We start from the raw sequence: 72,089 nt of genomic DNA on the forward strand, positions 1-72,089 counted from the left end.
TATTTCAAAAATCAGGGAACCTTATTAATACATGACAGATCGAGTTAAGTTTTGAGAGCACCCAAATGATCTTGTCATTCAATTCATCTGATATCAAAAAACATTAGTTTGCCAAAGAATCGGAGTGGATGTGTACAGCCTTTCTAAAAACGTGTAGGCCTCATTTGTTTTCATAGCCACTCTGTCTGTACCACAGGAGATTGGCGGCGTTTTAATTGGGGAGAATGGGCTCGCGCTAATGGCTGGAGCAGCATTAGTGGAATGGTGTCAAATACATCAAACACATGATTTCAATATGTTTGATGCCGTTCCATTCTGACCATTTATTAGGACCTATATACTAGGTGGTGTCAGAGGAAGGCCCCAAAAATGGTCAGACTCCAGTCACCCAAGTCAGACTGTTCTCTCTGATACCGCATGGCATCAGTACCGGAGCGTCAGGTCTAGATCCTAAAGACTCCTTAACAGCTTCTACCTGCAAGCCATAAGAATGCTGAACAATTAATCAAATGCCACCCGGACAATTTACATTGACCCCCCCCCCCCCCTGCCTTTGTTTTTACACTGCTGCTACTCGCAGTTTATTATCTATGCATAGTTACTTTACCCTACATACATAAACAAATTATCTCGACTTACCTGTACCCCCGCACATTGACTCGGTACCGGTAACCCCTGTATATAGCCCTGTTATTGTTATGTCATTTTCTTGTGTTACTTTTTAATTGGATTTTTTTAAACTTTAGTTTATTTAGTAAATATTTTCTATACTTTTGAACTGCATTGTTGGTTACCGGCTTGTAAGCAAGTGGTAATGTACAGAAACGGTAAGGTTCCCCCAGCAGCCTCCTGTGGTCTGTAATAATCCAACTACTTCAGAGAGGATGCAGATATTTGATCAATCAGGAGGCTTATAATTAAAAACCTTAACAAGATGATAATTTAACATGAAAAATAAGATAATCACACAGTACTTGAGAAACCTGCAGGGTGTTGCGTACTTTTGCAAGTGAATTTGTGTTTTGATGTAATGTTTATTTTCTTCCCACGCCGAAGATCCTACTTCCTGTTTTTGACTTGGCTGAAGCGTCTCCAGTTTTGTTTTCCAAGCCTCCTCTCTGATTTTTCTGTTGAGCAAAACTGTCCTTACAATCCAATTCACCTGTGGTTCCTCCTGGAAACCTAGACACTCTCAACAATTAGTCTCTTCAGTCCCTCTCAATATTTTGGGGTGGCAGATAACATAGTGGTTAGTGTGTTGGGCCAGTAACCGTAAAGGTTGATAGATCGAATCCCTGAGCTGACAAGGTAAAGATCTGTTGTTCTGTCCCTGAACAAGGCAGTTAACCCACTGTTCCTAGGCCGTCATTGTAAATACGAATTTGTTATTTTAACTGACTTGCCTAAATAAATAAAGGTAAAAACATATATATGTTGAAAGAGACATGTTGAGGGCATAGAGGCTGGGCATGTTGAGGGCATAGAGGCTGGGCATGTTGAGGGCATAGAGGCTGGGCATGTTGAGGGCATAGAGGCGGGGCATGTTGAGGGCAAAGAGGCGGGGCATGTTGAGAGCATAGAGGCTGAGCATAGAGACTGGGCATGTTGAGGGCATAGAGGCTGGGCATGTTGAGGACATAGAGGCTGGGCATGTTGAGAGCATAGAGTCTGGGCATGTTGAGAGAACAGCAACACGTTTCCATAAACGGATGTCCAACAAGAACACAACGTCAGCTCTGATGGAATTCTAAGGGCATTAGAGTGGTGTTGTTCTGAGGGAGATTCTTCACCCAGAAGAGAGAGAGAGGGGGGGTTCCTCTTTATCTGGATGTAAAATACCTTGCTGAAAAGTCAGACTGTGTGTGGTCTTTGATGACCGAGGCTGGTCTGTTAAATGTTTCGCCTTACTCCCGTTCCCCTGTTTAGCAGCCAGTCAGTGTGTCTGTTGGATCAGTCATTCGTGTCAGTAGTGTGCAGGGAGCAAAGCTTCACTTCAAATAAATGAGAACAGTGCTGTAGTGAGTCATCTGCCCTTGTCTCTCGCTGAGCCTCATCGTTGTTGTAATCACCCTTCTTTTTGTCAAAAGTCTGCCGACTCATTCCCCCCCCAAGCCTGATGTTCAATCCTTCGCATTTGGCTCTGAGCGGATGCCAACCTTGAGACAAGCGCAATGATTTATTTGTTCAGTTTTCCCATGGTTGTCTGTCTGACTTAGGTGCACTGTTCACATGATCAATTGTAGGTTGATTTCCTTCACATTTATTTTACACCAAAAACGAACATTATCCCTGCACATAGTAAAGCTCCAGAACACCAGCCTACGGTTATTTTATTTTTTATATATTTTTTATTTCACCTTTATTTAACCAGGTAGGCTAGTTGAGAACAAGTTCTCATTTGCAACTGCGACCTGGCCAAGATAAGGCATAGCAGTGTGAACAGACAACACAGAGTTACACATGGAGTAAACAATTAACAAGTCAATAACACAGTAGAAAAAAGGGGAGTCTATATATACATTGTGTGCAAAAGGCATGAGAAGGTAGGCAAATAATTACAATTATGCAGATTAACACTGGAGTGATAAATGATCAGATGGTTATGTACAGGTAGATATTGGTGTGCAAAAGAGCAGAAAAATAAAAATAAATAAATAAAAACAGTATGGGGATGAGGTAGGTGAAAATGGGTGGGCTATTTACCAATAGACTATGTACAGCTGCAGCGATCGGTTAGCTGCTCGGATAGCAGATGTTTGAAGTTGGTGAGGGAGATAAAAGTCTCCAACTTCAGCGATTTTTGCAATTCGTTCCAGTCACAGGCAGCAGAGAACTGGAACGAAAGGCGGCCAAATGAGGTGTTGGCTTTAGGGATGATCAGTGAGATACACCTGCTGGAGCGCGTGCTACGGATGGGTGTTGCCATCGTAACCAGTGAACTGAGATAAGGCGGAGCTTTACCTAGCATGGACTTGTAGATGACCTGGAGCCAGTGGGTCTGGCGACGAATATGTAGCGAGGGCCAGCCGACTAGAGCATACAAGTTGCAGTGGTGGGTGGTATAAGGTGCTTTGGTGACAAAACGGATGGCACTGTGATAAACTGCATCCAGTTTGCTGAGTAGAGTGTTGGAAGCAATTTTGTAGATGACGTCGCCGAAGTCGAGGATCGGTAGGATAGTCAGTTTTACTAGGGTAAGTTTGGCGGCGTGAGTGAAGGAGGCTTTGTTGCGGAATAGAAAGCCGTTATGTGATGTCATATACAGGCCTCATTGTCGTGGTAACCCTTTGATGTTAAACTCATCGTCCCGTCTTGTGTCGGTATTATCTGAAGCCCTCACCATCAATTTCATAGGTGTGAAGTCGATGTGATGAAAAGGTAAACACGTTTGTTTTGTGATTACATGTATCACTGGGCTGACCTGCTATTGATGTGTAGGCTCTATCATTGAGTACACGTGTATACATTGTTTGAGTAGTCATGTGATGCTGTTGAGTTAGCTAGGATTCTGTGCTTTGAATGCTCACCAGGTTAAAATCACACTTACACAACTGCAAACATTTGCTCACGCAGTGTTAAAAGCAGTGTGTGAGTTGCAATCTCCAGCTATTGTCAACTCATGTTGACTTGTTGGTGGTTACAACATTGTCTTGTTGATACAGCTGTTCACGTACCCTTGGGGATGGATACATACACGCCTGCCTGCCTGCCTGCCTGCCTGCCTGCCTGCCTGCCTGCCTGCCTGCCTGCCTGCCTGCCTGCCTGCCTGCCTGCCTGCCTGCCTGCCTGCCTGCCTGCCTGCCTGCCTGCCTGCCTGCCTGCCTGCCTGCCTGCCTGCCTGCCTGCCTGCCTGCCTGCCTGCCTGCCTGCCTGCCTGCCTGCCTGCCTGCCTGCCTGCCTGCCTGCCTGCCTGCCTGCCTGCCTGCCTGCCTGCCTGCCTGCCTGCCTGCCTGCCTGCCTGCCTGCCTGCCTGCCTGCCTGCCTGCCTGCCTGCCTGCCTGCCTGCCTGCCTGCCTGCCTGCCTGCCTGCCTGCCTGCCTGCCTGCCTGCCTGCCTGCCTGCCTGCCTGCCTGCCTGCCTGCCTGCCTGCCTGCCTGCCTGCCTGCCTGCCTGCCTGCCTGCCTGCCTGCCTGCCTGCCTGCCTGCCTGCCTGCCTGCCTGCCTGCCTGCCTGCCTGCCTGCCTGCCTGCCTGCCTGCCTGCCTGCCTGCCTGCCTGCCTGCCTGCCTGCCAGCCAGCCAGCCGCCGGATCCGCCCTTCACTCCGGCGCTGCCGGAGTCTCCCACCTGTCCGGCGCTGCCGGAGTCTCCCGTCTATTCGGAGCCCGCTGCAAGGGTCCCCAATCCGAGGTCGGCATCAAGGGTCGCCGCTCTGAAGGCGCCACTTAAGTGGGCCAAGACTATGGTGGAGTGGGGTCCACGTCCCGTGCCAGAGCCGCCACCGCGGACAGATGCCCACCCAGACCCTCCCCTATTGGGTTTAGGTTTTGCCGCCGGAGTCCGCACCTTTTTTGGGGGGGGTACTGACACGTCCTGACCTTGGTTCCTTTTTTATGTCTCTATTGTAGTTTGGTCAGGGCGTGAGTTGGGGTGGGCATTCTATGTTGTGTGTTCTATGTTTTCTATCTCCATGTGTTTGGCCTGGTATGGTTCCCAATCAGAGGCAGCTGGCAATCGCTGTCTCTGATGGAGAACCATACTTAGGTAGCCTGTCTTAGAACCATACTTAGGTAGCCTGTTTTCCCATTTTGAGTTGTGGGTGATTATTTTCTGTTTAGTGTGTTGTTTCACCCGACAGTACTGTTTCGATTCTTTCATTTGCTTTGTTATTTTGCTTTGAGTGTTCAGTTCTAATAAATTAACATGGACACTTACGACGCTGCATATTGGTCCGATCCTTCCTACTCCTCAGAAGAGGAGGACGACAATTGTTACACATACATACATACATACATACATACATACATACAGTAACTTGTGAATGATATACAGTGCCTTGCGAAAGTATTCGGCCCCCTTGAACTTTGCAATCTTTTGCCACATTTCAGGCTTCAAACATAAAGATATAAAACTGTATTTTTTTGTGAAGAATCAACAACAAGTGGGACACAATCATGAAGTGGAACGACATTTATTGGATATTTCAAACTTTTTTAACAAATCAAAAACTGAAAAATTGGGCGTGCAAAATTATTCAGCCCCTTTACTTTCAGTGCAGCAAACTCTCTCCTGAAGTTCAGTGAGGATCTCTGAATGATCCAATGTTGACCTAAATGACAAATGATGATAAATACAATCCACCTGTGTGTAATCAAGTCTCCGTATAAATGCACCTGCACTGTGATAGTCTCAGAGGTCCGTTAAAAGCGCAGAGAGCATCATGAAGAACAAGGAACACACCAGGCAGGTCCGAGATACTGTTGTGAAGAAGTTTAAAGCCGGATTTGGATACAACAAGATTTCCCAAGCTTTAAACATCCCAAGGAGCACTGTGCAAGCGATAATATTGAAATGGAAGGAGTATCAGACCACTGCAAATCTACCAAGACCTGGCTGTCCCTCTAAACTTTCAGCTCATACAAGGAGAAGACTGATCAGAGATTCAGCCAAGAGGCCCATGATCACTCTGGATGAACTGCAGAGATCTACAGCTGAGGTGGGAGACTCTGTCCATAGGACAACAAGTATATTGCACAAATCTGGCCTTTATGGAAGAGTGGCAAGAAGAAAGCCATTTCTTAAAGATATCCATAAAAAGTATCGTTTAACGTTTGCCACAAGCCACCTGGGAGACACACCAAACGTGGAAGAAGGTGCTCTGGTCAGATGAAACCAAAATTGAACTTTTTGGCAACAATGCAAAACATTATGTTTGGCGTAAAAGCAACACAGCTGAACACACCATCCCCACTGTCAAACATGGTGGTGGCAGCATCATGGTTTGGGCCTGCTTTTCTTCAGCAGGGACAGGGAAGATGGTTAAAATTGATGGGAAGATGGATGGAGCCAAATACAGGACCATTCTGGAAGAAAACCTGATGGAGTCTGCAAAAGACCTGAGACTGGGACAGAGATTTGTCTTCCAACAAGACAATGATCAAAAACATAAAGCAAAATCTACAATGGAATGGTTCAAAAATAAACATATCCAGGTGTTAGAATGGCCAAGTCAAAGTCCAGACCTGAATCCAATCGAGAATCTGTGGAAAGAACTGAAAACTGCTGTTCACAAATGCTCTCCATCCAACCTCACGAAGCTCGAGCTGTTTTGCAAGGAGGAATGGGAAAAATGTCAGTCTCTCGATGTGCAAAACTGATAGAGACATACCCCAAGCGACTTACAGCTGTAATCGCAGCAAAAGGTGGCGCTACAAAGTATTAACTTAAGGGGGCTGAATAATTTTGCACGCCCAATTTTTCAGTTTTTGATTTATTAAAAAAGTTTGAAATATCAAATAAATGTCGTTCCACTTCATGATTGTGTCCCACTTGTTGTTGATTCTTCACAAAAAAATACAGTTTTATATCTTTATGTTTGAAGCCTGAAATGTGGCAAAAGGTCGCAAAGTTCAAGGGGGCCGAATACTTTCGCAAGGCACTGTATGTGACCAACCAGCTCAAATTGGCCTTATGTAGCAAAATTTGAAATTGTGTTTTTTTTACATTGGATAAAGTGGAGACTCAGAGCTACAAAATTGTAAACTTACAGTGGAGGAACAATGGGAAAGTAATTTTTGCTTTGAAAGTTGATAAGCTTGTAAACTAACTTTTGGGAAAATGGCCTTTGAGTCTTTTGGTGCTACTATTGGAGAGCCCTTCTTTGTCTACACCCATTCAGCATGGTTCACACCCTCTTAAGCTTTAGCCCCACCCATTCAGCATTGTTCACACCCTCTTAAGCTTTAGCCCCACCCATCTCTTTAAGAGTTGATCCGAGCAGTCTGTACTAACAACAGAAGTCAAGCACCCAAGCTAACTTGCTAGCTACTTCCAGACACAAATGAGAGAACAGCTCACTGAACATTACTCGCCCTAGCAGAGCTGGTTGGCTGTTAAGTTATCCAGAGCGTTGGTGACTGCAACTGTGCTGTCAGATTGTCCATTCTTAAATTCAAAATGTGTCCTTCTCGGAGCGTTCAGACCGCACACAGGAAGCTCTGGCCGATGAGTAGGGTTGAGCTGTACTTTCTGACCTTACAACGGCAGTCAAGCACCCAAGCTAACTGGCTAACATTTGCTAGCTTGCTAGCTACTTCCAGACAGACAATGAGAGAACACCCCTCTCTGATCATTTAACTCGCCCTAGCAGTGATGGTTAGGCTATTTTCATATAGTATTTTCATATTTTCATATAGTGTTGGTGACTGTAACTGTGCTGCTGGCAACAATTTTATTATGCTTTATTGCGGATACGTTTTCTGACGCATGCCATATTCAACGGGTGATGAGCGTTCGGAAATTCATTTATCAGTTATCCTGCTGTTATTCAATGAACCATAATCCCAACTCATGACGTTACTACCCTGCATGAATCTGCAGGTAGCTAACCAACCAGGTTCAATGTTAGCTAGCTAACATTAGGCTATAACAAGCTAAGCAAATGGCTCTGAGATACGAATAAGAAGGTCATACACATAACGTTAGCTAGCTAGGTAAATAATTAACTATAATCATAACTCACGATGTTACTACCCTGCATGAATCTGTAGGTAGCTAACCAACCAGGTTCAATGCTAGCTAGCATTCGGCTATAACAAGCTAAGCAAATGGCTCTGAGATACGAATAAGAAGGTCTTACACATAACGTTAGCTAGCTAGGTAAATAATTAACTATAATCATAACTCACGATGTTACTACCCTGCATGAATCTGTAGGTAGCTAACCAACCAGGTTCAATGCTAGCTAACATTCGGCTATAGCTAGCCAAGCAAATGGCTCTTTCTGTCAAAGTTAGAAACGTGTAATATCTGAAAATGTAGCTAGCTAGACTATCTTACCTGTATACATAATTAATGGTTGGATGCGTCTGCTGTCGGATGCCATGGTTTCCCGTAGTTTGAATATGTAATCCGGAGACAGGTGTTTTCTCCACCTCCTTAGCTATCATACTCTAATTCCACTGATTTCAAAACTCAGTCCTCCAGAAAGTGGAGAGCAACACTTTTGCACTTTTAATACACAATACATATTTTTAAATAGCAGAGTTAGATAGGATTACCTAGACATACAGAGCAGCTCAAATAGACAGAAGGATGATATATGGCAGACCAATCCAAACTCATCTCTCGGGATGTCCAGCCCACTCATTATCTTAGCCAATCATGGCTATCAGGAAGGTTGCTGATTTTTCCTTTGGCTAAATCAACTAGGCTTGTAATTAAACGAGTTTATTCATATTCACAGATGGCAAACACGTTTGTTATTAATTAAGGCACATGAAAGTTCACATGTTTGAGAAGGCATTTCCCACCAAAAAAACACATAAAAAAAAACGCTTATGTTCATACCCAAATCTAACTGCCTAGCTCAACACCTGAAGCAAGGATATGCATATTTTTTTTAAGTTTGTGGAAATGTGAAATTTATGTAGGAACCAATGAAACATTGCATTTCTTTTCAAAATATTGTGTCCAGACTGCCCAAATGTGCCTAATTGGTTTATTAATACATAACTGTGCTTTCTCCTCAAACAATAACATGGTATTCTTTCACTGTAATAGCTACTGTAAATTGGACAGTGCATTTAGATGAACAAGAATTTAAGCTCTCTGCCAATATCGGATATGTCTTTGTACTGGGAAATGTTCTTGCTACTACTTACAACCTCATGCTAATCACATTAGCCTACGTTAGCTCAACCGTCCCGCGGGGAACCCATCGATCCTTTTAAGCAAACATGGATGATATCTTCTTTCCCCCTTTTCCTTCACAGAACATACAGTATTTTCATTCATCTCATGTCTTACTATAGCTGACTCATTACATTCAGTGTGGATACAACTGTTGTAAATGTAATTAATGCCCAATCCTCCAAGACCTCTTACAACCTCTCCCGTAGGAGAGCTGGGGCGACTTGAAGGACTGATTTAGCACATGGTCGACCGCTGAATTCTAAATAACCAGCAGAACTGCTCTCGCCGACTGGAAAAAAAACATAAAAGCTACTATAGAACAAAACCTAGTAGTAGGCCTGCAAAGGTAAACATGATCCATCCAATACAGGTCCCTAGCTGCCTGCATTGAGAGAGGGAGCATGCGGCATGAGGGCGGGCACTGGCATGGTGCAGAGTCGCACATGCCCCGTGTTATTCCTTAGTAATTCCTGAAACAAAAAACCCAAGTGGTCCCAGCGGCGCCGTCTCTGCTTGACATGCCTGCTGTAGACGTCTTCCGCTCCGCTGCAAGTGTTGAGGATATGAGGATGGGCACCTTGGGACCCCCGACAAAACCCCCTCGGCAGAGCAGTCAAGTCTATAGATCTGAGTCAAGTTGAAGGATGCCGCAGACCTATTGAGCAAATAATTTATGGCTGATGCAGCTTTCATTTGGAATTAAGAGGAGACAAAGGAAGAAGAATGTGCCCCTTGTGTAGAGGTATCTCATTAAAAGACAGGTTTCCCTAGTTGTTGTTCTGATTTTACATTTTCTTTTTAGCTTCCTGTACTTATAAATACATTCAATATGTCTATGATCTTATCATAGACATAAATGCTCCCTAAATCCCATTTACCTTGTACGTGGCAGTGCTATTCAGCCAATAATCCTGTTAATATTTAATCTCTCATCAAATTATGATAGTCTATTGAAATCTTCAGAATTCATTTGATACAAAATAATACATTTTAACCCAGTTATAATATACATTTACAAAAACTGCTTGATTTCGCTCAAATAAATGTAACACCACTTTTTTGCTAATAGCAACATGTTTACTCATTCTGCCAGGGAGTAAATAGCCCATCACTAGAGAAACACTTTGTTTGTCAGGTCTAATTAGACGTGTCAAACCATGGCACTCCGGTTTGCTGCTGGCGGTGTCCGTGGTGCTTGTGCCCTATGAAACCGCATAAACTCTCCCTGTCCTACCCAACACACACACGCAAGCAAACACACACACACACACACACACACGCAAACACGCACGCACGCAAACACACACACACACACACACACACACACACACACACACACACACACACAACCACACACGCACACACACACACACACACACACACACACACACACACACACACACACACACACGCACACACGCACACACACATAACACACAAACACATGACCACCACCACCACCTCCCTCTCTGCCCATATCAAGTTTAGGGATCTTGATCAGCCCTAATAGGGTTCAGTAATTACTGTGTTTGCATAGGGCCTGTCTGCACCTCTAAGCAAGTCTGCCATGGTATGCCTTGTATGAGCTTGACAGTTTAACAGCGCAGACAAAATATAATAATGACCAACAGTGTATGGCCCAAATTAGGCCAGCAGCAGTAAACACAATTAGAGCCACTTTAAAACAAAACTGACACTAATTAGTCCACTAATTAGATCAAGTTTGAGCTGGTAGCTCTGATATAAGGTAACTCAGAAAAACAGTTTGGAAAAATTGGACAGCCCAATATGATATGTTTCGGAATACAAATTAGGATTCGCTTAATTGCATAATTTTCTAAGTAACACTGCTTTGGGAAATAGTCTGTTTTGTGGGTGACAGAAAATGGACTCATATTATTGGCATGGAAAATATTATTACTAGTTGTAAGTAGGGTAGTCTAGTGGTTAGAGCATTGGACTAGTAACCAAAAGGTTGCAATCCTTGAGCTGACAAGGAACAAATCTGTTGTTCTGCCCCTGAACAGGCAGTTAACCCACTGTTCCTAGGCTGTCATTGAAAATAAGAATTTGTTCTTAACTGACTTGCCTAGTTAAAATAAAGGTAACATCCTTCAGGGCTTGGCATTTGAATGGGTGTATGATGTGAATTCTGAGAGCCAAACAGAATGGTATGGTGAGCGCAACAGGTAATAGAACCAAACAGTCAACAATAAAAAAAATAATCCTATTTGACATGTTCATTGCTTTCTTTTCCCCAGTATGTGTGTGTTTGTGTTCTGTATTCATTGGTCTGGGGCAAGTGTAGGCCAATAGAATAACATTATTTGTATTACACACACACCATTCTGTGACCCATTCTCCAGCTATGTCTTGAAGGAATTTTAGAAATGGGTTCATACATCAGCAGCCTGGAGGCTGGATGTGATTCGCTGTATTTATCAGCTTGCTCTCTCCCACAATTCAACAGGCACCAGAAGGAGAGAAGAAGAGGGCGACAGAAAGTATTTAAATAAATAGATAGATAGATAGTTGTTGAAGTACTACAATACAACATAAATAGCCAAAGTTAAACGGGGAACCTTTGCAACACACTTTTGTTTTATTTTTTATAGCTAGCGAGATTGTTGCTTCCACGAAATGTGTTTGACTGCTAAGCTAGCCGACTGGCTAAACTAAGTAGCTAGCAAGTTAGCTCAGCTCGGTTCCGGCCTAAAATAGCTAACGTTAGCTCCATTTTCAGATTTCGGGAAAAAACCCAATTCAAGTGTACATTACCACGTATGCAGATGTTCATCTAACGAAGTAAGTACCCAAATATACATTATTACAGATTGTTTCATAAACACATAGCTAATGAATGTAGCTAGGCAGCCAAGTTAGCTAGCTATAGTAAGGTTATTTGGCTAGGTGAGCTAACTTGGTTGACCAGACCGCTAAATGCAGTATTACGTGTTGCCACGATATTAACATTTTGTTAACTTGCCGTTTACTACATTGATATTCAGCTGTCAATGTGAAACTGACGTCGGTTTTTAGCATACCTAGCTATGATTCATCATGTTACAGTTCTCTGAACGATTTAACAATGTAAACATGGCTAGTTAGCTAGATGGCTAGCAGAACTAAAGACCGTAGTAGGCCCAGATGGCTAACTAGCTATTAGCTAACATGGTTAATTTGGCAGCTGGCACAGACAAGACCATGCCGTTTAACACCACGGCCAATTATTTAATAGCAATGCAAGTAAACTGAACAAAAATGAAACAATTTCAAATATTTTACTGACTTAGTGCTTATGAGGAAATCAGTCAATTAAAATAAATGCATTAGCCCCTAGTCTATGGATTTCACATGACTGGGAATACAAATATGCCTCTGTTGATCAGACACCTTAAATCTATGCCTGCCCATACCATAACCCCAACACCACCATGGGGCACTCTGTTCACAACTTTGACATCAGCAAACTGCTCACCCACACGATAATACACGTGGTTGTGAGGCCGGTTGGACATGCTGCCAAATTCTCTCAAATTAAGTTGGAGGCAGTTGATGGTAAAGAAATTAACATTCAATTCTCTGGAAACAGCTCTGTTGGACATTCCTGCAGTCAGCATGCCAATTGCACGCTGCATAATTTAGAGATGCCTTGGCTTGACCCCAGCACAAGGGGCACCATGTAATGATCATGCTGTTTAATCAGTCTTGATATGCCACACCTGTCAGTCAGGTGGATGGATTATCTTGGCAAAGGACAAATGCTCACTAACAGAAATGTAAACAAAGATGTGCACAACATTTGAGGGAAATAAGCTTTTTGTGCATATGGGACATTTCTGGGATCTTTTATTTCAGCTCATGAGACATGGGACGAGCACTTCACATGTTGCGTTTATATTTTTGTTCAGTGTAGTTAGCTACCTATGATTTCAGGTGTGGTTGTTTGGTTGGCAACTACTGTATGTGATGTCAAAACATGACCTTTTGAGGTTAGAAACGTAGTCAATAAACTAGCTGACTTTAAAAAAAAAAAATTTAAGCAATGACAAGGGCCTAAGCTACCTATCTACCGATACCTACTTATGGGCATTCATTCTGTTCATATTTTAGCTGGCTATCTAACAACAACATTTCATTTTGAAACAGTGTGTAAATAATATTTAGCCAACAATAGCATGATGAACACTGTAAAAGAGACATGTAAAGACCCCAGGTGAACGATAGCAGAAACATCTTCAGAAAATTATTCAGCAATGTCACTGTGGTTGGTGACATTCATAGTTGTACCTACAAACAAATGTAGGTCTATTTTTTTTTTTTTTTAAATCTCCACGATATTGCTATCAGATTCAACATGATCACATTTTTTATTTATTTCTAGAGCAAGGGGAAGCTGATGGAACGTTAGTCCAACTGAGTCACCAATTCTAGTCATGCAATGGTGAGTAATCACTTTGTACACTGTGCACAGATAATACAAGGGTAAGCTATCAGTAAACATCAGGGTGTGTCAAACGTCTGTAGAGGCGTGCCTGTGTTGTACCAGAATTATCTGCATTGAACGAGGGTATTAATTACCAATATAATGTCGGTAGAGGAACTGTAGGCCCACCCAATAATTATAGAAACACATTATTTGGTATGAGGAAACACCTAAATTACTGTATTATGAAGGAAAAAAATTAAGTGGGACTGTAGTGATTTTTATTTGTGTTTTCTCTTAAGGGGATGAGCGCTCTGCAGTGTGTATGACCAGCTGTCTCCAGCCTGATGGGAGGACTCTGTGGATAGCAGCACCGTCTTCAGGACTCCAGGAGGAGAGTAGCCGCCCCTGCCAAGGAGGGCCGTTCAGAATGAAGAAAATCAGCCTTAACACCATCCGCAAGTCCCTCAACATCAAGGTCAAGGAGGAAGGAGGGGGGGACTTTGTCATGCTCCAGCAGCCCTCGCTAGCGGCCGACTTCTCCAAGGAGGAATCGCTCTTCGGGGGCTGCTACACTAAAGATCTTGCGGGCTGCAACCTGGGAATTGGTGATGTGGGAGAGGAGAAGGCGGGACACAACAAGGGCCGGTCTAAGAGCGAGAGCCTGATGGGTTCTCTGAAGAGGAGGCTGTCGGTCAAGCAGAAGGCCAAAGTCAAAGGTGGCTCATTAGCCATGGGGTCGGCTGACGATGATGACACCTTCTCCTCCTCCTCGGTCCCAATCAGCTTCAACGAGGTCAAGGCCCAGCGTCCGTTACGATCAGCGTCGCTCCGTAGCCACCATTACAGCCCGTCTCCCTGGCCCATGCGGCCTGTCGCTTCAGATGAGGCCTGCATCAAAATGGAGGTGAAGGTTAAAGCCATGGTCCATTCCCCCAGCCCAGACCTGAATGGCGTGCGGAAGGAGTTCCGCCACCATGACTTTCAGATGGAGAACATCTTCCAGGAGCCGCAGAACGGAGACCTGAACAGTGACAAACACGTGCCTGTAGTCCTGGGCCTCACGCCACAGGACTACATCCAGTACACCATGCCTTTAGGGGAGGGGATGTACCCAGAGGGGTCCCACTCTGTCCCCCACTCCTTCTGCCTGGACAGGTCGCTGCCTATGGAGGTGGTGACGGAGGCGGACAGTAGCTCCCTCCGCGTCGACCACCAGAGTCAGGAGGACCAGGATCTGGTGAGTCTGAACCGGAACCTTCCAGCGGACCTCTTCGTGGAGTCACAGTCGGTGAACGGCCTCTTCATCGGCTCTAACGGTGTGATGCTCCATAGCTTCAGGGACAGGGTCAACGCTCAACAACACCCCGCTCCTCCCCAGCGCTCCCCGCTCCTGCCCGCGTTACCCAGCAACAACATCTCCAGGACTTACTCCAGGTTCAGCGGGGCAGATGGCCACGTGGCGGCCCGGGTGAGGCAACACCTGAACTTTGACCTCGACTCTGCCCCAGGGGTGAGTCGGCTGTATGACTCAGTCCGGAGCAGTGGACCAATGGTAGTAACCAGCCTGACTGAGGAGCTGAAGAAGCTAGCCAGGCAGGGCTGGTACTGGGGACCTATCACACGCTGGGAGGCTGAGGAGAAGCTGGTCAACCTGCCTGACGGCTCGTTTCTGGTCAGAGACAGTTCGGACGACAGGTACCTCCTCAGCCTTAGTTTCCGCTCCCAGACCAAGACCCTCCACACCCGCATCGAACACTCCAACGGACGCTTCAGCTTCTACGAGCAGCCCGACGTGGAGGGACACACGTCCATGGTGGACCTGATAGAATTCTCCGTCAAAGACTCTGAGAACGGAGCCTTCTGTTATTCTAGATCTCGCTTACCAGGGTCCGCCACCTACCCCGTCAGGCTGACCAATCCCGTGTCTCGGTTTATGCACGTGCGCTCTCTGCAGTACCTGTGTCGGTTTGTGATTAGACAGTATACCAGGATTGACCTAATTCAGAACCTGCCTTTGCCCAACAAGATGAAAGATTACCTGCAGGAGAAGCACTACTGACTCGGTTGACACAGACGTGAGATGGGACAGACAACGTTAGCAACTTGCACTTTTGGGTTCAGTTTAAGAGACTCAACAAAGGTTTACAGACATCCGTAGTTTGGAGACGATCGATTGGGTTCCATTGGCTCTTTGTTTGTGTCCAGGGATGTCTGAAATTGAACCCTATTATGTATGTAGTGCACTACTTTTGCCCAGAGCACTAGCTTAAAGTAGTGCACTACATAGGCTGTCATTTCAGATTGCCCTTTGGTTATTTTTGTTAGTGTCCAGTCCTCCGTTTCTCAGTTAAAGGATTGTCGCCAAGCCTCCAGAGAGACGTATCATAGCATCTCCGTTTCCCAGTTATGGTTAAGTCATTGTGGCCACGCCTCCAGAGTGACATATCATAGAATCTGTCAGGAAGTGTGCAGCGTGACTAAGTTACAGCTAACAACATTTATCAGCAGTGAGATCGAAAGATCAATATTTCTCTCCCCACTTGCTGTAGTAAACTGTAAACGCTAGAATGGCAAGCTCAGCCTTCTGAATAACGTCAATGTGTTTTGCCTTCTGACTGAAATGTACAGATTTAAAATATACATTTCATTTAATTCACTGCAGCCTTTTAAGATGTCAAACCCAAGCCAGCTTTTAATGAAACCATAATGAAATGCATATCCAGTCAGATTTAAAAAAAAAATGTATTCTTCATTTGGCTATTTATTTTTGAAAGATCTCCCAACAACTCTAAACACAGTGGGGCTTATCTTTTGACAAACAATTACTATAATTTTTTTTTGCATAAACAATTTTATCCTCTTAATTTCTGAGTTCTTAAAACAGAGTTAATTCAACCTTATTTGTCATCCATCAAGTTGGTCAATGACAACTGCTAATAAGAAGTGTAAGCTGTATGTAGGTGCATGTAGACAACTTTCTCTCTCCCACTATAATGGTACTATTAGGAAAGATACAGGATCGTTTCTATGTCGCCATGTACTTCAACTTAATAAGCATGCATCAATATCATCGCTTTTTAAAGGAAAATATCAGTAAGTAATTAACCTGAAGATAAACATTTAACTGCTTCTTGTATTAGGAGTGTCAGAAAAAGCTGCCCTAGGACCGATTTTTAAGTGCCATGTACAGTATGCTTAGCGCTGTGTGCATGAAGGGTGTTTGAACGGCCAGACACTGTAGAGACCTGGGCCTACTCAGTACACCGGACGGGAGTATCGACTGTAAAAAGGGCAAAGTCTCATTTTCATTTCTAGAGTAACATTTATCACTAAACACATTTTAAGGAAACCTTGTGAAAGGGATCCTCAAAAATGGGGCTGCTTAGGTCGAGGCATTGGGGGGGGGGGGGGGGGGGGGGATATTTGGGAGGTTGCAAGGAGAGTGGGAGGGGAGATGTACGTGACAGAATTCCCTCCCAGTGCAGTAATGTCCTGCTCCGTGGAGATTGAGGCTTTTGTGGGAAGTTTGCCCAATGACTTGCATGAGTGATGTCACGCTGTCATACTGTCGACTTCATGGCAGTTTTCCAGTTTGACACTTTTAAAATGGATCCACTGTCATGCTTACTGTCAATGTTAACCTACTGTTTTGTATCAGAACAAAAGGGACAGAGGAATACACTGTATGCTATGCAAGTGCTTTCTAAACAGATACTTTGACAAGGAATCATAGGTTTACACACATGTTAAAAGGATCTCCGACTACTTTGTTAGGCTGGTAGATATGTATAGTCTAGGCCGGGGTAGTGAAGATCTGTTGGTATCTAAGGTGGTTACCATGACACCCGGATCGCAGAGGGTAGATGAGATCAGACGTTGTCGGGCGTGTTTCAAAAGTGTTGCATAAAGATTTGTTGGCGTTTTATTGTTTTGAAATGTATAGGGATGAAGGCTGTATGGTAATGTTGTCAGTCTGGTGTAGAAGGATTGTTCTACTCAGTTATATCAATGAAGGATGTAGGTAATGTTGTCAGTCTGGTGAAGAAGGATTGTTCTACTCAGTTATCTCACCATCACCAGCTGGGTGTTCTGTGTGCAAGGACTTTGTTTTATTTCCTGTGACTTGTGACATTAAACTCTGTCATTTTGTGGACTAGTAGGGTGTTTGTTACCTGCAGGTTACACCAGGGACATGGCTGTGTGTGAGAGGTTATACCAAGGGACATGGCTGTGTGTGTGAGAGGTTATACCAAGGGACATGGCTGTGTGTGAGAGGTTATACCAAGGGGAATGGCTGTGTGTGTGTGAGAGGTTATACCAAGGGACATGGCTGTGTGTGTGTGAGAGTTTATACCAAGGGACATGGCTGTGTGTGTGTGAGAGGTTATACCAAGGGACATGGCTGTGTGAGAGAGGTTATACCAAGGGAATGGCTGTGTGAGAGAGGTTATACCAAGGGAATGGCTGTGTGAGAGAGGTTATACCAAGGGAATGGCTGTGTGTGAGAGGTTATACCAAGGGAATGGCTGTGTGTGAGAGGTTATACCAAGGGAATGGCTGTGTGTGTGAGAGAGGTTATACCAAGGGAATGGCTGTGTGTGTGAGAGGTTATACCAAGGGAATGGCTGTGTGTGAGAGGTTATACCAAGGGGAATGGCTGTGTGTGAGAGGTTATACCAAGGGACATGGCTGTGTGTGTGAGAGGTTATATCAAGGGAATGGCTGTGTGTGTGAGAGGTTATACCAAGGGAATGGCTGTGTGTGTGTGAGAGGTTATACCAAGGGAATGGCTGTGTGAGTGAGAGGTTATACCAAGGGAATGGCTGTGTGTGAGTGAGAGGTTGTACCAAGGGAATGGCTGTGTGTGTGAGAGGTTATACCAAGGGAATGGCTGTGTGTGTGAGAGAGGTTATACCAAGGGAATGGCTGTATGCATGTTTTAGCAAGTTAAACTCCACTTGCTTGAAGATGAAGCCAGGTTTTTGGGCACGGTTCCTCACCGGTAAATGTCCATTGTTTCCCCTTACTAATATTGTCCCTGGAATGACGGCATTAAAAAGAGTCACAACACACAGTCCAACGTATGATTTTTCCTGAGCACACACAGGTGGGGTACCTGTTAATGAAATGAACTGACTTTTGTTATTATGTCTATGGGATACAAAGGGTAAGACAGCAGTTTCATATCTAAGACTGTTGCTAGGTTATCAAGGAACAACGATGACTAGAATGTGGAACATTGAATTGAAGAAAACAAATGTGAAATGAAAATGTTTAATTGTTTGACGAATGTACGCTTAGTTGTATTTTTTTCAACATTTTATTCAGGGTCCGGACAAAGTGCTTGAGGTGCTTCAAGTAATTGAATTTGGCACTCTGAAATTCAAGTACTGGAATACCTTGAAAATCAGACAATTTCTCCAGTTGGTACATGAGAAGTACTTGATCAAATATGTTTAAGAAAAAAATATATTTTGAAATGTATTGGTCTTGCATATTAATTACCAGGCAGACTACAGTGTTGTTTCCTCATGTTTGGCGCTCTAGTTGCCAGGTGACCACACCAGCCACTCAGCCAGGCTGGTGCAGAACTGATTATGTGTCACCAAACGTCACATCGATAGCTAAAACGCTGGGCAAATGTAGATGAAATCCTGCCTTTTGTGCGTATGGAACATTTCAGCTCATGAAATACGAGACCAACACGTCACATGTCTGGTTTTATATTTTTGATCAGTGTAGTTTACCTACCTTTAAAAAAAATTTACCACTACATCACTGGACCCAGTCAACCCATACCGTGTAAGGTGCAAAAAAATGCGTCAGACTTTGTCGTGGCGAGCATGTGTGAATCGGCCCTGAAGAGCCACACGAAGAGCGGAAGACAACGCTGCATCCTGCACCGGCGCCAGTTCTACATCGTGACCTTTTTTCTCTGCAACAACTTCCAGAGCTTTTTGTTTTCACCAGCCGCCTCGTTCACGCATCGCCAGCGAAATTCAGCTTTATTAAGCAGCCGCCGTGCTCCTGTCGTTCCGGTGGCCAATCAGGTGCCGCTTCCCCTCACACAGCCCACCCAACCTTCTCCCGACCCGCGACTCCTAGAGCTGCCATTCAGTAAACAAGATGCTTTTGCGTAGCTATTAAGTAATAGATTCCCAAATGCCCAATTTAAAAACACAATAGTCATAAAGCTGGAATTGTGTAGTAATGTGAAATGTGTTCACCTTTAGGCATTGCCCAAAACTCTGCTCATCACTACTCAAATTACACCATCAGTACTGACTTACTGTTCATGTATGTAATTGATAAGTAGAGAAATAATGTATTGTTGAGTAGAATTTGTAAGTTAGTGATGAAATAGTAAGTTGTTTTTTTCCATCAGGTTGTGGTGTTCTACTGCCATCTGGTGGTGACTAGAAGCAATTGCATAAAAGGAACTATTACAAATTGATGGCCCTTGAAAATAAATATTAGTGCTTGAAAAAGTACTTAAAAGTCCTTGATTTTGACTTACCACTGTCTATACGAACCTTTGATTTATTGTGTGGCAGAGCTAGGCAAACAGGTCCCCAATTGGCTAAACACTCACTGAGACTTTATGGGTGTTTCTCTGCTATGATACTTCAGTAGCCCGTGACTTGTTTTGTTCATTATCACTGAGTCATTGCCTTCTTATGTGTGAGTTTTAGAGGTTGATGCTTATTCAAACTGCTGAAGCGTTTTTTAAATTCATAAGTTGTTTAGCAGTTGGCGAACAAGCTTCACCCATTTTATATTGTTTGTTTGTTGCGCATCTCTGCAAATGAAGGTGATTGTTTACAATGATTTGGTAAATACCTGTTTTTATCCCCATCTTGTTTATCCTCGCTCCTATCATGGACATCTTTGGTACAATTGGAAAAAAAATGTTTTTCCTTTTTGTGTGTTCTACACATTTTGTGTTACTTCATGAATATGATATTGCCTTTCTTGTATTAAACTATGGGGAAAGAGAACGTCGCCATTTTGAAGTATGTACACACAATGACTTTTATCACCTTGGGAGAACAAAGTAGATTTTTGCAATTTGTAAACAGTTTTAGTCAGTGGAAAAATCATTAGTAGCTACTAGTAAGTCCTTTTTTTAGAAGGAAAAACAACTTCAGTTTACATTGTCTTTTTCTTTTGAAAAATAAACGATTGTGATTTATTGCACATTTTGGATACAGTTGAAGTTTTTGTATAAATTATAAATAAAAACTATATTCAGAGTCTGTGGTAATATTTATTTTTCTTCTATTTGCTTCCAGTGTTTTAGAGAAAACACCAGAGCAACCAACGGTCCAGTGTACTTTAAAATGAACGGGTTGTTCTACTTTATCGCCTCTGACCACAGAACATTGGCTGTCCAGTTTCAGTTAATTTCCCAACAATTCTACATGTTGAGCAGGTGATCACTAACACACGGTGGCCACCCGCTGTGTTCAGCCGTTGGTCTTTCATTTAGCAGATGCTTTTATCCAGAGTGACATACAGGAGCAATTAGGGTTTAGTGCCTTTCTCAAGGGCACATCGACAGCTTTTTTCACCTCGTCTGCTCAGGGATTCAAACCAGCAACCTTTTTTTGGTTCCTGGCCCAAAGCTCTTAACCGCTAGGTGCCCAGCCACCATCTTTATTCACATAGGCAGCCCAATTCTGATCTTTTTTTCCCCCCACTAATTTATCTTTTTACCAATCGGATCAGCTCTGAAAAAATATCTGATGTGAAAAGATCTGATGTGATTGGTCAATATACCAGTGGAAAACAAATATAAAAAACGGAGCTGCCTGCATGAAGAGCCTAATTCTCGTATAGTATCGAGTGAAGGGTCAAACAAAGACTTCTCCTTCTATAATAAATTAAAACACAGAAGCTCCTTTTCTGACAGTACTTTCTCAAACACTCAAATGACCATCTTTTACTTGTCAATCATCCGTGTGTTTGAAGTACAAATCGAGCTGTTTGGTTGAGAAGTCTGTGCTTTCCACACATACATAATCGAAGACTTCTGTCGCGATGCACTGGGTGACTTCTGTCGCGATGCACTGGGTGACTTCTCGGTTGTGTTCAGTCGGTATGAAATGGGAGAGAACTTTCTCAGGACGTTGCCAGAACTTTCTCAGGGCGTTGTGAAAATTAGCTGTTTTTGATATTTCTAATACAATCTAAAACTGTAGACTTAATTTTGTTCTCAAAAGCTGCAAAATGAATTGCCCCCTTTCCAGAAGGATGGGAGCAGTGTAGTGGCTGTGGGAGTTCAAGGAGTAGGAAGTGTATGGGAGTAGGAAGTGTATGGGAGTAGGAGTAGGAGAAAGAGGGAGTTGGAAGGCAGAAGATGACAGGAGGGAGCCATCCTGGAGGAGTAGGAGATCAGCTATTACACAGTCTGCATGCTGGGGGTGTAATGGTGTCAGGTTTGGACCTCAGATCAGCTCTTACACAGTCTGCATGGTGATGAGGAGGTGGGGGAGTAATGGTGTCAGGTTTGGACCTCAGATAAGCTCTTACACAGTCTGCATGGAGATGATGGGGGGGGGGGGGGGGGTAATGGTGTCAGGTTTGGACCTCAGATCAGCTCTTACACAGTCTGCATGGTGATGGGGGGGGTAATGGTGTCAGGTTTGGACCTCAGATCAGCTCTTACAGTCTGCATGGTGATGAGGAGGTGTGTGGGGGGGGGGGGGGGGGTAATGGTGTCAGGTTTGGACCTCAGATCAGCTCTTACACAGTCTGCATGGTGATGAGGAGGTGAGGTATTTTTATCTGCAGTCTGACTGGCCTCTCCAGGCTTCTGAGGTAAAAGATGCACCAATGTTTTCTATCTCTCTCTCTCTCTCTCTCTCTCGCCGCCCGCAATGCCGAGCCTTTAGGATTTATTCATAGCAGACACTGGTGGTCGCAAAGTGAGATTCCTCTAATTTTATTCTCTCACTCCTTCGCTGTTCTCTGTATCCAAAACGTTTATTTTGGAATGAAGTTTAACTTCGAGTCGAAGGCAGAGAGTTGATGACGCCTCCATGTCACACAGTGTCTCAGTCTTGTTTCTAGGGGTGTCTGTGTGACATTGATGTGACCTGTTGCAGTCAGTGATTGTTGTTTCTAGGGGTGTCTGTGTGACATTGATGTGACCTATTGCAGTCAGTGATTGTTGTTTCTAGGGGTGTCTGTGTGACATTGATGTGACCTATTGCAGTCAGTGATTGTTGTTTCTAGGGGTGTCTGTGTGACATTGATGTGACCTATTGCAGTCAGTGATTGTTGTTTCTAGGGGTGTCTGTGTGACATTGATGTGACCTATTGCAGTCAGTGATTGTTGTTTCTAGGGGTGTCTGTGTGACATTGATGTGACCTATTGCAGTCAGTGATTGTTGTTTCTAGGGGTGTCTGTGTGACATTGATGTGACCTATTGCAGTCAGTGATTGTTGTTTCTAGGGGTGTCTGTGTGACATTGATGTGACCTACTGCAGTCAGTGATTGTTGTTTCTAGGGGTGTCTGTGTGACATTGATGTGACCTACTGCAGTCAGTATTAGGAATACGTTCTCAGCACCAGGTCTGAATACCAATACTTTTACTGACTGTTTCATTTACTCTCCAGAAACACTGTTTTGTGTACTCTCCAGAAACACTGTTTTGTGTACTCTCCAGAAACACTGTTTTGTGTACTCTCCAGAAACACTGTTTTGTGTACTCTCCAGAAACACTGTTTTGTATACTCTCCAGAAACACTGTTTTGTATACTCTCCAGAAACACTGTTTTGTGTACTCTCCAGAAACACTGTTTCATTTACTCTCCAGAAACACTGTTTCGTGTACTCTCCAGAAACACTGTTTTGTGTACTCTCCAGAAACACTGTTTTGTGTACTCTCCAGAAACACTGTTTTGTATACTCTCCAGAAACACTGTTTTGTGTACTCTCCAGAAACACTGTTTTGTATACTCTCCAGAAACACTGTTTTGTGTACTCTCCAGAAACACTGTTTTGTATACTCTCCAGAAACACTGTTTTGTATACTCTCCAGAAACACTGTTTTGTGTACTCTCCAGAAACACTGTTTTGTATACTCTCCAGAAACACTGTTTTGTATACTCTCCAGAAACACTGTTTTGTATACTCTCCAGAAACACTGTTTTGTGTACTCTCCAGAAACACTGTTTTGTATACTCTCCAGAAACACTGTTTTGTGTACTCTCCAGAAACACTGTTTTGAGTGTAGTGATGGAAGGTTGACATTTGCCTGTTACTTGTTTTGGCGATCTAAGAATCTTAGATTATTTTTCCCGTGGAATTTAAACTGAACTGAAACCAAGAGAAATGTCCTTTTCACTGTTCAGCCAAAAACATTCAGTCATAGAATCAAACCTATATGCTCTCAATCCTTGCTTTTGCCATTTCTTTCCTGCACCGATATACCAGCCTTTATGACAAAAGGTGCTTGTCTCTGAGCAAATTCCTTCTCTGTGTGGTTCTTCGTTAAAGACTGTTTACACCCGAGGAACCATCCATCACCCGCCTGGCTCCTCAGATTGATGAGGAGGCCGGGCCATCTGCCGCGTTGCGTGCCGCACCCATTTGTCACCAGCAAACCGGCATGATGAAGACCGCTCAAATTAGCCAGCCTGCATACAGTATACAGTGGCTTCAGAAATACCCCTTGACTTATTCCACATTTCTTTCTTTTATAGCCCTAATTCAAAATGGATTCAATAGATATTTTTTTCTCTCTCTCTCACACTATCACATAATGAAAAAGTGAAAGCACGTTTTCAGAAATGTTTGTAAATTGACTTAATTATTCACACCCCGAGCCAATACGTTATTCACCTTTGGCTGTAATTACAGCTATGCATGTTTCTGTGTAAGTCTCTAAGAGCCTTGCACATGTGGATTGTACAATATTTGCCACTTATTCTTAAAAAAAATATTCAAGCTCTGTCAAATTTGGTTGATCATTGCTAGACAACCATTTTCAAGTCTTGCCATAGATTTTCAAGCAGATTTAAGTCAAAACTGTAACTCGGCCACTCAGGAACATTCAACGTCGTCTTGGTAAGCAACTCCAGTGTATATTTGTCCTTGTGTTTTAGGTTATGGTCCTGCTGAAAGGTGAATTCATCTCCCAGTGTCTGGTGGAAAGCAGACTGAACCAGGTTTTCCTTTAAGATTTTACCTGTGCTTAGATCCGTTCTGTTTCTTTTTATCCTGAAAAACTCCCCAGTACTTAACGATTACAAGCATGCCCATAACATGATGCAGCAATCGATATGCTTGAAAATATGTAGAGTAGTACTCAGTAATGTGTTGTATTGGGTTTGCCCCAAACATAACACTTTGTATTCAGGACAAAAAGTGAATTGCTTTGCCACATTTTTTGCAGTATTACTTTAATGCCTTGTTGCAAACAGGATCCATGTTTTTAAATATTTGTATTCTGTACAGGCTTCCTTCTTTTCACTCTCATATAGGTAGGTATTGTGGAGTAACTACGATGTTATTGATCCATCCTCAGTTTTCTGCTATCACAGCCATTAAACTCTAACAGTTTAAAAGACATTTTTAGCCTCATGGTGAAATCCCTGAGCGGTTTCCTTCCTCTCCGGCAACTGAATTAGGAAGGATGCCAGTATCTTTGTAGTGACTGGGTGTATTGATCCACCATCCAAAGTGTAATTAATAACTTCACCATGTTCAAAGGGATATATATATATATTTTTTTTTTTTACCCATCTACCAATAGGTGCCCTTCTTTGCGAGGCATTGGAAAGCTCCCTGGTCTTTGTGGTTGAATCTGTTTGAAATTCACTGCTCGACTGAGGGAACTTACAGATAATTGTATATGTGTGGTCATGTTAAGCACAAATCACATTAAACACTATTATTGCACACAAAGTGAGTCCATGCAAGTTATTTAGTATGTGATTTGTTAAACACATTTTTACTGATGAACTTATTTATGCTTGACTTATTTCTACTTTGACATTGTGTGTAGGCCAGTGACAAAAATAAATCTCAATTTAATCAATTTTAACATGTGTGAAAAGGTCACGAGGGTGTGAATACTTTCTTTAAAGGAACATGACAGGGCAGGAGGTGGTGGGTGAGCCTGGTCTGGGCATGATGGAGCTGAAGGAGGGAGGGGGATACCTGCTGGCAACAGATGTCTTTCAGCGGCAGGCAAGGTGGCAGAGTGAAAGGTTCAGCTCTATTAATGCTTGTGATCTCATGCCAGCCAGTCCCGAGACACCCCACCCCACCTCACCACCAGGCTCCTCTACCATCCATCATGCATTAGCCGTGTCTGAACTTCAATTAGCTCCGTTAGTTGAAGGGACTGCCTTGGTGACAGGCCTCCTCCTCTGAATGAAAGACTTGTTTGTTATGCTTTACGTGAAGATGATCCTATAGGTGTAGTAACGTTTTGGTTACTGTAGTAGCAACCTATTACGGATCCCCATTCGTTCCAACTGGGGTCCAGCAACATTAAGGCAGTTATATACAATTAAAAACATTACATTTCACAACAAGTTAAGTGTGTGCCCTCAGGCCCCTACTCTACTACCACACAAAATCCATGTGTATATGTGTGAGTGTGTATAGTGAGTATGTTATCGTGTGTGTATGCATGTCTGTGCCTATATTTGTGTTGCTTCACAGTCCCCGCTGTTCCATAAAGTGTATGTTTATCTGTTTTTTAAATCTAATTTTACTATGTAGTACTGTGCGCCTCCCACAGTCTGTTCTGGACTTGGGGACTGTGAAGAGACCTCTGGTAACATGTCTTGTGGGGTAAGTCTGGGTGTCTGAGCTGTGTGTCAGTGGTTTTAACAGACAGCTTGGTGTATTCAACATGTCAACACCTCTCACAAATACAAGTAGTGATGAAGTCAATTAGGTATGCACCGATATTACATTTTTGGCCGATACCGATATCCAATATATTAGCGTCTGTTTAAGGATTCTAATACAGTTAAATTGTTGAAACACACACACACACAGACCAAAAAGTTATTTTGTTGACATTTACATATGTCCCCATTACCAGTAAAACATAATAAAAACCCATTTCTTTCACTTACTTGCTGTGCTGTTTCGTTGTTCATTTTTTCCGTCGTTATATTCTCAACCAGGAATTCATCATTCATGTCAAGCAGTGAAGTTTCAGCTCTGTCTGTCCGTGGCCTCTCTTCCAATGTGCACTGTCACTGTGTCCGTTTCCATCTTGTCCAGCTGTGTATGTAACATTTCACGTAAACCCTGTTTCTTGTCTGTATCAAAGTAGCGGTCCTTGTACCTAGCATTGAGCATGATGGCGACACTGTAAAGAGGCTCAGAGAGAATGCCTGTTAAAGAAGTAGCGGGTCTTGTACCTAGCATTGAGTATGGTGGCGACACAGTAAAGAGGCTCAGAGAGAATGCCTGTTAACTTCTTGATTCTACTTGAGACGCATATGTCTCAACTAGGCACCTGGAAATGCAAATGCGCTACGCTAAATGCTAAATGTACTCGTTAAAACTCAAACCTTGATCAAAATTCACAAGCAGGGTATTGAATTAAAGCTACACTCGTTGTGAACCTAGCCAACGAGTCAGATTTTTAAAATGCTTTTCGGCGAAAGCATGAGAAGCTATTATCTGATAGCATACAACACCTCAAAATGCCTGAATGCGACATAAACAAAGACTTTGCTTATCCGGCGCTGCACAAAACGCAGAAATAAAATATAAAACATTCATTACCTTTGACGAGCTTCTTTCTTGGCACTCCTATATGCCCCATAAACATCACTATTGGGTATTTTTTTCGTTTAAATCGGTCCATATTTACCCAAAATAGCTTTCTATGGAAGCTGTGTCATTCAGAAAAAAACATCGTTTTTAAACGCTGCGTCATTTTTTAAAATTAAAAAAGTTGACGATAAACTTTCACAAAACACTTCGAAATCCTTTTGTAATCCAACTTTAGGTATTAGTAAACGTTTATAATCTATCAAAATGATTACAGGGCGATGTATATTCAATAGCTCCTCGTCTGCAAATCAATGGCTGCCAATGTCCACATTGAAAAGATCCTGGTGGAGACCGGAAGAAACGGAATCCAGATAGTTGGATTTTCCAACAAAAAATTCAATTGAAAATGACGACATCGTCATGGCGTGTGGAATTTGTATGAATTGCATGCAGGTCGACATTAAATTTTGTCCCCTTTTAACAACCCATGAAAGTGACTTATGGAAATTATTTTTAGCTTTCAGAGAGCAGTTTTTCTTGCGTTTTTCAATGAAACACACGATCTGTTATAGTCACAGCCGTGATTTAACCAGTTTTAGAAACTTCAGAGTGTTTTCTATCCACACATACTAATCATATGCATATACTATATTCCTGGCATGAGTAGCAGGACGCTGAAAAGTTGCGCGATTTTTAACAGAATGTTCGAAAAAGGAAGGGGTAGACTTAAGAGGTTTTAAAGAAGTAGCGGGTCTTGTACCTAGCATCGAGCATGGTGGCGACACAGTAAAGAGGCTCAGAGAGAATGCCACCGAATCGCTTGTTCACAGCCTCTAGTAGAGTACTTTTCCAAGTTAACCCGACGTTCTCTGTTGGCAGTTTTGTTGAGCTGGCATTTCAATGCCATGACAGAGGGTATGATGTCTGCTGCAGACACAGTTGATGAGCTTATTTCTCCAGTCAGTTGTTCGAATGGCGCTAGGAGTGTGTTCATCTTTCCAAGTTTCAAACATGTTCTCAAATGCCACTGAAATGGCAGCAGCGGTATGAGAACCAGCACATTCTTGAGCAACGCAATACGACTTTCCTCAGTACGAAATCCTTGTGGACCCACTGTGCGGTCAGACTCAGCATGGTCATGAGGCTGACATCGCTGGTCCACATGTCAGTCCTGAAGCTAATAGCAGTAGCAAGTAGCTCATGAATGTGGGTTTCAACAATACTGTGTAACTGCGGTTGGGCAACATCTGAAAAATAGCGCCTACTTGGTAGTGTATACCGGGGCACAACCAGTCGGTTAAAGCCAACATCATCCACGATAGAGAACGGTTGATTGTCAAGGACAATGAATTCCATTATCTTGGCGTTAATGGATTTCGCCTTTGAGTTGTCTCGCTGAGATTTTCTTACTCTATCAAATGACTGCTCGACTTGACCACCTGCTCCACACAGCAGACATTGTGGGCTAGGTTAGGAATGCTGTGTTGCACGTGTAGCTCTATATTTCTCGTGGCGTCCTTACATCATCTACCTACGTTATATAGGTACGCACGTCAGCTTTGACACAGGTTTTGCACATCGCTGTTAAACTAGACATCAGGCCGATGTTGACATTTTTAGCTAATATCGTCCGATTCCAATATGCTTACCGATTTACATCATGCATCCCTAAAGTCAATTTCTCCTCCACTTTGAGCCAGGACAAGGTCAATATAATGCTGTTACTGTAATAATTACAGTGTTTATACCCAAATTTAGAATCAGCTTAAACTTATACAGATTCTGTTGTATGATGTTAAATGCTCTTTGTGCATTTTCAAAAGCTAAAGATAAACTACTACCACTTGAATAAAGAACAGTATCATCTGCATAAAAAATGAACATCCGCTGTTTCAATAAGATCCCCAATGTTGTTGATATGCAAAATGAACAACAGTGGGCCCAAAATAGAACCTTGCGGAACACCTGAGCACCACCTCTATGGACTCAGATTTACAACCATCCGCCATTACACATTGTGTACGATTTGATAGGTACTTTATAAACCAATCTAGAGCATGACCAGTAATTCCACAACATTTTAACCTTTGCACTAACACAGCATGGTCCACGGTGTCAAAAGCCTTTGACAAATCAATAAAAACAGACACACAATGTAACTTCTTATCAAGAGCACAGTGGATATAATTTAAAACCTTCAATGTTGCTGAAACAGTGCTGTGGCCAGACCTAAAACCTGATTGCATTCCATTTAAGATGTTGTTTTCTCTCTACTAACTAAGGACTCCAGTACCTTTGACACAGACAATACAGACAATTTTGATATGGGTCGATAGTTGTCAAGTAGCGAAGGATCTCCACCTTTCAGGAGAGGCAGTACTGAAGCATATTTCCATAACTTGGGGATTTCCTGAACATTAAGAGTGAGGTTAAAAATGCATGATAAGGGGGAGGAGGCAGGTTGGTGTAGGAGGCAGGGGTCTAGTTCATCAGGGCCAGGGGATTTTTTAAAATCAATTTCTTTCAGGTCTTTACACACTTCTGAAACAGAGAAGGATGAAAAGGAGAACTTTGTGAAGGAGTGCACAGGGGTGTCAGGTACATTCATAGGGGGCTCAATTATACCTTTGACCTTTTCAAATAAACTGCATCTAAAAAATGCTGGTTCAAGGCTTTCAGCATGGAGGTTCTCTAAGTTACAATCTGTGAGTCGACCAACAATTGTTTGGGAAGCTGTGTATCTTTAAAAAAAATGTTTTAATTAGTTTTAGTACGATGCTATTACTGTAATAATTACAGCGTTAGTACACAGGTATAAGCACATATTAATACAATTCTGTTACTGTAATAATTACAGCGTTAGTAAACAGGTGTAAGCGCACATTAATACAATTCTGTTACTGTAATAATTACAGCGGTAGTACACAGGTATAAGCACACATTAATACAATTCTGTTACTGTAATAATTACAGCGTTAGTAAACAGGTGTAAGCACACATTAATACAATTCTGTTACTGTAATAATGACAGCATTTATACACAGGTATAAGCACACATTAATACAATACTGTTACTGTAATAATTACAGCATTTATACACAGGTATAAGCACACATTAATACAGTACTGTTACTGTATTAACTATAGTGTTAGTACAAAGGTATAAGTACACATTAAAATAAAGCTCTTCAGACTCATTTGACATTTGGAGTTATGAACATAGTTTAGGTAAGTTTGCATGTGGTGTATTTGACTAATCTGCTGTGTATGTGACGTTTCCCCAAATGTCTCCACATTGAATCATATACTGGGTCATGTTCAAATACCTTTCCATCATACCAACCTCACCAGTCATCAGGCTGCTAGAGCTTAGGCAAAAAAGTGGTCTTAATTGCAGCCTAGTGGGTAATGTTAACGACCGGTAGCAGCCTCTGTCACCAGGCAGTGGGTAATGTTAACGACCGGTAGCAGCCTCTGTCACCAGGCAGCGGGTAATGTTAATGACTGGTAGCAGCCTCTGTCACCAGGCAGTGGGTAATGTTAACGACCGGTAGCAGCCTCTGTCACCAGGCAGCGGGTAATGTTAACGACCGGTAGCAGCCTCTGTCACCAGGCAGCGGGTAATGTTAACGACCGGTAGCAGCCTCTGTCACCAGGCAGCGGGTAATGTTAATGACCGGTAGCAGCCTCTGTCACCAGGCAGCGGGTAATGTTAACGACCGGTAGCAGCCTCTGTCACCAGGCAGCGGGTAATGTTAACGACCGGTAGCAGCCTCTGTCACCAGGCAGTGGGTAATGTTAACGACCGGTAGCAGCCTCTGTCACCAGGCAGTGGGTAATGTTAACGACCGGTAGCAGCCTCTTTCACCAGGCAGTGGGTAATGTTAACGACCGGTAGCAGCCTCTGTCACCAGGCAGCGGGTAATGTTAACGACCGGTAGCAGCCTCTGTCACCAGGCAGTGGGTAATGTTAACGACCAGTAGCAGCCTCTGTCACCAGGCAGTGGGTAATGTTAACGACCAGTAGCAGCCTCTGTCACCAGGCAGTGGGTAATGTTAACGACCGGTAGCAGCCTCTGTCACCAGGCAGTGGGTAATGTTAACGACCAGTAGCAGCCTCTGTCACCAGGCAGTGGGTAATGTTAACGACCAGTAGCAGCCTCTGTCACCAGGCAGTGGGTAATGTTAACGACCGGTAGCATCCTAGTGGGTAATGTTAACGACCAGTAGCAGCCTCTGTCACCAGGTAGTGGGTAATGTTAACGACCGGTAGCAGCCTCTGTCACCAGGCAGTGGATAATGTTAATGACCGGTAGCTTCCCCTGCCAGATGGCAGCCGCTCCGAGGAGGAAAACACATCTAACACAGTTTGCATTTTGATCGATCGGTGGTTTCTCTCCCTTTCAGCGATCGGGAGTGGACGACAGGGAAAGTACTACTAAAGTCATCATGATGGAGAGGACTGTTCACTAAGCACACTGAGCAGTGTACGCAGCACCTGGCATGTGGAAGACATGGATCATCCTGTAGCTGGTACCCACCGTCCTGTACTGTATGTCTGCTCACATACAACATGGGATGAGTTTGCACATGCATAATTGAGCGTGTGTATGGGTGTGTGCCCCTGCCAGTGTAATTTCCATAAGGGAAGGGCCAGTGGGAGTCATAAGACAGACATAATTGCACCATTGAAACGCCTGGCATCTGGAACCGCCAGGTAGCTCAGAGACCACCCTTCTCTCTCCTCGCCTCTTTCTCTCATTCCCCTCTTTCTCTCTCTTCCCCAACTCGGTCTCTTTCACTCTCTATCCTCTCACTCCCTTATCTCTCTCTCTCTCTCTCCCTCCCTCACTCTGTGACATTGACAGCGTTCTCTCCTTCCATCCCTCACTCAGACGTGTGCGGTGGCGGGGGGAGGGGGATGGGGTGAGGAACAGGTGGCGCCCATCAGGAAATAGATGGGGAGTGTTTTGAAAGGTGGCCTCTTCCCCCATCCCTCAAGGAGCTCCTGGGTAGGTTAGCTGTCCTTCAGTGGTCCAAGAGGCACAGAGAGGACGGGTAGAGGAAATGGGAACAGGTGTTATCTTGTCATGTGTGGTGAGGAGGTTGCTCCCTACACGTCTGGGGGAGAGCAGAGGAGAGATAGTCCACAGAGTATGTTTTGTGTGGCTCTGTACCTTTTATAATGGGATCCAAACCAGTCTCAGTATTGACATTTGTTCTACAATGTTCTTTGCGTGGAAATGAAAGTGGTTTTGAAAGCAACATATAGCTATCTTTCCCTACTATGCATCTTAGTATGTATTCTCCAGTTAGACTTTACTACAAAGTGTAAATAGGGACATTTTGCTCATAAACTCAGTCTTATCCAAAAATGAGTTTTGAGACTGTTCCTGACTGCATCACAGCGTACATTAAGGTTGAGTTTGTTTTAACCCTGCCCATAGCTGGCAGCACACAAGTAATCATCAATTAGGAGTGCATCTTCACCCGACCCGATTGCAATGGCTTTGGTAAATTTGGGTTGACTTTGGATTTCCATATGGGGCTAGTTAGGGACCATCGGTAAATTACACAATGTACATGGACAATATGTTAACTTCAATAGTTCTAAATTTCAATGACTTCAAGAACCTCAAACCAACTATACATTTTAGAAATTCATATAAAAATATTGAAAGCATTTCATGAGAATTAAAAGATGTGTAACATTAAAATATTGTCTCATTTACATTGTATAATTTATTGATGGTCCCTAACTAGCCCGGAGATAGGCTATCCAAAGTCAAACCAATTTTTGCCACGGTCCCACACCAGCAGACTAAAGCTAATTGGCTAACTCTTCCCACCTGCGAAAACACACATCAAACCACATTCCGAAACCAACTCATGTTTGAATTTAGTCATGGCCGCCAGCGTTTTTAAAATGTAAACAAGGTCAAATCAGGAAGTAGCTTTTTAATTAATGTCATACACAACACCTAGTCCTGCGCAACAAACGATGACAGAAACTGAGTTGTGTTTACATAAACATTTCACATTGACCTTTTAAGGAGACACTCTTATCCAGAGAAATTAGTGCTAAGTGCCTTGCTCAAGGGCACAGACAGATTGTTCACCTAGTCAGCTCTGCGATTCAAACCAGTGACCTTTCGGTTATTGAGACAACGCTCTTAACCACTAGGCAATCCTGCCACCCCCTTTTGTCAGAAGTGACAAATGTATAATTAATGACGCGTCTGCCTCCAATCAGTTTTTTTTAGGGCAGGCCAAAGTGCCTTGGCTTTGTGCTTTGATTGAATTGCCCCTCATCGCACACACTTTGACCTGCTGACGTCCCAGAGGCTTCCCCTGCCCAGACCCTTCCCCTGCCTCCCTCCCTCCCTCCAGATCCCACATCCAAGATGTCGCATGGCAATTAACCAACAAAGCTTCCACAGTGCAGCTATACCTTTCCTTTCCTGGGCTCTCGGCCTGCTGCCGTGCTGACTGCAGAGGTCCTCTAGCGCTTGGATGACCAGGGGATCTCTCAATCCACACGAGCTGTAGACAACAGCCAGCAGCCATGCAACCAGCCCGTGTGCCTCAAAAACATACCTCAATAGTGCTGTTCTCCATGGTTATCAGCCTGTGCCCCGGTCTGTTGCTTAAGTAGGCTACTGTATTCAGACTGTGTGTTTTATTGTCACTATAAGCCTGCCAAGAGATGGTTCTGTAGTGTGAAAGGGGCATGCTAATTTTGGCCTTGTGTGTGTGTGTGTGTGTGTAAGCCTAATTTCATTCCTAAAATGTGTTTTATTTGAGAGAAGTAATGGTAGTCCAGTAATTAGTACTCTGCTATTATTCGCTGTGACAGGAGAGGACACTTTCATGAGGGAAAATCACATTCTTCATGTCTGATTTTGTGTTCGGAGTTGAAGCCCATGTCTTTTCTCTTTTAAATCGCGGCTGTGGGCTGCTCTCATTTGATATGCACACATCACGGGGAGGGAGAGAGAGGTATGCTAATTGTAGCGCTTCACATCACAACTGGACGTGAATCATAAAATCAAATGGAGAATAAGGTGATGGTGTGTCGCTGTGGAGAGACTGGGAACATCGAGACAGCCACACATCTGGCTGGATTTTCAGTCATGGTTACACATGACTTTACAGTTACAGAGACAACATTAAGGCCTTGCGTTCCCTTATATTCATCCCATATGAGCTTGCTATTTTCCAGTACTATTCTCTCTGAGACATTTGTTGTATGGAATACTGTTCACAGTGCTTGACACATTACCAACTCCCTGACATTACCATCTTCCCAACATTACCATGTCTCCAACATTTAGAACTACCCAACGTTACCAACTACCCAACATTACCATCTTCCTAACATTACCATGTCCCCAACATTACCAACTACCCAACATTACCATCTTCCCAACATTACCAACTACCCAACATTACCATGTCCCCAATATTACCAACTACCTAACATTACCAACTACCCAAAATTTCGACCTTCCCAACATTACCAACTACCCAACATTACCAACTACCCAACATGACCAACTACCCAAAATGACCATGTCCCCAACATTGCCAACTATCCAGCTTTACCATGTCTCCAACATTACCAACTACCCAATATTACCATGTCACCAACATTACCAACTACCCAACATTACCAACTACCCAACATTACCATGTCCCCAACATTACCAACTACCCAACATTACCATCGCTCAAACATTATGTACTTTATTACCCTTAATTTACCAGGTAAATTGACTGAGAACACATTCTCATTTACAGCAACAACCTGGGCAATAGTTACAGGTGGGATGAGTGGGGATGATTATGTGGCCATGATGGTATGAGGGCCAGATTGGGAATTTAACCAGGACACCGGGGTTAACACCCCTACTCTTATGATAATTCCCATGGGATCTTTAGTGGCCACAGAAAGTCAGGACACCTGTTTAACATCCCATCCGAAAGACGGAACCTTACATCGTCCCCAACACATACATTACTCCCTCTCTATGCCATATTTGCACTTACAGCACAGTATTCGGGGGGCATGAGAGCTTCTCACACAGCTCAAGTGTTTTTTAGCCCTTGGGGTTAATGGCACCATGACAAGCTCGTTAGCATTTAAACTATCGCCGCTCAAAGATGACAGCCTCGCTCGCTGACAATTAACAGCTAAGAGAACAAACATTCATCTTACTCTTTGACTTACATTGTCAGCAACACCACGCTTTAGTGCTCTGTCTTGAAAGCTAAGTGTGTGTTGTGTTTTTACCTGAATGATTTGATTTGTCAGCTCGTGATTTGATTTAAGACTGAAGGGGCCTGAGTTCCCAGCTTCTCTCCTCTCTCTCCTGTTTTATTCAGAATCAGACAGCTATTAGAGTTTGGAGAGTTCTTGAACGCTTCCCAAAATGCGATGCCAGAGTAGGTGACTCACTGTTTCCCAATAGGCATTCTTGGCATAGTGGCGTTCCTTTTTATAAGCATCCATCCATAGTGGGGAATGATGGAGGGAAAGCTGACAATCTGCAGGGGGATTACTGTATAGAGCTTGTTCTTATTCTTGTTCCTGAATGATGTTTAGATGTACTTGAATGATTTTAAAGCTCTTGGAATATAAGATTCCTCCGCTTACGCTGCCAAATGATTAAGTACTCCCCTTTTCACCAGGGATCTTAAACGTTCACATTAAAGGAAGATACATGTTACTTTAACTGATGACGAGGAAAGGAGATGAAAAACATCCCAGAATATAAAACGGCTGCTCTTTCACAGCATCTTTTATTTTATTTCCGACTGCCGATCAGACCCTGGCGTGTCACTTTGGTTGCGTGGTGATGCTTTAATGGCACCATTCCATTTACAGGATGATCCATAGAAAGTTCTAGGTGGTGTTCAGTCGCTGCCTTTCTATTCACATTTACTCTCCCATCTGATTGGGGGAGATCAGAGGAAGTGCACCTGTCTCCAGTTGTCACATACATGGGAGTGGGAACACATGGGCACGGGTTGAAAGTAATGCTGGAGGGGAGGGGTTGAAAGTAACACTGGAGGGGAGGGGTTGAAAGTAACGCTGGAGGGGAGGGGTTGAAAGTAACGCTGGAGGGGAGGGGTTGAAAGTAACGCTGGAGGGGAGGGGTTGAAAGTAACGCTGGAGGGGAGGTGTTGAAAGTAGGGCTGGAGGGGAGGGGTTGAAAGTAACGCTGGAGGGGAGGGGTTGAAAGTAACGCTGGAGGGGAGGTGTTGAAAGTAACGCTGGAGGGGAGGGGTTGAAAGTAGGACTGGAGGGGAGGGGTTGAAAGTAGGACTGGAGGGGAGGGGTTGAAAGTAGGGCTGAAGGGGAGGGGTTGAAAGTAACGCTGGAGGGGAGGGGTTGAAAGTAACGCTGGAGGGGAGGGGTTGAAAGTAGGACTGGAGGGGAGGGGTTGAAAGTAGGGCTGGAGGGGAGGGGTTGAAAGTAACGCTGGAGAGGAGGAGTTGAAAGTAACGCTGGAGTGGAGGGGTTGAAAGTAGGGCTGGAGGGGACGGGTTGAAAGTAACGCTGGAGGGGAGGGGTTGAAAGTAACGCTGGAGGGGAGGGGTTGAAAGTAATGCTGGAGGGGAGGGGTTGAAAGTAATGCTGGAGGGGAGGGGTTGAAAATAGGACTGGAGGGGAGGGGTTGAAAGTAGAGCTGAAGGTGAGGCCATCAAGTCACTGACTGAACCATTAAGACAGGAGCCAAAGTGGGGCACGCTTGAGTTCTGCTGTCATTTTGTGTTGAAGCGAAGGTGGTTTATTCTACTTCCAGACACATCTACCTCAGCATACCAATGTTTCCTACATGGGTTTGTTGCTGGGAACCATTATTCACAGCTTATCATACCCAAATGTTGCTTGGTATCAACTGAAAATCAAAGTAATAACTAAACCATACCCATGACTAAAGAAAACATTTGCTTACTAACCCTTGACTAGTTGCTTTTCTGGAAGTTAAACTTACGTAACCTCTTGTTGTCAGTTTACTCCTGTAATCACTGCATATGGAAATCTACATTCAGGGTACAGCTCAGCTCTGTCGGTGCTGTGTCTCTTGTTGTCAGTTTACTCCTGTAATCACTGCATGGAAATCTACATTCAGGGTACAGCTCAGCTCTGTCGGTGCTGTGTCTCTTGTTGTCAGTTTACTCCTGTAATCACTGCATGGAAATCTACATTCAGGGTACAGCTCAGCTCTGTTGGTGCTGTGTCTCTTGTTGTCAGTTTACTCCTGTAATCACTGCATGGAAATCTACATTCAGGGTACAGCTCAGCTCTGTCGGTGCTGTGTCTCTTGTTGTCAGTTTACTCCTGTAATCACTGCATGGAAATCCACATTCAGGGTACAGCTCAGCTCTGTCGGTGCTCTGTGTCTCTGTGTGCCTCTTGGAACTCTCCTGTAGCCACACATTCTCTCTGGTTCAAATCCTTCACCCTCCAGCCATTGAGCTGCGTAGGTCCTTTCTGTCTGCCTCATGTCTGTGTGTCTCTCCAACACAGGGAAGCCAAGCCGAGCACCTGAATGCACTCCTAAATCTGTCTACTTCCCTTCTAGCACCGGAATGTGCTCTTAGATCTGTCAACTCCCGTTCTACTTCTAAAACAAATTTTATATTATCTAACAAGGCAAGTCAGTTAAGAATAACTTCTTATTATCAATGACAGGAACAGTTGGTTAACTGCCTTGTTCAGAACAACAGATTTTTACCTTGTCAGCTCGAGGATTTGATCTTGTAACCTTTCGGTTACTAGTCCAAAGGTTCTAACCACTAGGCTACCTGACGTTGCCTCTATGAAATACACCTTTAACATAGAGAGGTACGGTGGGGCCTTCGTAGTGTTAGGAGGGAGGTGTGGGGGGGCCTTCGTAGTGTTAGGAGGGAGGTGTGGTGGGGCCTTCTGTATGGAAAGACGCAGCATGTGGCTAAATGACGTATTCATCCATTAGTCAGCATTTTGTGTGTTTTTTTTTATGGTATCTGCGGTCCTGTAATACCAGGGGCCCCCTCAGTTGCTACCAGTTAGTAAATAATGTAATTCTTCTTGATGAGTAAAAGTGGCCGTGGACCATGCAATAGTGATGAGCAGGCTAGAGCAGAACTGAAATAATTCTGTTTGAGGATAACAGTTAAAAACCCACAGCTGTTGTGGGACGGATCTGCAGGGACAGAGAGCACTGGATTAAAGAACGCGTCACTTTATTTATTCATCTCACAAACTGTCAACTAAGCGCTTTAAAGATGCTGTGGATGGTTTCACTTTGGTTCAAGAATGCACGAGAGTGGAAAATAAATACCCCATCGACTAACAGGGGGTAGGGGGTCTGTCATTTAATGTTGTGTACTAAATAGAACACACAAATGTTGATCAAAATACCTGTTGTTCTTCAATCCAAAAAAATGAGTGAACAATGATTGAAAACAAGGTGTTCTAATAATTCTACATTATTTTCTATTACATCATCTTTAGAACCATTTCATCTCCTGTTCTATCTTTTGAAAACCTTCAAGCCCTTTTGACCCGAGAGCCTTTGTTCACTGTGCAGGTCATAGCGGTCTCTTGAATCATAATCAAGACCACCTACTGTTTGATAGGGGCTGATTCGAGTTGAGCAAAATAGGTACTCTGGTAAATGTACTCATCTATTTCTAGTGTCTTTTTTGACGGTCAAACACATTTAACGTTCACTTGCAATTTGAGGAATCTGTTGAATGGGTCTGTTGTTAAAATGACCACAATAAAATAGAAACATGATTCAGTGACGATGTTCACCTTGTAGAGAAATGATGAAATCTTTATTTTGACCTTGGGACCCAGAAAGGCCTTTCTCTAACTCTAAGCCAATCAAAAGAGGATAGAGCGTTGGACTGGTAACCGAAAAGTTGCAAGATCGAATCCCCAAGTTGACAAGGTAAAAATCTGTCATTCTGACCCTGATCAAGGGAGTTAACCCACTGTTCCTAGACCAGTTAACCCACTGTTCCTAGACCAGTTAACCCACTGTTCCTAGGCTGTCATTGAAGATAATAATTTATTCTTAACTGACTTGCCTAGTTAAATAAAGGTACAATTATGATTAAAAAATTTAAAAAATTAAGACGTCACGTAAAGCTTACTTGGATTTTATTATTTTTACTGTATCAGGAAGGTAACATACACAGACCTTTAAGCTGACACCTTCTTAAAAGTGTGCAGGTTCAAATGTCACACCAGAAACAACATTTGTAGGAAACACAAGTTAGGAGTCCAGTTGTTTCTATTCAGGGTATTACGTCCTCTGCCAATCAGACACGGCCTCTCTGGTCGAGCTGCGTTTCTAACTATGAACCACCTTCTTTCCACCTTTCCTGAAAGGGTGCGATTTCTATTGAGATAGGCGTTACTGTTACTGTTCACTCAATGCTGCAAAACGTTGCTTCAACCCTAGATGTCCCTGTTCAGCAGGTTCTGGTTCCTCCTTTAATTCCTAAACCTGGCACTAAAACTGAATTATGTCCATATGAAGGTGACAAAAAACAGAGCTGTTTGATTAGCGACAGAGTCGGGACACGATGATGTGCAGCTATGGACAAAAAACACTCCTGTGTCTGTTTGTAATTGTAACAGTTAGTCATTTTCCAAAATACCCGAAAGTTTAAAAAAAAAAAAAAATCTCATGGTTCTCTTCACACAAAACATGTGTGAGATTTGATTGAATATGAATTCTGATTCTGGGCAAGCCGTATTGCGCCGGTCTAACTTGGATGGTGTGAGCAGTTTTCAAAGACATCAGAACCTTTTCAATACTCTTCTAAGAGTTTAACAACTTGTACTTTTCAGATGATTCTACTTTGAACTACAATCAGTAGTCTATAGAAGTTCAGTCGGCCTTTCATTTTTATAGCTGAATAAAAAAAGATCCAATCTTCTGCATACAGATCAGATTTCCAAACGGTATAATTTATAATCAGCTCACCAGCCTTACCAAGAGTAGGCTTTGCCGTCTGGGTTACTTTAACTCTCTGTCTGGGGTACGTATCTCCCTCTCTGTCTGGGTTACTTTAACTCTCTGTCTGGGGTACTTAACTCTCTGTCTGGGGTACTTAACTCTCTGTCTGGGGTACTTTAACTCTCTGTCTGGGGTACTTTAACTCTCTGTCTGGGGTACTTAACTCTCTGTCTGGGGTACTTTAACTCTCTGTCTGGGGTACGTATCTCCCTCTCTGTCTGGGTTACTTTAACTCTCTGTCTGGGGTACTTAACTCTCTGTCTGGGGTACTTAACTCTCTGTCTGGGGTACTTTAACTCTCTGTCTGGGGTACGTATCTCCCTCTCTGTCTGGGTTACTTTAACTCTCTGTCTGGGGTACTTAACTCTCTGTCTGGGGTACTTAACTCTCTGTCTGGGGTACGTATCTCCCTCTCTGTCTGGGGTACTTTAACTCTCTGTCTGGGGTACGTATCTCCCTCTCTGTCTGGGTTACTTTAACTCTCTGTCTGGGGTACTTAACTCTCTGTCTGGGGTACTTAACTCTCTGTCTGGGGTACGTATCTCCCTCTCTGTCTGGGGTACTTTAACTCTCTGTCTGGGGTACTTAACTCTCTGTCTGGGGTACGTATCTCCCTCTCTGTCTGGGGTACTTAACTCCCTCTCTGTCTGGGGTACTTAACTCCCTGTCTGGGGTACGTATCTCCCTCGCTGTCTGGGGTACTTAACTCTCTGTCTGGGGTACTTAACTCTCTGTCTGGGGTACGTATCTCCCTCGCTGTCTGGGGTACTTAACTCTCTGTCTGGGGTACTTAACTCTCTGTCTGGGGTACTTAACTCTCTGTCTGGGGTACGTATCTCCCTCGCTGTCTGGGGTACTTAACTCTCTGTCTGGGGTACTTAACTCTCTGTCTGGGGTACGTATCTCCCTCGCTGTCTGGGGTACTTAACTCTCTGTCTGGGGTACTTAACTCTCTGTCTGGGGTACTTAACTCTCTGTCTGGGGTACTTAACTCTCTGTCTGGGGTACTTAACTCTCTGTCTGGGGTACTTAACTCTCTGTCTGGGGTACTTAACTCTCTGTCTGGGGTACTTAACTCTCTGTCTGGGGTACGTATCTCCCTCTCTGTCTGGGGTACGTATCTCCCTCTCTGTCTGGGGTACTTAACTCTCTGTCTGGGGTACTTAACTCCCTCGCTGTCTGGGGTACTTAACTTTCTGTCTGGGGTACTTAACTCTCTGTCTGGGGTACTTAACTCCCTGTCTGGGGTACTTAACTTTCTGTCTGGGGTACTTAACTCTCTGTCTGGGGTACTTAACTCTCTGTCTGGGGTACTTAACTCCCTCGCTGTCTGGGGTACTTAACTTTCTGTCTGGGGTACTTAACTCTCTGTCTGGGGTACTTAACTCTCTGTCTGGGGTACTTAACTCTCTGTCTGGGGTACTTAACTCCCTCGCTGTCTGGAGTACTTAAACTTTCTGTCTGGGGTACTTAACTCTCTGTCTGGGGTACTTAACTCTCTGTCTGGGGTACTTAACTCCCTCGCTGTCTGGGGTACTTAAACTTTCTGTCTGGGGTACTTAACTCTCTGTCTGGGGTACTTAACTCCCTGTCTGGGGTACTTAACTCTCTGTCTGGGGTACTTAACTCCCTGTCTGGGGTACTTAACTCCCTGTCTGGGGTACTTAACTCCCTGTCTGGGGTACTTAACTCTCTGTCTGGGGTACTTAACTCTCTGTCTGGGGTACTTAACTCTCTGTCTGGGGTACTTAACTCCCTCGCTGTCTGGGGTACTTAAACTTTCTGTCTGGGGTACTTAACTCTCTGTCTGGGGTACTTAACTCTATGTCTGGGGTACTTAACTCCCTCGCTGTCTGGGGTACTTAAACTTTCTGTCTGGGGTACTTAACTCTCTGTCTGGGGTACTTAACTCTCTGTCTGGGGTACTTAACTCTCTGTCTGGGGTACTTAACTCCCTGTCTGGGGTACTTAACTCTCTGTCTGGGGTACTTAACTCTCTGTCTGGGGTACTTAACTCTCTGTCTGGGGTACTTAACTTTCTGTCTGGGGTACTTAACTCTCTGTCTGGGGTACTTAACTCCCTGTCTGGGGTACATTACCTCTCTGTCAGACTGGCTGTCTACAAACCCACCATTTAGAACACAGAAATGTACAATATGTGCAGGGTTTGGATCTAGGAATCACAGAGGTAAAGAACTGTCAGCAGCCATGCCGGTGCTGTGGTGCCTAGCAGAATCTCAACCGGAGAGCCGAGGAGAAGAGGGAGGAGAAGAGGGAGGAGAAGAGGGAGGAGGAGAGGGAGGAGAAGAGGGAGGAGAAGAGGAAGGAGGAGAAGAGGGAGGAGAAGAGGGAGGAGAAGAGGGAAGAGAAGAGGGAGGAGAAGAGGGAAGGAGAAGAGGGAAGGAGAAGAGAGAGGAGAAGAGGGAGGAGAAGAGGGAGGAGAAGAGGGAGGAGAAGAGGGAGGAAGGGTAGAACAGACGTGGGTGGTATTTAAAAACTCTTTATAAATAAATGAAAGATTAAATAGATATATAAATAAAGAATGCTCCTGAGCTGATGGATATCTGTTACTGGAAGGAGCCAAACAAAGCTAACAGAGTAAGAGCTGTTTACCCGACTTAAATACCTGTTCCTGCCGTTAGACAAATGCTTTCCTTATGAAAGGAAACCAGACGTAGCATATTAGCGAAGGCAATTGTAAATATTTCAACAGTGAAATCTCTAATTCTAATTGGATGTGAATTCAAATGAGAGCCTTATGAGTGACACACGGAATGTCCTTCTATTTTATTCTCCTCTGGAGAGAAATAAGTGCCATTGAATAATGACTGACTGTTCTCCACCCCCTCCTACTTTTCAGTCAAAGCGTTGCCAGTAATGTAGAGCATGTACATGTTAAGCACAAAAGCACCATTTGTGACCTATTATGTAAATTGATTTGTCTCTTTTAGAAATAGATTTGTTTTATAATTCTATATTCAGTGAGCTTCTCTTAAAAAAAACTGGCGGATTCCTTTCACGGTACGGCAGCAGTTTAGGGGGCTTTCTTTCTTCTTTCTTCTCACTAAATGCGCCTGGATAATATCAGAAGCTATTCTCTGTTCGACTCTTGCAGGTCAGTGGGAACCTCAGCTTCGAAGGGAAATGGGGTAGGATAGATTTACCATCATCAACTGTCAGGTAGATGTCTGGTTTGTGCTGACCCTAATCGCAATGACATGTACAATGCAAAGTGTGACCCGACCCGACTGCCTATTTCATCCATTAACCTGTGTTCGTATATCTGTGGTCATATTTTCATTGATGTCAGTAAATACCACAGAATTGTTCAATTCCTAATACTTTCCTTCTCCTAATCCTCTACCTCCTCCTCTTCCTCCCTATCCTCTTACAGTTCCATCTGTTTGGCACTAGTCTCCTCTCTCCTCCTCCTATAGTCTGACCTTAGTCCCCTCCTCCTCCTACCATCTGGCCCTAGTCTCCTCCTCCTTCTATCATCTGGACCTAGTCTTCTCCTACCGTCTGGCCCTAGTCTACTCCTACCATCTAGCCCTAGTCTCCTCGTCCTCCTATCATCTGGCCCTAGTCTCCTCCTCCTCCTCCTACCATCTGGCCCTAGTCTCCTCCTACCGTCTAATACACCAGGGTATTAGAGCTAATAGTGGGATACACCAGGGTATTGGAGCTAATAGTGGGATACACCAGGGTATTAGAGCTAATAGTGGGATACACCAGGGTATTAGAGCTAATAGTGGGATACACCAGGGTATAAGAGCTAATAGTGGGATACACCAGGGTATTGGAGCTAATAGTGGGATACACCAGGGTATTAGAGCTAATAGTGGGATACACCAGGGTATTGGAGCTAATAGTGGGATACACCAGGGTATAAGAGCTAATAGTGGGATACACCAGGGTATTGGAGCTAATAGTGGGCTGATTTCAATACTGTGGAGTTTTGTGGTCAGATCACAAAGGACAACTGACTATAAAACTAGTTCAATTTCTCCAATCAGGAGTTTTGTTTACTTCCAAGATGGTGGATCGGATCCCTCAAAACAGTGTAAACAAGTAGAATGGACTCTTCCCCGACAATGTTTCAACTGCCCTTCATCATCCATATTCATATCATCACTAATCCTCTGACATCCCTCTATGTCACTCACCCTACGGCGATATGATAGAGTAATCCACTGGCCTCTCCATGGTACCAGCTGGACAACCACTTGTGCCTGATTGGTCCTCTGGCAGCTGGAGGCCTGGTGGGGTGGCCTGGTGGAAGGGTGTTTTTAAGAGATAGATAAATATAAGAGTAAGTACGGCAATCCTTAAGATGCGTTCTTATCACCATGACATTAATGATTACCGGTAGTCTCAAATGTGTTGACGGTTTTTCTCTTCAGAAACAGAACAGCTCTATGTACAGCGTGGGGATGGCCCGTGTGTATGTGACATTTATGGTCAGACCCTGGTGGACGGACAACTCTTGTATCGTTAGGGCTTCATCAGTCCTGTGTTTCCCGAGGTAGGATGCTTCTATTTAGATAACAAGAAGAAATTACAACTATTGATTTTGATGAATGTAAAATAATTTTGCCTCATTTCTATTGACATCAAGTACAATTATAACGTTGTAACAGTGAGTCGGTTACTAATTGTAGACTTGAAAGATCACTGATGGGCTAACACCCTTTCAACTGTCTGAAAGGATAGGGTTAACCAAGCATCAAATCCAAACAAATTTGATTTGTCACATACACATTTGGCAGATGTTATTGCGGGTGTAGTGAAATGCTTGTGTTTCTATCTCCAATAGTTCAATATTATCTAACAAGTACTATCTAACAATTTCACAACAATACACGCAATACACACAAATCTAAGTAAAGGAATGGAATTAAGAATATATAAATATTTGGAATAGCAAAGTCGGAGCTGCATAGATACAGTAGAATAGGATAGAATACAGTATATAAATATGAGATGAGTAATGCAAAATATGTAAACATTATTAAAGTGACTAGTGTTCCATTGTTAGAAGCATCACTGTACTCTTAGTAGGATTCAGAGAAAGTTTTTCCTAATGTGACCTACTCAGTCCAAGAGAGAGAAAGAAAGAGAGAAAGAGAGAATTAGAGAGAGCACACTTAAATTCACACAGGACACCGAATAGGACAGGAGAAGTACTCCAGATATAACAAACTGACCCTAGTCCCCCGACACATAAACTACTGCAGCATAAATACTGGAGGCTGAGACAGGAGGGGTCAGGAGACACTGTGGCCCCATCCGAGGACACCCCCGGACAGGGCCAAACAGGAAGGATATAACCCCACCCACTTTGCCAAAGCACAGCCCCCACACCACTAGAGGGATATCTTCAACCACCAACTTACCATCCTGAGACAAGGCCGAGTATAGCCCACAAAGACCTCCGCCACGGCACAACCCAAGGGGGGGGGGGGGGTGCCAACCCAGACAGGAAGATCACATCTGTGACTCAACCCACTCAAGTGACGCACCCCTCCCAGGGACGGTATGGAAGAGCCCCAGGAAGCCAGTGACTCAGCCCCTGTAATAGGGTTAGAGGCAGAGAATCCCAGTGGAAAGAGGGGAACCGGCCAGGCAGAGACAGCAAGGGCGGTTCGTTGCTCCAGAGCCTTTACGTTCACCTTCCCACTGGGCCAGACTACACTCAATCATATGACCCACTGAAGAGATGAGTCTTCAGTAAAGACTTAAAGGTTGAGACCGAGTTTGCCTCTCTTACATGGGTAGGCAGACCATTCCATAAAAATGGAGCTCTATAGGAGAAAGCCCTGTCATCAGCTGTTTGCTTGGAAATTCTAGGGACAATTAGGAGGCCTGCGTCTTGATACTGTAGCGTACGTGTAGGTATGTACGGCAGGACCAAATCAGAGAGATAGGTAGGAGCAAGCCCATGTAATGCTTTGTAGGTTATTAGTAAAACCTTGAAATCAAACAACACAACGGTTCTACTGAGAGACAAGGTAATGGTTCCACTGAGAGACAATGTGATGGAGATCGGATTCTTATAAACACTAGGATGATTCTGCAGTCTACCCCCAGTAAATATAAACGCCCCTTTATAAAGAAACGCCCCTTTTTCAGGACCCTGTCTTTCAAAGATAATTCGTAAAAATCCAATCCAACTTCACAGATTTTCACTGTAAAGGGTTTAAACACTATTTCCCATGCTTGTTCGGTGAACCATAAACAATTAATGAACATGCACCTGTGGAACGGTCGTTAAGACACTAACCGCTTACAGACAGTAGGCAATTAATGTCACAGTTATGAAAACTTAGGACACTATAGAGGCCTTTCTACTGACTCTGAAAAACACTAAATGAAAGATGCCCAGGAACCCTGCTCATCTGCGTGATACAGGATGGCCATAACAACTGCCTGAGTTACCACAGGAACACACAATCCCTCCATCAGTGCTCAGACTGTCCACAATAGGCTGAGAGAGGCTGGACTGAGGGGCTGTAGGCCTGTTGTAAGGCAGGTCTTCACCAGACATCACCGGCAACAACGTCGCCTATGGGCACAAACCCACCGTCACTGGACCAGACAGGACAAGCAACAAATGCACTTCACTGACAAGTCGCGGTTTTGTCTCACCAGGGGTGATGGTCAGATTCGCCTTATTGTCGAAGGAATGAGCGTTACACCGAGGCCTGTACTCTGGCGCGGGATCAATTTGGAGGTGGAGGGTCCGTCATGGTCTGGGGCGGTGTGTCACAGCATCATCGGACTGAGCTTGTTGTCATTGCAGGCAATCTCAACGCTGTGCGTTACAGGGAAGACATCCTTCTCCCTCATGTGGTACCCTTCCTGCAGGCTCATCCTGACATGACACTCCAGAATGACAATGCCACCAGCCATACTGCTCGTTCTGTGTGTGATTTCCTGCAAGACCGGAATGTCAGTGTTCTGCCATGGCCAGCGAAGAGCCCGGATCTCAATCCCATTGAGCACATCTGGGACCTGTTGGATCGGAGGGTGAGGGGGCTAGGGCCATTCCCCCCCAGAAATGTCTGGGAACTTGCAGGTGCCTTGGTTGAAGAGTGGGGTAACATCTTACAGTAAGAACTGACAAATCTGCTGCAGTCCATAAACGGAAAATAAAGGTAGAAAATATACGCAGTTGACAGTGAGAGGACGTTTTTTGCTGAGTTTAGGAGTTTATCAACATTGGGTTTGTTTTCTAATTCTTTGTGGGTCTGTGTAATCTAAGGGTGTCTATGGTGTGTAATCTATGTGTCTCTAATATGGTCATACATTTGGCAGGAGGTTAGGAAGTGCAGCTCAGTTTCCACCTCATTTTGTGGGCATTGTGCACATAGCCTGTCTTTCCTAAAGAGCCAGGTCTGCTTATGGCGGCCTTTCTCAATAGAAAGGCTATGCTCACTGATTCTATACATAGTCAAAGATTTCCTTAAGTTTTGGTCAGTCACTGGTCAGGTATTCTGCCACTGAGTGCTCTCTGTTTAGGGCCAAGTAGCATTCTAGTTTGCTCAGTTTTTTTGTTAATTCTTTCCAATGTGTCAAGTCATTATCTTTTTGTTTTCTCATGATTTGTTTGGGTTCAATTGTGTTTCTCTCTCTCTCCTACTTTCGCATTCCTCCTGTGTATAGTTTTCTAGCTGTGGTATTATGGCACCTTGTTCCCTGTACCTCACAGTGTCACGGTCTTGACTTCTGTCTTCCCTTTGTTAATCTGCAGTACACAACACAGCGTGCTGGGTGTCTGGGGACTGCATGGCTTCTGCAGCCGGGACATATTTTTACCCTGCCACCAAAAAAAACAAACCACCAGCACATAACGAAATATGATGCTTCCTCAATCTCACACTCAGAGGCAGTCCCTGTGCTCTGTAATAAAAGCCAGCTCAGATATTCTGTTGACAGGTTTAAGCAGCATACCCAGCTAATTGACGTTGCCTCAGTAGCTTGGTAGCTCTGCCTCAGTATCAGGAATATTTGTACTTATTTATTTATCTTTTAAGTTCCATATCGTTAATGCACATATGTTAGTCCTGTAGGGAGGAAGGCTGAACAGACAACAGTTCCAGTTGCTTTCGCAGCTTCATCCAGTCTGCCTGCCACACTTAATTCCTGTGTGATAACGATTAAAAAGAGGTCAGGGTTGTGGTTGTACGTGTGTTCATTTAGTATCAGCGTATTGTCACATTTATCATTCATCAATCTGGTTATAAATATTAAAAAGAGGTCAGGGTTTTGGTTGTACGTGTGTTCATTTAGTATCAGCGTATTGTCACGTTTAGGTTATAAATATGCATGTCATTGGATTAGAGGTGTGATTTTACTTTCAGTTTATAGCAGCATAAATTAGTTTGCAAATGATCCCTCTTTCCATGGGCCGTGTCACTTGCTTTGAGATGTTTCGGTTGCACTGCTGTTGTTGTTAGCACAAGCGATTTGGAAAACAAAACAAAAAAAAAGATTGTTTACTCCACTAGAAGCGAACACTGTGTTTAAATAGCAATACTGATTGTTAGTGTTGGCTGGCAAAGGCTGTGCATTGAACATCGTTTTTTGCTCTTATTGTATCTTTGCAAGAGGCATCACTACAGACCCTGGTTCGAATCCAGGCTGCATCACATCCGGCCGTGATTGGGAGTCCCAAAGGGTGGCGCACGATTGGCCCAGCGTCGTCCGGGTTTGGCCCAGGGCAGGCCGTCATTGTAGATAAGAATTTGTTCTGAACTGACTTGCCTAGTTAAACAAAGGTTCAATAAAACATTTATAAAATAAATCTACAATAGTTGTGGCATCCAAGGACCTTTTACCACAATGATATACTCCAGGGTAAACTTCCCACTCAAAATGTTTCAATCTCTTACCTCTTTAGCAGATACTTTACCCAAAGCGACTTAGTCTTGCATGCATACAGTTATTAACAACTAAATATAAATGGTGTACACACTCATGGATCATTATACACTGAGTGGACAAAATATCAAGAACACCTTCCTACTACTGAGCTGCACCCGCTTTTTCCCTCAGAAACGCCTCAATTCGAAAGCGTTCCACAGGAATGCTGGCCCATGTTGACTGCTTCCCACAGTTGGCTGGATGTCCTTTGGGCGATGGACCATTCTTGATACACACGAAAAACTGTTGAGCATGAAAAACCCAGCAGCGTTGCAGTTCTTGACACAAACTGGTGCGCCTGGCACCTACTACCACAACCTGTTCAAAGGCACTTACATCCTTTGTCTTCCCATTCACCCTCTGAATGGCACACACACACAATCCAAGTCTCAATTGTCTCAAAGTTTAAAAATCCTTCTTTAACTTGTCTCCTCCCCTTCATCTACACCAATTGAAGTGGAATTAACAAGTGACATCAATAAGGGATCATAGCTTTCACCTGGATTCACCTAGTCAGTGTATGTCATAGAAAGAGCAGGTGTTCTTAATTTTTTGTCCACTTAGTTTGTCTCCACTCCTTCATTGCTTCCTCCACGGATATTTTAACACTATAGTGTTAATTGTCCACCAGGACTGAGTAATGTTGAATGATTATGTTTGGAATGGTTATATGGAAATACACACATTTATGGTTTTCACAGCAACGCAGCTATTAATTCCCATTTACAGCATATTTACAACCAAGTGCATGTCTCTAATATTTCAAATGGGCATTGTAATTCTGATATTTGATGTAGACGATGAACGACCATAGAACATTTTCACCCAAAACATGCACAACACACACACACACACACACACACACACACACACACACACACACACCAACACACACCAACACACACACACACACACACACACACACACACACACACCATCCTCTCAACCTAGCCCAGTCTTGCTGTGGTTGTGTTGCTACTGGCTGTGACAGCGGGCTGCCTCTGCCTCTGAGAGTAGGTTTCTCATAAGAGCACTTTCAGCTGATTAAATATGTGAATATTTAAAAATTACAATTCTCAGCACCAGCTGCAGACAGTCGTCAGGTCTGATCCTGTGGGATGCAGCCAAGCTGTTCCTCCCGTATTCGCCAACCACGCTCCGCACTCACAAGGAGGCTACAGCGCCGTTCGAGGGGCCTCCGCATCGTTTGTAGAATTAGATTTTCTCCATAAATACAGAGCACTCTGCATGCTCTGTGTACAACAGGGACAGTTCCTCTACCGACTACTGCCCCAGCCGTTCCTCTACCGACTACTGCCCCAGCCGTTCCTCTACCGACTACTGCCCCAGCCGTTCCTCTAAGGACTACTGCCCCAGCCGCTCCTCTACCGACTACTGCCCCAGCCGTTCCTCTACCGACTACTGCCCCAGCCGTTCCTCTAAGGACTACTGCCCCAGCCGTTCCTCTACCGACTACTGCCCCAGCCGTTCCTCTACCGACTACTGCCCCAGCCGTTCCTCTACCGACTACTGCCCCAGCCGTTCCTCTACCGACTACTGCCCCAGCCGTTCCTCTACCGACTACTGCCCCAGCCGTTCCTCTAAGGACTACTGCCCCAGCCGTTCCTCTACCGACTACTGCCCCAGCCGTTCCTCTAACCTTTCCTCTACCGACTACTGCCCCAGACGTTCCTCTAAGGACTACTGCCCCAGCCTTTCCTCTACCGACTACTGCCCCAGCCGTTCCTCTAAGGACTACTGCCCCAGCCGTTCCTCTAAGGACTACTGCCCCAGCCGTTCCTCTACCGACTACTGCCCCAGCCGTTCCTCTACCGACTACTGCCCCAGACGTTCCTCTACCGACTACTGCCCCAGACGTTCCTCTACCGACTACTGCCCCAGCCGTTCCTCTACCGACTACTGCCCCAGCCGTTCCTCTACCGACTACTGCCCCAGCCGTTCCTCTACCGACTACTGCCCCAGCCGTTCCTCTACCGACTACTGCCCCAGACGTTCCTCTACCGACTACTGCCCCAGCCGTTCCTCTATCGACTACTGCCCCAGCCGTTCCTCTACCGACTACTGCCCCAGCCGTTCCTCTAAGGACTACTGCCCCAGCCGTTCCTCTACCGACTACTGCCCCAGCCGTTCCTCTACCGACTACTGCCCCAGCCGTTCCTCTACTGACTACTGCCCCAGCCTTTCCTCTACCGACTACTGCCCCAGCCGTTCCTCTAAGGACTACTGCCCCAGCCGTTCCTCTAAGGACTACTGCCCCAGCCGTTCCTCTACCGACTACTGCCCCAGCCGTTCCTCTACCGACTACTGCCCCAGCCGTTCCTCTAATGACTACTGCCCCAGCCGTTCCTCTACCGACTACTGCCCCAGCCGTTCCTCTAAGGACTACTGCCCCAGCCGTTCCTCTACCGACTACTGCCCTGGCAGGTCCTCTACAGACTACTGCCCCAGCTGTTCCTTTACAGACTACTGCCCCAGCCGTTCCTCTACAGACTACTGTCCCAGCCGTTCCTCTACAGACTACTGCCCCAGCAGTTCCTCTACCGACTACTGCCCCAGACGTCCCTCTATCGACTACTGCCCCAGCCGTTCCTCTAAGGACTACTGCCACAGCCGTTCCTCTACCGACTACTGCCCCAGCCGTTCCTTTACCAACTACTGCCCCAGCCGTTCCTCTACCGATTACTGCCCCAGACATTCCTCTACCGACTACTGCCCCAGACGTTCCTCTACCGACTACTGCCCCAGACGTTCCTCTACCGACTACTGCCCCAGACGTCCCTCTATCGACTACTGCCCCAGCCGTTCCTCTAAGGACTACTGCCACAGCCGTTCCTCTACCGACTACTGCCCCAGCCGCTCCTCTACCGACTACTGCCCCAGCCGTTCCTCTACCGATTACTGCCCCAGACATTCCTCTACCGACTACTGCCCCAGACGTTCCTCTACCGACTACTGCCCCAGACGTTCCTCTACCGACTACTGCCCCAGCCATTTCTCTAAGGACTACTGCCCCAGCCGTTCCTCTACCGACTACTGCCCCAGCCGTACCTCTACCAACTACTGCCACAGACGTTCCTCTACCGACTACTGCCCCTGCAGTTCCTCTAAGGACTGCTGTACCAGCCTCTACCACAACGCTGTTTGATTGTGATGATGGTGGTTTAGAAGCCTTTAGAGCTACGATCTGTGTGTTGTGTGTCTCATCTTAAATAAACATCGTATTCTATGTCATTGGGTAGACTGCATAATGCTTTACTGGGGGAGGGGGAGGGGGTGTTTGCATATTTGTCACAATATTTAGGAATTATGGAACATTTACAGGAAGAGGTATCCATGGATGAGACTTCATCCAGAGATGTATTGTGACTTGTGACTGCATTTACAATTCCCAGCATTCATACAAATATAAACGTGAAGATTACTGCATACAGAGAACTATCTTGCCTTTACAACTGTTTATCAGTGCTATACACTCCCCTCCGTATGTATTGAGGTAGTGTAGCTAAAACCTTTCATTTGGCTCTATACTCCAGCAGTATTTCGTCCCATATTCCTAGCAGGCAATGATTCCATCAAGCTTGTTGGATGCATTTGCTGTTTGTTTTGTGAATATATATAATTTTTTTAATGTAACTAAGCAAGTCAGTTAAGAACAACATCTTATTTACAATGACGGCCTACTGGGGAACAGTGTGTCAACTGCATTGTTCAGAACATTCGATTTTTACCTTGTCAGCACAGGGAGTCGATCCAACAACCTTTTGGTTACTGACGCAACGCTCTAACCACTAGGTTACCTGCTGCCCCAGTAATGATGAGTGAGAAAGTTGCTGATGCATAAGTGACATACTCCCTTCCCCATTAATGAAGCATCCACATTAATGTACAAGTGTTCATAAACATATTCTATTCTTATTTACAATAAAATGTACTCCAAAATGACACTACATTATTTACCAGGAATTTCTATTGGGCACAAAATCATATGAAACACAACCAAAACAAACTGCAAATGCATCCAACATGTTTGTGGAGTCACAAGCGTGACTCCACAAACAAATTCCCTGGTTTTCCTGATATCCCGGGTTGGAGAATTCCTGGAATCAGGTGGGATTAATCAGGAAATTATTTTATTGAAAGAGCCTAGAATTTTGTCAGTCAATATCAGTCAATTTGTCCAAATCTGACACCTTCAAATGGGGGGACTAGATACAAGTGCTTTCATTCCTAAACAGAAAATACCCTCAAAGAAAAGGTCACATGAAACATTAGATCCCAAATCCCAAATGCTGGAATATAGAGCCACATCTAAAGTTTAAGCTTCACTGTCTTAACAAATACGTAGGGGAATGTATATCCTTCAGCGTACCATGTATGTACCATTTGAGAGATATTTTCATCATGTCTTGCTGATTCTTATTCTTAGACCAGAGTCAAAGCTTCGTGTGGAACTCACCTTGCTGTCTCTTAGTATTACCAGCTGAATGGATGGAGACCTTGCCCTGAGCACTTCAAATCTGTCTCCAAAGGAAGAAAACAGACAGATGTCATTTACATTACAGTGAATACCATCTAGATGTATTCCTTCTGTGCCCCTCTGCTCTGCACTTTTTTTTTTTTTAAAGAAAGGAGATGTTTTACGATGAAATTCCCAATCACTGTGTCCCTTAGGCACATTCCTTCGTATGATGTAGGACATTGTCCGAGTGCCCTGCAGTGAATTTTTTCTTGGACAAAGTTACAAAATTAATTTAGAAGCGCATGAATTTAACTATTAAATGTTTTGCATCTGCTACGTTACTTAACGATGATATCCCCTTGAACATCTCAATCTGCTACGTTACTTAACGATGATATCCCCTTGAACATCTCAATCTGCTACGTTACTTAACGATGATATCCTCTTGAACATCTCAATCTGCTACGTTACTTAACGATGATATCCCCTTGAACATCTCAATCTGCTACGTTACTTAACGATGATATCCCCTTGAACATCTCAATCTGCTACGTTACTTAACAATGATATCCTCTTGAACATCTCAATCTGCTACGTTACTTAACGATGATATCCCCTTGAACATCTCAATCTGCTACGTTACTTAACGATGATATCCCCTTGAACATCTCAATCTGCTACGTTACTTAACGATGATATCCCCTTGAACATCTCAATCTGCTACGTTACTTAACGATGATATCCCCTTGAACATCTCAATCTGCTACGTTACTTAAACGTTGATATCCCCTTGAACATCTCAATCAGAGATGATTAATGCTGGCAAGCAGCACAGCCACACAAAAAAAAATATCTTGGCTCTTAGATTGCAATCACCTCATGCTCTCCCAATTCACCAGTAGATACAGTTACCATTAGAAGTTATAACAGAATCGTGGACATTGGGACTGAATGGTGCTTGTCAAGGAACAATTGAGACCTGGACAAATACACTTGACTCTGTAAATAATAACATTGGCAAAATCTCAGCACATACAAATGAACAAACGTTCTATAAATCCCAAAACCTACAGTGCATTAGGAAAGTATTCAGACCCCTTGACTTTTTACACATTTAGACATGTTACAACCTTATTCTAAAATGGATTAAATAGTACCCCCCCCCCCCCCCTCATCTATACAAAATACCCCGTAACGATAAAAACAGGTTTGTGGAAATGTTTGCGCATTTATTAAGAATTAAAAATGGAAAAATCATATTTACATAAGTATTTAGACCCTTTACTTTGTTGTGCCTTTTACTGAGGAGTGGCTTCTGTCTGGCCACTCAACCGTAAAGGCCTGATTGGGGGAGTGCTGCAGAGATCTCCCATCTCCACAGAGGTACTCTTGAGCTCTGTCAGAGTGACCATCGGGTTCTTGGTCACCACTCTGACCAAGGCCCTTCTCCCCTGATTTTTGGCCGGGGGCCAGCTCTAGGAAGAGTGTTTGCTGTTCCAAACGTCTTCCATTTAAGAATGATGGAGGCCACTGTGTTCTTGGGGACCTTCAATGCAGCAGACATTTTTTTGCACCCTTCCCCAGATCTGTGCCTCGACACAATCCTGTCTCGTAAGCTCTACCGACAATTCCTTCGACCTCATGGCTTGGTTTTTGCTCTGACATGCATTGTCATCTGTGGAACCTTATACAGACAGGTGTGTGCCTTTCCAAATATTTTCCAATTAATTTAATTTACAACAGGTGGACTCCAGTCAAGTTTTAGAAACATCTCAAGGATATCCAATGGAAACAGGATGCACCTGAGCTCAAATTCAAGTCTCATAGCAAAGGGTCTGAATACTTAGGATATTATTTTTATTTTTTAAAGTTTACTTGGTCATTGTGGGGTATTGTGATGTCATTATGGGGTATTGTGATGTCATTATGGGGTATTGTGATGTCATTGTGGGGTATTGTGTGTAGATTGATGAGGATTTGTATTTTTTTAATCCATTTTAGAATAAGGCTGTAACGTAACAAAATGTGGAAAAAGTCAAGGGGTATGAATACTTTCCGAATGCACCGTATATACAAACAATATATATACACTACCTGTCTAAATTTGGACACACCTACTCATTCCAGGGTTTTTCTTTATTTTTATTATTTTCTACAGTGTAGAATAATAGTGAAGACATCAAAACTATTAAATTACACATATTGAATCAGGTAGTGACTAAAAAAGTGCTAAACAAATCAAAATATATTTTATATTTGAGATTCTCCAAAGTAGCCACCCTTTGCATTGATGACAGCTGTGCACACTCTTGGCATTCTCTCAACCAGCTTCATGAGGTAGTCACCTGGAATGCATTTCAAGTAAAAGTTAATTTGTGGAATTTCTTTCCTTCTTAATGTGTTTGAGCCAGTCAGTTTTGTTGTGACAAGGTACAAGGTATACAGAAGATAGTTCTATTTGGTAAAAGACCAAGACCGTTGTATGGCAAGAACAGCTCAAATAAGTAAAGAGAAATCACAGTCCATCATTATTTTAAGACATGAAGATTAGTCAATACGGAAAATTTGACATTTTCTCCAAGTGCAGTTGCAAAAACCATTAAGCGCTTTGATAATAACGGTCTCTCGTGAGGACCGCCACAGGAAAGGAAGACCCAGAGTTACCTCTGCTGCACAGGATAAGTTCATTAAATTACCAGCCTCAGAATTACCTCGACACCGGTACCCATGTATATAGCCCTGCTACTGTTATTTAATGCTGCTCTTTCATTATTTATTATTCTTATCTCTTACTTTTTTTGGGGGTTAAGGGCTTGTAAGTAAGCATGTGACAAATACAATTTGATTTGATTTTAAATTGCAGCCCAAATAAAAGCTTCACAGAGTTGAGACAACTCAACATCAACTGTTCAGAGGAGACTGTGTGAATCAGGCCTTCATGTTCAAATTGCTGCAAAGAAACCATTACTAAAGGACACCAATAAGAAGAGAGACTTTTTTCGGGCCAAGAAACAGGAGCAATGGACATTAGACAGGTGGAAATATGTCGTTTGGTCTGATTAGTCCAAATTTGAGATTTTTGGTTCCAACAGCCGTGTCTTTGTGAGACATAGAGTAGGTGAACGGATGACCTCTGCATGTGTGGTTCCCACTGTGAAGCAGGGAGGAGGAGGAGGTGTGATAATGTGGGGGTGCTTTGCTAGTGACACTGTCTGTGATTTATTTAGAATTCAAGGCACAGTTAACCAGCATGGCTACCACAGTATTCTGCAGTGATACTCCATCCCATCTGGTTTGCTCTTAGTGGGACTATCATTTGTTTTTCAACAGGACAATGACCCAACACACCTTTGGCTGTGTAAGGGCTATTTGACCAAGGAGAGTGATGGAGTGCTGCATCAGATGACCTGGCCTCTAAAATCAACCGATCTCAACCCAATTGAGATGGTTTGGGATGAGTTGGCCTGCAGAATGAAGGAAAGGCAGCAGACAAGTTCTCAGCATATGTGGGAACTCCTTGGAAAATCATTCCTCATGAGGCTGGTTGAGAGAATGCTAAGAGTGCGTAAAGCTCTGATCAAGGCAATAACTTTTTAAAATGTAACCTTTACTTAACTAGATAAGTCAGTTTGGAACAAATTCTTATTTACAATGACGGCCAAGGAACAGTGGGTTAACTGCCTTGTTCATTGGCAGAACAACATATTTTTTACATTCCCAGTGATTGATCAGACGTAATATTACTGTGAACATTCCCAGTGATTGATCAGACGTAATATTACTGTGAACATTCCCAGTGATTGATCAGACGTAATATTACTGTGAACATTCCCAGTGATTGATCAGACGTAATATTACTGTGAACATTCCCAGTGATTGATCAGACGTAATATTACTGTGAACATACCCAGTGATTGATCAGACGTAATATTACTGTGAACATTCCCAGTGATTGATCAGATGTAATATTACTGTGAACATTCCCAGTGATTGATCAGACGTAATATTACTGTGAACATTCCCAGTGATTGATCAGACGTAATATTATTGTGAACATTCCCAGTGATTGATCAGACGTAATATTACTGTGAACATTCCCAGTGATTGATCAGACGTAACATTACTGTGAACATTCCCAGTGATTGATCAGACGTAATATTGTGACACCCCTTCACTACAGCCAGATGAGTTTGCACACGCTGACTGGAGCTCATTAGCATCTGGCACGGTGAAATCTGATCCGATGGGGCCCAACTATATTTGAGGACAGCTCGAGTGGTGCCTCCTCTCAGACACACACACACAAACACTCCCTGCCGTGCCTCTCTGCAAGCTGAGTCCTTCCCTACTCATCGCATGTCAGCGTGCCCAGCTCCCCATCTGTCCCTCGCTCTCCTCGAGTGTCTCGGTGCTCTGTACCAGCACCCCCTCCCCCCCCCCCCCCCCGCTTCAAATTTCAAACACACATTCACTCACTCAATCACACTCAACCACTCACTCATTTAGACTCCTCACACACAAAATAAGCTCTAGAGGACTGCTTAATATACACCTTGGCCAAGTCTGTGTATTTGATCATGAGTCTGTGTAATGATTGATCTGTGGACACGTCGTGTTGAGAGGAAACCCATTTCTCCCCTCACCTGTTACTCTCTGCCTTTCTCTTTCTGTCTACAGTTGTAGGATGTTAATTTGATCACCGTGTTGCAGAGTAACTTTCCTTTTTAACTTATAGTGTATTTGTTGGTTTAAAAAAGATTCTGAAGATTGCAATTTCCCCTTTGAAATCGCAAACTTGAATTTTGATTTCATGAACAAATGTATCAACCCCTGCAAAAAGGTACAATAATTATAATCCACATTATAATTCATATTTCCTGTTGAAGCAGGATTATTTTCCTGCTGTTGCAAATATACTCAAATGAGGATCCTATATCTAAAAACAAATAAAAATGTTGGGGTCACGTACACATATTGAGAGGATGTTATTGCGGGTTTCTAGCGGCAACAGTGCAGTAGTATCTAACAATTCACAACATACACAGACATCTAAAGTAAAAGAATGGAGATAAGAAATATATAAATATTAGGGACGAGCCATGTCAGAGCGGCATCGACTAAAATACGGTAGAATAGAATACAGTATATACATATGAGATGATTGAAGCAGTATTTAAACATTATTAAAGTGACCAGTGTTCCATTATTAAAGTGGCCAGGGATTCCATGTCTATGTATATAGGGCAGCAGCCTCTAAGGTGCAGGATTGAGTATCCGGGTGGTAGCCTTCTAGTGATGGCTATTTAACAGTCTGATGGCCTTGAGATAGAAGCTGTTTTTCAGTCTCTTGGTCCCAGCTTTGATGCACCTGTACTGACCTCGCCTTCTGGATGATAGCGGGATGAACAGGCAGTGGCTCGGGTGGTTGATGATCTTTTTGGCCTTCCTGTGACATCGGTGATGCATTGAGCCACCCTCTGGAGAGCCCTGCTGTTGCGTGCAGTGCACGTGCTGTACCAGGCAGTGATACAACCCAACAGGATGCTCTCAATTGTGCATATGTAAAGTTTGTGAGGGTCTTAGGGGTCAAGTCAATTTTTTTCAGCCTCCTGAGGTTGAAGAGATGCTGTTGCGCCTTCTTCACCACACTGTCTGTGTGGGTGGAACATTTCAGATCGTCGGTGATGTGGACACCAAGGAATTTGAAGCTTTTCTCCTACTCCACTGCGGTCCCGTTGATGTGGATAGGGGGGCGTGCTCCCTCTGCTGTTTCCTGAAGTCCACGATCAGCTCCTTTGGTTATTTTCCTGGCACCACACTGTCAGCGCCCTCACATCCTCCCTGTAGGCTGTCTCGTCATTGTTGGTAATCAAGCCTACACCTGTTGTGTCGTCTACAAACTTGATGATTAAGTTGGAGACGTTCATGGCCACACAGTCATGGGTTAACAGGGAGTACAGGAGTGGGCTGAGCACACACCCTTGTGGGGCCCCAGTGTTGAGGATCAGCGAAGTGGAGGTGTTGTTTCCTGCCTTCACCACCTGGGGGTGGCCCGCCAGGAAGTTCATGACCCAGTTGCACAGGGTGAGGTTCCGACCCAGGGCCCCAAGCTTAATGATAAGCTTGGAGGGTGCTATGGTGTTGAAGGCTGAGCTACAGAACAGTCAATGAACAGCATTCTTACATAGGTATTCCTCTTGTCCAGATGGGATAGGGCAGTGTGTAGTGCGATGGCTGTGTATCTATTGGGACGGTATAGAAATTGAAGTGGGTCTAGGGTGTCAGGTAAGGTGGAGGTCTTATGATCCTTAATAACTAGTCTCTCAAAGCACTTCATGATGACAGATAGTCACTTTCTTGGGTACAAGAACAATGGTGGACATCTTGAAACAAGTGGGATAGGGAGAGATTGAATATGTCCCTAGTAGAAGGCCACGTTGCTGGCACTGTGTTATCCTCAAAGTGGCTGAAAAAGGTATTGTCTGGGAGCAAAGCGTTGGGTGTCCGCGACTTGGCTGGTTTTCCCTTTGTAATCCATGATTGTCTGTAGAACCTGCCACATACGTCTTGTGTCTGAGCCGTTGAATTGCGACTCCACTAGAAGGCCCTTCTTGCCTGATCTCTCAGATCGTTCACAGCTTTGTAGAAGTTACCCTTGGCACTGATGTTTAGGCCGAGGTATGCATAGTTTTTTGTGTGCTCTAGGGCTACGGTGTCTAGATGGAATTTGTATTTGTGGTCCTGGGAACTGGACCTTTTTTGGAACACCATTATTTTTGTCTTACTGAGATTTACTGTCAGGGCCCAGGTCTGTCAGGACCCAGGTCTGTCAGGGCCCAGGTCTGGCAGGGCCCAGGTCCTACAGAATCTGTGCAGAATATCTAGGTGCTGCTGTAGGCCCTCCTTGGTTGGGGACAAAAGCACCAAATCATCAGCAAACAGAAGATATTTGACTTCAGATTCTAGTAGGGTAAGGCCGGGTGCTGCAGACTGTTCTAGTGCTCTCGCCAATTCGTTTTTATCTCCTCATCTCTGACAAATTATCTGGCACAGAATAAATGAGTTATTTATATTACTTTAAAGTAGAAAGGAGATAAACCAATCACATGTATTTTACTGTGAAGTACAAATGAGATAAACAGTCACATTTATGTTACTGTGAAGTACAAAGGAGATAAACCAATCATATATATTTTACTGTACAATATAAAGGAGATAAACCAATCACATTAATATTACTGTGAAATATAAAGGAGATAAACCAATCACAATTATATTACTGTGAAATATAAAGGAGATAAACCAATCACATTAATATTACTGTGAAAAATAAAGGAGATAAACCAATCACATTTATATTACTGTGAAGTATAAAGGAGATAAACCAATCACATTTATTTTACTGTACAATATAAAGGAGATAAACCAATCACATTTATATTACTGTGAAATATAAAGGAGATAAACCAATTACATTTATATTACTCTGAAGTATATATGAGATAAACCAATTACATTTATATTACAGTGAAATATAAAGGAGATACACCAATCACATGTATATTACTGTCTAGTATAAAGGAGATAAACCAATCACATGTATATTACTGTGAAATATAAAGGAGATAAACCAATCACATGTATATTACTGTGAAATATAAAGGAGATAAACCAATCACATTTATTTTACTGTACAATATAAAGGAGATAAACCAATCACATGTATATTACTGTGAAATATAAAGGAGATAAACCAATCACATTTATTTTACTGTACAATATAAAGGAGATAAACCAATCACATTTATATTACTGTCTAGTATAAAGGAGATAAACCAATCACATTTATTTTACTGTACAATATAAAGGAGATAAACCAATCACATGTATATTACTGTGAAATATAAAGGAGATAAACCAATCACATTTATTTTACTGTACAATATAAAGGAAATAAACCAATCACATTTATATTACTGTGAAGTATAAAGGAGATAAACCAATTACATTTATATTACCGCAAAGTACAAAGGAGATAAACCAATCACATGAAGATGTACAATAGAGTGAAGCATCAGGTTGTTAAGAAAGGTAATGTGCCATAATGATCATGTCACAGGTAAACCTACAGTCTTCAGTCATCATTAATGCCCTGCCACAACATTTTGAGTGTTTGGTAGTCTCTATGCATGTCTATAGTGTGTGTGATTTTATTTGTCTGTCTGTCTATGAATCCAGCTCCATCTGTCTGTAGGTCCATCTCCGCTCCCATAGATAAAGACAATGTAACGACACTGTACATGAGGTAATACAAATGTTATTACAAACACGTGGTATATGTGTTGTAAAGTGGGACTGAATAGAGAGGATATTTTATTTTAAATGGTTAGAGACAAAAACAGAGCTAATCTACACATTGTCAGATCTCTGTCGTGAGATGTCTCTTCTCTTCATATAAATACATGTAATGTCAGATTTTTGTGTGATTTTGCCACCTGGTTGAAGGCCAGAGGTTTATGCAATAGATTCCATCAAAATGTAAATGTATTAGTTCTGGGTTACATAAGACCTGGCACCTTATTGGCTGTAGTGTGCATTTCTTAGTTCCAGGAGTTCCATCGGGGAATGAGCCAGGGCACCTGGGTAATTATCTGGGATAATGTAGAAGTTGTGGAATATATATATATGCAAATCGTTTTTTTTACTTTCTTTCCTCCTTCTAAATTGAAGAGATGTATGAATTTGCATCCGTGTTAAACATGTACAGTGTATATGAAAATGCTGCTCTGCAAACGGGTAATAGGATTGCTATGATGTGGGTGTCACTGTGGGGTGGCAGGGTAGCCTAGTGTTTAGAGCGTTGGACTAGTAACCGGAAGGTTGCAAGTTCAAACCCCTGAGCTGACAAGGTACAAATCTGTCGTTCTGCCCCTGAACAAGGCAGTTAACCCACTGTTCCTAGGCCGTCATTGAAAATTAAAATTTGTTCTTAACTGACTTGCCTAGTTAAATAAAGTTAAAATAAAAAAATAACAAAAATAAAAAACTGTAATTTCCACTAATACATGATGTGTGAGCCATCACTAGTTCTCTTGACTCGTTGGTTATAATTATTACTCCGCCGGGATGTAGATCACCTGATGTATGAGGTGACAGAGGTGTACCCTACCCCCATCCCACCTCCATCTACCTGATTGTAATACTTACCAGCTCCTCTAGGTGAAGCAGTAGCGTGACAGTGTGTGGTATTGCCCCTCAGCCCTCCTCTTCATCCATCCATCTGATTGGGCTAAATGACTCTGACACACCAAGATTCCTGCCCACCTGGGCTCAATCAGTCTCACTTTAAAAAAATCTTATATCACCAGTGCCTCTGATGCAGAGACCAATTCGAGACCAATTCCACAGAAATGTTATCAAATCTTTTCTGGAGAGTTGCGGTGATCACTCTCACATCCCCAAAAAACTAACTGAAAGTACGATTGAGAAAGAGGAGGAAGGAGGAGGCAGGCTCCTTTCTGAATTGGTAAAACAATGATAAAAAGTCACCAGATGGGGGGGTAGGTGTTGGGTTTCTGAAGCCCAGTTCACCAGAAGAGAAAAGCTCATAACAACAACTATGATTCTGTTAATAGCGGCAATAAAACAGATCTTGACGTGGCAATCTTTAGTTGCTGTGATGAGAAGAGTAGTTAGGACTCTCTGGGGTTCAAGGTTCAGGTAATAAACACACAGTGCGAGACAACAGCCCATCTAGCTCAGAGGCACATTGGAGTCTGTTTGACACCAGCTTTTCCCTTCATTCTGTCTGGTTAAACCTCGTCCATCTGAAGGTCTGGCATCGTGGGGATACTAAATTTACCCACAAACCCATTTTGTAGTGAAAACAAGTGAACTTTCATTACTGTCGATTCTGTCGACCCAAAAATAAGTTCACGCCGGGGACAGAATGATTGATACTCTTCATCATCTCTCCTCCTCTCCCTCCACCACTAACCCCCTTTGATTGAATTCCAAACTACCATCAAGCCGCAGTATGTCACTCATATCAAGGAAGGAATTCTCCAATGGAGCTGCGCTATGGCAACTGGGCATAAACCGGTTGAATCGATGTTGTTTGCAATGTCATTTCAACCTAAAAATTGGATGTGATGACGTTGAATCAAAGTGGAAAACCTATGATATTTATTTTCAAATGCAATCAACGTGCAGTGAGGGAATTTCAGATGATTTTCACAAAACTTGAATAACCTACTGTAAAGCCAATGACATGATGTATAAGGGCACAAGGTGAGACCCAGATGCAGACACGGGAGGCAGATGGTCTGAGTCTTTGATATTTATCAATAATCCTAAAAGGAGTAGGCAAGAGAATGGTCGTGGACAGGCACAAGGTCAAAACCAGATCAGAGTCCAGGAGGTACAGTGTGGCAGGCAGCCTCGAGGTCAGAGTGGGCAGAATGGTCAGGCAGGCGGGTACAGAGTCCAGGAGGTACAGAGTGGCAGGCAGCCTCGAGGTCAGAGTGGGCAGAATGGTCAGGCAGGTGGGTACAGAGTCCAGAAAAGAGACAAGGGTCAAAACCAAGAGGACAAGCAAAAGAGAATAGAAAAGGCAGGAGTACTGGAAAACCACGCTGACTTGACTTGGAACATACAAAATGAACTGACACAGACAGACAGACAGGCAGGCAACACACGTTTAAATACCCAGGGGATAATGGAGAAGATGGGTGACACCTGGAGGGGGTGGAGATAAGCACAAGGACAGGTGGAACAGATCAGGGTGTGACATGGTGACAGTTCTTTGTTGATTTTACATTGAATTTACGTTAGTTGACAACACAATCCTAACACAATACCCTGATTGGATGACAAACACAATCCTAACACAATACCCTGATTGGATGACGCACACAATCCAAACACAATACCCTGATTGGATGACAAACACAATCCTAACACAATACCCTGATTGGATGACAAACACAATCCTAACACAAATCCCTGATTGGATGACAAACACAATCCTAACACAATACCCTGATTGGATGACAAACACAATCCTAACACAATACCCTGATTGGATGATGCACACAATCCAAACACAATACCCTGATTGGATGACAAACACAATCCTAACACAATACCCTGATTGGATGACAAACACAATCCTAACACAAAACCCTGATTGGATGACACACACAATCCTAACACAAAACCCTGATTGGATGACAAACACAATCCTAACACAATACCCTGATTGGATGACACACACAATCCAAACACAATACCCTGATTGGATGACAAACACAATCCTAACACAATACCCTGATTGGATGACAAACACAATCCCAACACAAAACACTGATTGGATGACGCACACAATCCTAACACAATACCCTGATTGGATGACAAACACAATCCTAACACAATACCCTGATTGGATGACACACACAATCCTAACACAATACCCTGATTGGATGACAAACACAATCCCAACACAAAACACTGATTGGATGACGCACACAATCCTAACACAATACCCTGATTGGATGACAAACACAATCCTAACACAATACCCTGATTGGATGACACACACAATCCTAACACAATACCCTGATTGGATGACAAACACAATCCTAACACAATACCCTGATTGGATGACGCACACAATCCTAACACAATACCCTGATTGGATGACAAACACAATCCTAACACAGTACCCTGATTGGATGGCAAATACAATCCACACAGACAAACATGGTAGTAATGAGGGGATAAAAAGGAACAATTTCATCTCACTCTGTTAGATCTCCTCTCCCTTCATGATCATGGCTATGATCCCCCACAGCCTTCCCTCTCATCCCTCCATTTTCCTGTCTTCTTCCGGAGGTTACAGAGTCAGCATCCCCTTCTCCCTCTCTCCTCCTGAATACTCAGCGTTTTTCTATCCACAGCTGTATAATCGGCCCAGATGAGGATGCTACTCTTGTTTTCAACAGGAAAAGCCTAACAGCCAATGTCTCCCTCCCTCCCTCGCTCTCTCTCTCTCTCTCTGCCTCTGCCTCTCTCTCTCTCTCTCTCTCTCTCTCTCTCTCTCTCTGTCTCTCTCTCTCTCTCTCTCTCTCTCTCTCTCTGTCTCTCCCTCTCTCTCTCTCTCTGCCTCTCTCTCTCTGCCTCTCTCTCTCTCTGCCTCTCTCTCTCTCTGTCTCTGTCTCTCTCTCTCTGCCACTCCCTCTCTCTCTCTCTCTCTCTCTCTCTCTCTCTGTCTCTCCCTCTCTCTCTCTGTCTCTCCCCCTCTCTCTCTCAGGCTGTGTCTGCCGCTGTGCTGTGGTTGCTTACATCAGTTCAGTGTAACAACCTTGATCGCTGCTGCTTCCTCCCTCTAGTCTGTCTACCTTTCAGCAAGGCCTGATATTTACCAAAGACACAGCATATTGCTCCATAATTCTGTTAGTAAATTTCTGCCAAGGCTGCAAAAATAAATAAATAAATAAAGTAATATGGAAAAAAACTGGCTTTATTTCCCAAGAAAGTGATGCGTTTTTCTCAAAATATTATTATTAAAGGAAGCAATGCCTTGGTTTTTGATCATGAAACAGTAAAAGTGCTTCTCTCTCTCTCTCCTGGATGCCTTGCTCAAACAGCTTAGCTCAGCAGCAAGAAATACAGTATATAAAACAAAAAATATAAACTCAACGCAATGGTTCCACTGAGAGACATCACAATGGTTCCACTGAGAGACAACGCAATGGTTCCACTGAGAGACAACGCAATGGTTCCATTGAGAGACAACGCAATGGTTCCACTGAGAGACATCACAATGGTTCCACTGATAGACAACGCATTGGTTCCACTGAGAGACAACGCAATGGTTCCATTGAGAGACAACGCAATGGTTCCACTGAGAGACAACGCAATGGTTCCACTGAGAGACAATGTCATGGGGATCGGATTCTGATTAACACTGGGATGATTCTGCTGTCTACCCCCCTACCTCTCTCTCTCTCTCAAACCAGCTGTTACATAATTAGCTGTTGAATCCTCATATTTTCAAATTAACCATTTAATGACAAAATATTTACTGTTGAAATGTACTTTTTTTTGTTAAAAAAACACACAAAAAACAGGCCACCCTTGGGTCATGGCTTTGCACACCACAGATTTACAGATTTACTGAATGTTCTTAATCTAACACTCGTCATCTTAATGCCTTAATAGGAAGTAGAGGGTTTGGAAGAGTGTGTGTGTGAATGAATCATACATTATTCATATTCCACCCAAAGAGTCATTTAAAAATGTAGCCAGCCGCAGTGTTGGGAAAGATTACCTGTGAATACTGCACAGGAAGACGAAGCACTCCCACGTAATTTATTATTGTGTTTTACTGATTTTATGGCAAAAGGGTTAGAACAAGGCGTTCTGTGCACCCAGTATATTTCTCTCCATCTTAAATAAGTTGCAGGTTTTACTAAAAGTAGGTGGAAATGGAGTGGGATTTCAATGAGTAAACAAGCTTGAGCATTCAGTTGTGTGAGATGGTGGATAGTGGTGCAGGGAGCGAGAAAGAAAAGCGAATTCTTCTGCTTCCATCCCCATATGATTTATGATTCAGCATGTTGATCAAGCTTTTATACGGTAGTGCTTTGTTGGAGAAAGATTGCAGCGTGACTGAGAATAGACAGCATTGCAGATCAATTACCTCCTTAATTTCTGTCATATGAAGTCAGTCAGTCACCCGTTCGCTCGCTCGCTCTCTCCCTCAATTCCATTCCATTTCAATTTAAGGGGCTTTATTGGCATGGGAAACATGTGTTTACATTGCCAAAGCAAGTGAAATAGATAATAAACAAATGTGCAATTAACAATAAAAAATGTATAGTAAACATTACACTCAAAAAAGTTCCAAAAGAATAAAGACATTTCAAATGTAACTATGTCTATGTACAGTGTTGTAATAATGTGCCAATATTTCAAGTAAAAAAGGGAAAATAAATCAACATAAATATAGGTTGTATTTACAATGGTGTTTGTGAGTCTGTTTAATCTGAGGGAAATATGTGTCTCTAACATGGTCATACATTGGGCAGGAGGTTAGGAAGTGCAGCTCAGTTTCCACCTCGTTTTGTGGGCAGTGTGCACATAGCATGTCTTCTCTTGAGAGCCAGGTCTGCCTTTCTCAATAGCAAGGCTATGCTCACTGAGTCTGTACATAGTCAAAGCTTGCCTTAATTTTGGGTCAGTCACAGTGGTCAGGTATTCTGCCACTGTGCACTCTCTGTTTAGGTCCAAATATCATTCTAGTTTGCTCAGTTTTTTTGTAAAATCGTTCCAATGTGTCAAGTAATTATCTTTTTGTTTTCTCATGATTTGGTTGGGTCTAATTGTGCTGTTGTCCTCGGGCTCTGTGAGGTCTGTTTGTGTTTGTGAACAGAGCCCCAGGACCAGATTGCTTAGGGGGCTCTTCTCCAGGTTCAATATTCTGTAGGTGATGGCTTTGTTATGGAAGGTTTGAGAATCACTACCTTTTAGGTGTTTGTAGAATTTAACATCTCTCTTTCTGGACTTTGATAATTAGCGGGTATCGGCCTAATTCTGCTCTGCATACATTATTTGATGTTTTACGTTGTACACAGAGGATATTTTTGCAGAATTCTGGATGCATAGTCTCAATTTGGTGTTTATCCTATTTTGTGAATTCCTGGTTGGTGAGCGTACCCAAGCCCTCACAACCATAAAGGGCAATGGGTTCTATAACTGATTCAAGTATTTTTAGCCAGATCCTAATTGTTATGTCAAATTTGATGTTCCTTTTGATGGCATAGAATGCCCTTCTTGCCTTGTCTCTCAGATCGTTCACAGCTTTGTGGAAGTTACCTGTGGCGCTGATGTTTAGGCCAAGGTAGGTATTGTTTTTTGTGTGCTCTAGGGCAACAGTGTCTAGATGGAATTTGTATTTGTGGTCCTGGCGACTGGACCTTTTTTGGAACACCATTATTTTTTACTTACTGAGATTTACTGTTCGGACACTGGTCTGACAGAATCTGCGCAGAAGCTCTAGGTGCTACTGTAGGCCCTCCTTGGTTGGGGACAGAAGCACCAGATCGTCAGCAAACAGTAGATATTTGACTTCAGATTCTAGTAGAGTGATGCCGGGTGCTGCAGACTGTTCAAGAGCCCTCGCCAATTCGTTGATATATATATTAAATAGGGTGGGGCTAAAGCTGCATCCCTGTTCCCCCCTGGCCCTGTGGAAAGAAATGTGTGTGTGTGTGTGATGGAGTCCAGGTGATTGTCATGAGGCGCAGGTGCGCGAGACGATGGTGACAGGTGTGTGGGATAATCAGCAGCCTGATGACCTAGAGGCCGGAGAGGGAGTATACGTGACAGTTTCAATTTCTAACCTAAGTTTTTGCATTATTCATCAAACCATGTGTCTTTGTTGATTTTCTTCGGTTGTCTGTTTGAAGTTTTTATATTTGATAAGGAAGCTGAGAGGTCAAATATACTGTTTAGGTTTTCTGCTGCCAGGTTTACACCTTCACTATTACAGTGAAACATTTTGTCCAGGAAACTGTCTAGAAGGATTGCATTTCTTGTTGCGTAATTTTTGTTGTTAGATTTCCACAATACTTTCCTTCCATCTATAGCATTTCTTATTATTATTATTCAGTTCCTTTGGCTTTGATGCCTCATGATTGAGCATAGCTCTGTTCAAGTAGAGTGTGATTTTGCTGTGATATGAATGGGGTGTCAGTGGACTGACTGAACGCTCTGAGAGACTGGGTTAAGGTCAGTGATAAAGTAGTCTACAGTACTTCTGCCAAGAGATGAGCTATAGGTGTACGTACCATAGGAGACCCCTCGAAGCCTACCATTGACTATGTACATACCCAGCATCTGACAGAGCTGTAGGAGTTGTGACCCGTTTTTGTTGGTTATGTAGTCGTAGTTGTGTGTAAGGGGGCATATGGGGGAGGGAATACTGTCACCTCCAGGTAGGTGTTTGTCCCCCTGTGAGCTGAGGGTGTCAGGTTCTTGTATCTCTCTCCCCACATGTACATATTACCTCAATTACCTCGACTAACCGGTGCCCCCGCACATTGATTATGTACCGGTACCCCCTGTATATATCCTCGCTACTGTTATTTTACTGCTGCTCTTTAAGTATTTTTACTTAAACACTTATTTTTCTTAAAACTGCATTGTTGGTTAAGGGCTTGTAAGTAAGCATTTAACTGTAAGGTCTACACCTATTGACAATTACCATGTGATTTATACAGAACACACTGTACAACTGCAATTACATTTTGCCTTAGAGTATGCTAAAATAAACATACAAAAAATCATCTAATGCATATTTTTACAAAATGAAAAAAAGGTTAAAAGATTTGAAAGACACCACTCATACGCTCGTGAGAGTGGAAGAGGGAGGGAGATTTGCGGACAGAGAGAGAACAAGGAATGAGAGAGAAGGTGTGTGTTGTGATACATTCTCCATCCGTTTTCAATCTGGCTGAGAGATGCTGCGGCCTGCCGGTGGGCCGAGCAGGGAGAGAGAATATAAATATTTAAGTGGGTACTTGGTCGGGAGGTGGTGTAGCTACAAAATGAGCAATTATTTCTCTCCTCATGGGATGCGACACTGTTTATGACGAGGGGTCATAGGTCACAGGATCTCTTTAGGGCAACCAGCCGCTCGCTGTGTGAAATTCCTCCATTACTGATTTATGCCTCTATGATATGGGATAAAAACCACACATACAGTGCATGAATTGCATATGGCTTCCTGTGACTATTGGTGGGTGGTAGAAAACTGCACATTTGAATAGTTAGTACATAGTTATAAGTCTATAGCATCCTGTCAGTGGAGGAAAGCTGTTACATGAAATGAAAAAAAAGCTCAAAAGCCAGGGTCTCTGCAGTAGGATTTGACCTCTACAACTACATCGCCAAAACTCCCCCATAACCTACATTAGCCCTTACGATGTCCTTTCATAGTTGAATGGAGCTTCATTAACATTAACATTAACATTAACGGAGAGCAGTATCCTTTCAAATTGCTTCTCAAGCAGCAATTTCCAAATAGTCATTTTCACAACATTGAATTAACCTCCCTCTGTCAATCAAAACAAAGCTACGACAGCTCGCTATTGCGTCCATAGTTGTGGGAAGATATTTGGGGATTTTTTTCTGTGCCCGCGCTACAGGTGGCTATATCGGTTGGCTAATATAGAATAGTAAAGGCCAGGTGCATTATTTTTGAGAATATATAACTATATTGTAGCAGGTTCAAGGGTGTAGGGTTTCCAGGTCACCAGGTTCTATTACCAAACACGCACAAGGAGCACAACTAGAATGCAAATTGGGGGATTATTAGGTATTTTGGGGTACACGATTAGGAGGGGATGTGTCAAAACCCAGGTGAAGAAAGTGGAGGCGATTCGGGACTGGCCCTGCCCGCTCACCAAAAAGAAAGACACCCATCGGTACCTCATTTTGTTTACCTGTTGGCCCCAGCCTCGAACTCAGGTCCTGTATGTACCTAACTGACCAGCTCTGCCCATTCATCACCATTTACCTGTAGGCCCCAGCCTCAAACTCAGGTCCTGTATGTATCTAACTGACCCATTCTGCCCATTCATCGCCATTTACCTGTTGGCCCCAGCCTCGAACTCAGGTCCTGTATGTATCCAACTGACCCACTCTGCCCATTCATCACAATTTACCTGTTGGCCCCAGCCTTGAACTCAGGTCCTGTATGTACCTAACTGACCAGCTCTGCCCATTCATCACCATGTAACCGTTGTTGTCTTAGCTCTCCTGATCGCCACCTGTGATTGCTTTATGCCTCTCTCTAATGTCAATATGCCTTGTCTACTGCTGTCTCGGCTAGTTCTTATTGTTTTACTTCACTGTAGAGTCCTCAGTCTCACTCAAATTGCCTTAGATAGCTGTTTCGTCCCACCCCACACACATGTGGAGACCTCACCTATGTTAATTGATATCTCCAGAGACAAAACCTCTCTCATCATCACACAACGCATAGGTTTACCTCCACTGTACTCACGTCCTACCATACCCTTGTCTGTACATTATGCCTTCAATCTATTCTACCACACCCAGAAATCTACTCCTTTTACTCCCTGTTCCAAATGCACTAGACAACCAGTTCTTATAGTCTTTAACCGTACCCTTATCCTACTCCTCTTCTGTTCCTCTGGTGATGTAGACGTTAACCCAGGCCCTGTAACCCCCAGCACCACTCCTATTCCCCAGGCGCTCTTATTTGTTGACTTCTGTAACCGTAAAAGCCTTGGTTTCATGCATGTTAACATCAGAAGCCTTCTCCCTAAGAGTTTTGTTTTTCACTGCTTTAGCACACTCCGCCAACTCTGATGTCCTTGTCGTGTCTGAATCCTGTCTTAGGAAGGCCAGCAAAAATTCTGAAATTTCCATCCCCAACTATAGAACTGGCAAAGGGGGTGGAGTTGCAATCTACTGCAGAGACAGCCTGCAGAGTTCTGTCATGTTGTCCAGGTTTGTTCCCAAACAGTTCGAGCTTCTACTTTTAAAAATCCACCTTTCCAGAAATAAGTCTCTCACTGTTGCCGCTTGTTATAGA

The 72,089-nt window shown here is 43.5% G+C and overlaps 2 protein-coding genes across 2 annotated transcripts; both read left to right on the forward strand.

Moving 5' to 3' along the window:
* Positions 1-11,309: 11,309 nt before the first annotated feature.
* LOC139366898 (suppressor of cytokine signaling 6-like) lies at positions 11,310-20,533 on the forward strand. Its single transcript, XM_071104642.1, has 3 exons — positions 11,310-11,656; positions 13,236-13,295; positions 13,580-20,533. The coding sequence occupies exon 3, from the start codon at positions 13,603-13,605 to the stop codon at positions 15,337-15,339; it is 1,737 nt and encodes a 578-aa protein (XP_070960743.1). The 5' UTR covers positions 11,310-11,656; positions 13,236-13,295; positions 13,580-13,602; the 3' UTR covers positions 15,340-20,533.
* Positions 20,534-25,381: 4,848 nt separating this feature from the next.
* Positions 25,382-52,150, forward strand: LOC139366645 (putative uncharacterized protein ENSP00000383309). The gene is made up of 2 exons (XM_071104320.1): positions 25,382-25,485; positions 50,251-52,150. The coding sequence occupies exons 1-2, from the start codon at positions 25,382-25,384 to the stop codon at positions 52,148-52,150; spliced, it is 2,004 nt and encodes a 667-aa protein (XP_070960421.1).
* The last annotated feature ends 19,939 nt before the right edge of the window (positions 52,151-72,089 follow it).

The sequence above is a fragment of the Oncorhynchus clarkii genome, chromosome 15 (assembly GCF_045791955.1).
Source record: "Oncorhynchus clarkii lewisi isolate Uvic-CL-2024 chromosome 15, UVic_Ocla_1.0, whole genome shotgun sequence".
NCBI lineage: Eukaryota > Metazoa > Chordata > Actinopteri > Salmoniformes > Salmonidae > Oncorhynchus > Oncorhynchus clarkii.

Excerpts from the sequence above, each read along its gene's own strand:
- LOC139366898 (XM_071104642.1), top strand. The coding sequence starts at position 13,603 with ATGACCAGCTGTCTCCAGCCTGATGGGAGGACTCTGTGGATAGCAGCA.
- LOC139366645 (XM_071104320.1), top strand. The coding sequence starts at position 25,382 with ATGACAGGGCAGGAGGTGGTGGGTGAGCCTGGTCTGGGCATGATGGAG. Across the intron at positions 25,486-50,250 it reads GTCTTTCAGCGGCAGGCAAG|GGACAGTTCCTCTACCGACT; the intron begins GTGGCAGAGTGA and ends TGTGTACAACAG.